Source organism: Paralichthys olivaceus, chromosome 19, assembly GCF_024713975.1.
Source record: "Paralichthys olivaceus isolate ysfri-2021 chromosome 19, ASM2471397v2, whole genome shotgun sequence".
Classification (NCBI taxonomy): domain Eukaryota; kingdom Metazoa; phylum Chordata; class Actinopteri; order Pleuronectiformes; family Paralichthyidae; genus Paralichthys; species Paralichthys olivaceus.
In genome coordinates, this window is record NC_091111.1 from 4,807,320 (window position 1) to 4,879,408 (window position 72,089).

General features: G+C 40.9%; 1 protein-coding gene across 5 annotated transcripts; it reads right to left on the reverse strand.

Annotated features, from left to right (window-relative positions):
• Window positions 1-1,033: 1,033 nt before the first annotated feature.
• Window positions 1,034-32,764, reverse strand: fam49a (family with sequence similarity 49 member A). Of its 5 annotated transcripts, XM_069515205.1 has the most exons (13): window positions 32,459-32,622; window positions 15,930-15,981; window positions 10,063-10,142; window positions 9,660-9,739; window positions 7,402-7,523; window positions 6,319-6,424; window positions 5,990-6,126; window positions 5,124-5,201; window positions 4,625-4,741; window positions 4,279-4,358; window positions 3,883-4,009; window positions 3,355-3,425; window positions 1,034-3,269 (listed from the first exon to the last, which is right to left on the reverse strand). In XM_069515205.1, exons 4-13 carry the CDS (start codon window positions 9,730-9,732, stop codon window positions 3,206-3,208), a joined length of 975 nt encoding a protein of 324 aa, XP_069371306.1. In that variant the 5' UTR covers window positions 9,733-9,739; window positions 10,063-10,142; window positions 15,930-15,981; window positions 32,459-32,622; the 3' UTR covers window positions 1,034-3,205. The 5 variants fall into 5 exon arrangements, with proteins under 5 accessions (XP_069371306.1, XP_019947461.1, XP_019947460.1 ...); XM_020091902.2 differs by lacking the exon at window positions 9,660-9,739 and having other exon boundaries at window positions 32,459-32,764; XM_020091901.2 differs by lacking the exon at window positions 10,063-10,142.
• Between the last annotated feature and the right edge of the window lie 39,325 nt (window positions 32,765-72,089).

A 72,089-nucleotide genomic window follows, 5' to 3' on the forward strand; every position in this document is an offset into this window, starting at 1 on the left:
ATACCTTTTTTTCCTGAAGTTCTATAACAATCATATTTGTGGATGGAAAACATCCTGTGAGTCACTTCAGAGGATACAGAATCATGACGTTAGTGATTCTCCTCCCTTCAATTCTCAGCTAGGGCCAACCAGTCAGCATTCAGTAAAACAAAATCATGGAGGCTACAATACATACTGAACTACAGCTCCATCTGCTGGAGGCTTTGTGTAGTCCAAGTTTCAACGTCGTGCCCTGGCCTACTCCCATTTGATTATATTATTAAAATGGTTTGATGTCAGCACATTCCTCTGCACTTCATTTATGTACTCTTGTATGATATTGACTAAAACGACAGCAACTTTCTTCTGTTTTTTATTATTCTTCCGTTTGTATTTTGTTCATTCTCAAGGTTGAACAATTTGAATGTATTCAGCACAAAGGCGTCCCACACACATTTTAGAAAGTATGTATTTAGAGCATGTGTTGCCACGTATGCTTCAAACTGGAGGTGGAACAGTTGCTTTTGATTTTGATCAAAGTGCCTCAGGTGTATGTTGAGACCAGTGCTTCATTTTGGTAGGAAAGAGTGTGAAGTTGCAGTCTTTTTTGCAAGAAATAAATATAAGGAAATGAAAAGTGATGTGGAATACAAACCTAATTATCCACAGGCTAATTTAAGGTTTTAGATTAAATATAATATGGAAATCCAGTGTATACCATACCATATTTTAGTCAAGGCCACTGCAGTCAAAATGAATATGATTTCAATACTTATGATAAGTTGTATTTGGTAGTATAGCTTTGTTCTGGAAACAAAAGTATGTATGAAGCCTCAGGTAGGGAGAACAAACCTCCCTGACCTTGGGCCTTCATGGAACATGAGGAAGGGAGAGCAGCAGCTGAGAGACCCCAGCACAGATCAGCTGAAGTGCTGGATTGTAGGGGAGTTTGTCTTCGTGACCTGCCTGAAGTATCGCTACGCTCACTTCTTTGATTTCAAACTCGTCCTGTTTACCACATGTTGCAGGTAAGAAAGCCACGGGACACATAGGCTGTGTAAGAAATGTACCACCTTTATTATCCAATCCATATTTCCCCATTCAGAACGCAATACAAAGCCAAAGCCATTTATATAAACAGAGAGTCCAAGCTCCAAAAATATTAAACAATAACTGTCAGTTTAAGACAAAAAAGAGAAAAAGATTTTGTCTCAGTATTAAAAACATTTTGCATTCAACACACAGTAGCATATCATCAGCAAAGAGGGAAGCTTTGTGTACATCAATCATGACAGAAGACTGTATTTAAAAAAACAACACTCCAGTCACACATGAAATATCAGTATCATACGTACACCTCACGTTAAGTCTCATTCATGTAGTTTTCACTTGTTGCATATAAAACATTGCATCAAACGTATGGCTCGCTCAATCACACACAAACACAGACACACACAGACATATATATTACTAAATACAAGAGGATGAAAAATAAACAAGACTTATTTGAATGTTAGATACCTGACATGTTAATTTAATAATGATGCATTAATCAGGAGGGAGTGTGTGAGGTACAGTGGAGGGTATATGTGGCTTATGAAATTAAATGAATACAGGTGTCACAGGTTTAATGCTAAGAGTTGTTAGCTTCACAGGTGATGATAATGTGGGGAAAGTGAAAGTTGAAGAAGTCTGTCCAGTTGTTTCTCTGGAAAAGTTGATTTGACAAGAATTTAACGAAAAACAAAACTGATGGGAGATACTTATTATATGTATCCTCAACTACAAACGTGTTCTAACCTTCATCAACATTAGAGAACGTGAACCATAGCATTAATAGAGTACAACGTAAAACCATCACAGGTGACGAGATTGTCCGACCATGTGAACGAGGTTAGTTTTATCAGGTTAGGAGCAGCTACAAGTGGAGGAACCGAGGGAATATCAGGAATGTGTGTGGTGTCCTGTTAGTAAAATGAGCTGGGCTATCAGAAATACACTAAGAGTTTCTTATGATGAGTGACAATGACACACAGCTGCCTGAAGGCTCAAGACTTGAGAGTCAGTCCTCCTAATTCAAAAATCCAATTGAAGGCAAATTTTGTGTAGATTATTTCAAACTATCAGCTTTTAGGTTATGAAATTTGTGGTTTTATTTATCTGAGACAATTATTAGAGTTTTGTACAAGGGCGATGTACACTTAGATGTCGCTTTGGACATGTCACAATATCAAAATTCATATAAAAATAAAAACCTGGTCAATTATGTCTTTCCGGAGCTGAATTACAAAGAGTTTTTAAAAACAGGTTCACATGAGAACACATTGATTTAGGATTTAATCATTTTTGGGCCTTTCTTCAGGGGATTTATTTTCTCTTCAGTAAAAAAAGCCAGAAAAGTAATTTAGAACAAGGCATAAACACACAACTATCATTCAGAGCACTGTCACAGAACAATTAAATAAAATATTTGTTTGGTTGATTGGATTTTGTGATTTATCATCACAGCGTTTTCAATCAGAAGAAGCAAACGTTGACAAACAGGATCTTTGACTGTGTAAAGTGGATCTATTTATTTTATACAACAGCTGGGTATAAAAAGAGAAAACACCCAAATGCTTTTACCATTTCATCAAACCGATCAATCCCTTATCTGCTCCAACATTTAGCCCCTCAATGCAACAGAAAAGTCCACTTAACATTGATTAGTATCATATCCTGTCATTGACTTTCATTCTTTGTAAATCAAGCGAAAACATAGAATCAACTTCACTTGTGGTTTCTAGAAATGAGTCATTGTGATATAAATGAGAACCTGTTTGAGACACAATTTTGACTAAAATCTGTGCGCTACACTTTTTCCATTGTCACATAAATGATTGACAAGATTTAAGTAAGGAGATTTCCATGCTGCCTTGTTGATTTATTTCCAAGTGCTGCTTTGCAAAGCTCAGTTCTAGTATAAGGCTGATAGGTATCCATCATCTGTGCTTTGACAGCTGTTAACAGTAGAGGCAATTCATGTGATGCTTTCATTTTTTTTTTTTTTTTGCAAAGTACAAGGTACGTGTTCTGCAGGTTTCAATAACTTGGAGGGAATGACTATGCAAATACACACAAGTATTAACATCGAGTCTTTTTAAATAATGTAAACATATACATCTTATTTGAGGTCAGAGCATCGATCCTCTTCATATCTATCTATATTTTTTAAAAAGAGCAAATATTACTGGAGCATCGTCCGGATGTTCTTCGGCGTGGACTCGTCATTCAGGTGTTTTGTGGTGAATCTGAATGGACACAATAAAAAAGAATTTATTAGTATGTCACTAGCATGCTCTGTACGGCAGCTTACCCAGAGGGAATGTAACCTACTTGAGGGCATTGAGGAGGCCTTCTACGTTGTCTGCTGGCTGGTCCTTCAGGACCTTTATGCAGCCTTTCATCTGAGAGGACATGAACAGATTTAGAATGAGAGCACAAAAAATCAAGAGCTGCAGCAAAATATACATCTGTGGTCTGCTGTTACATTATTTGTACAACTTAAACCAGATGAGTGTTTCCCAGACTACTTGACTATCAAGACATCAACATCATTGTAGACTAGCAGTTCATCTGTGGTTGGAGTGCACGGTGCAGTAGTAGTGTGTCTACTGCAGATGTGCAGCAGGGGGTGCTGTTGTTGGTGGAAATAGCTGATTAGTCACAAGCCTAGTCATCAGTGAGATGCAGTCCTCTTCTCTGTTTCATACAGTGTTTCAGATATTGATCTATTTGTGACTGCCAGCCACAGTATTGACACTAATATTGATTATGCTATATTTTACTTTTTAAAGTAAAGACTACTTTTAGGGAATGGTTGACAACTTCTAAAATGTGAAAGTCCTGGTGTTGGTGTCTTACGTCTATCTTGGAGGACTTGTTGAAGGCACCGTTGGGGTGGACATGGTCGTAAAGAATGATGACCCCGACCATGACCCTCATGCAAAACAAGAGCGTGTCCTCGCTGCTGAAGCGACTCGAATATTCTCTAGAAACACCGAAAGAGAGAGAAACACACAGGATCAGAAAAGATGGAGATTACATGGTGAGGAGACTGAACTGAGAGACAATGATTTCTTTGAAATAATCTACACAGGCAATTCATTATTTACTGGAATGCACTTTGATGAAGACATATGCGCATACTGTACACTGAGCTTTGTCTTTGAATGCCACTACTACTACTGCTACTTGTTCACACAACAATTTGTGTGTGTGTCTGTGTGTGTCTGTGTGTGTCAAAGCATTGTAACTCACGGTGTCTCCAGCATGACTTTACAGACACTGGCCATGGTGCTGAGACAGTCTGTCGTATTTTCCAGTGGAAGCGTCTTGTTCTACAGAAAACACACAGTGGGCACATTATTACACAACCTTATAAAACTATACAAGTTTTTTAAAGTCTTCATCCTCTGAAAGTGTGAATCAGGGTGAATGTGAGTAAAATAATTGTTTTCAGTCAGATCAGGTGTCACCAAGATTTCTCTATGCTCTGTATATTGCTTTTCTTTATATATGAAATTTGCGACAGGCTGATATACATGCAACTGAATTCTAAGTGCGACATCTTTGCAGTAACAATGATAACTGATGGAGTTCTCACCTCTGTCACAAAGTTTGTGGTTGCGTTGCTGAGTGTTTTCAGCATGGGTGTGGCCTCAGCGTAAAACAGAGACATCCTGTTGGCCATCTCGTTGTTCACTTCATTCTCAATGTCCAACTTCAGGTGCAGAAACAAAGAACAAAGATGAAGTGTTGGTTTTTAATCCAGACTTGTTTTTCATCTACTGAGAAGAGACAGCATCCCTACACTGCTGGAAAAGTAGTAGTATTATCTTTATCTTTTTTTTTTAAACAATAACTTTCTAACAGTGGCAACAACAATGTGGTGAGTTTGGTCTATTTCTGGATTTTGTACAAGACACATGAAAACACAATTAACAGTTACATTATGTCATGAGGGAGCACTGCATATATAATGTCAAACCCTGCTGTTACACAAGTATAAATATGTGAAGTTAAAATCCCCAGGAAAAAGACGGCAGTCACCACAGAACAAGAGAATGCAGATCTGAGCTATGAATAATTTCTAGAGAACTCACATTCATGTTGTTTATTCTGTTTCGACTGATTGTTCTTCTGTAGTAGCTGAAGTCGTTCTGGATGGCAGGAATTCTCATCTGAAGGAAAACAATACGACATTTAGCCCAAAACTGTGAAACGTATTGTTTCATACAAGTGTGCTGAACGTGTTCTGTGACCAAGACTGTGGCCCTGTTCAGACCTGGTATCAACTCCTGAGATCCAATTACAGTTTAGACCTGATATTGAAATGTGTTCTGAATGAGTCTCCTGTTAACAGTTGTGATCAGATCTCACTTTCCCACACTATATGCAAATAAAAATTATTTGTTTAAACTTCATGATCAAAAACCATGACGATGTTCTTTTTAGCCAGTCTGAGTTTACAAGACAATAGATATGTTGAAGTATTTATTAATAGTGTGAGAAGGGAGAAAACAGAGCCAGGAGGGACTGTGCAAAACAGCAGCAGCAGCAACAACATAGAGCTGAAGTAACATTTGAATAACTATGGGGGAAAAAGAGAAAGTCTTTAAGTTTAAATTTTGTGGAGGTGGCCACAGATAAATCGATATACCTGAAAACTTTTGTGATTCATTATGCAACTTAAGCAGGTCAGAGGATGTCAGCAGAGGGGGCGTTCCATAATTTTGCATGGGACACATTTACGTTCCCACATTGAAAAGAATGTGGCCGCGTGTATCACAAACCACCTCTAAACGTGGTCTAAGTTATCGGATCTCAAATGTGTATTTTATACATCTTGGGCGTGTTCACTCCTGAACTGTGAGCTGTGAACAGATCACTCAGGGAGGATGTTGATTCTTGGTCTGAAAGATATGTGTGTGTGTGTGTGTGTGTGTGTGTGTGTGTCTTTTCGGCAGACCTTGAGCTCATCGAAGCGCAGAGTGAAATGGAGGATCTCTGCAAACTGTTTGGCCAAGGCCTGCTCCCTCTCCAGGTGCTGAGTGGGCGTGAAGGGCGAACTCGTCAGCGACTCCAAAAGACTCTGTAGAGCCTCCTCTGCAGACAGACACACATTATCTCAATACATTAACATGCAAAGAGTGTGAGGTGTGTCATTTAATGAGTAAAAAATATGTTTATACTTATTAATGGGGAATTATAAACCCAACAAAAAAAAGAAATGATGACACCACCACTTAAAATACAGAAAGGTGAGACAAGACATTTTGCTTTGTGCTGTGAACTTACCTAATCTAAGAGAGAAACTGTAGAACTTCTTGAGTTTGATGACCAGGGGGCAGACAGAGTTCCACGCTCGCTCCTGCAGCATGAAGTCGTTAGGGTTTTGAATTGCCTTGACAAGAGAAGCAGGAGGACCAAGTTAGAAAACAGCCATGATTGATGCCATAATGATCAACATGAAGCAACAGGTGCCCCACCTTGTATGCTGTGGAAAGGCTTTATGTAAACTAAGCCCTGATACATTACTAGGACTAACAAACAACTAACAAAGACAGACAATATGGTTTGTCAGGACTTCTTCAGTAGGATAATAACCCAAACAGAGGAAATAAACCAGACGGTGTCTTCACATGAAGGAAAGCAGATCAGTCTCCAATGGATATTTTGCAAAACCAACTTTTTCCTCTGTGTTTAAGCCTCTGGTCCACATGCATAAGTCATTAGAACTGAGCTTTTTTGCAAACACCTTCCAAAGTGCAGATCTTCAGATAAAGTAAAGTTGTTTATGAACATGTCAAAGGGGACGTTTGGAAACGATGACACCACAGTTTACTTGCACATGCCCAGCATTTCTTTGTGTAATGAGCATGAGCCAGAAAAAAACAACAGAAATGGCCACTATATATTAGTTTCTCTATTTGATTAGCACGGCCGCATCAAGTTTGCAGCTAAATTTAACTTCACTGCATCATATTACTGGCATTCACAGTCATCCTCGCCCAATATTACTTGGACCCTGGCCTTTGTCTCTGGTATTTGACACAGTGTTGACCTGCTGGTCCAGCATGCTTATTTAGGCATTTGTAGTCATTTTTGTGAATTCTTGTAGACGGAGCTATTTTTTTATTTTTTATTTTTAAAGGAAGGTAGTGTGGATGGAGTTTTTTTTCTGAAATGAAGGGGAAAAAGACTTTTTAAAAATATCCTCAGTAGCGTAAACAAGGCCTTATACCTCATGCAGCCAGTTTGGGATGAATTGGAAAGGAGGCGAAAGCAAAGCAAACTAGTGTGTATCACATTTGTAGAACATGCCGTGTACAGTGTTTGTGCTTCGGAGCGCCGTGGTGTTCTTGTTTGCATGCTCCTTACATCTCTGATCTCCTGGCCGGCTCCTTTATACGACTGCAGGCCCGTCAGGATGTTCTCTGAGTCCTGGAGGACCGAGTTCACCTGGTTCCACACGTCTCGCTCTCCTTCTGTCGGCTGTGCATCTAACAAACAAACATACACACGTGAATACACACATATATGCTGAGAAAAAAACATTCACCATCACAACAATTACCTAAGCTAATAGCCATCTGACAATTCAAAGCTATTAAATGTTGCCTTTTCACATCAAGAATTCGATTCTGACTGATTTGTAACTGTACAAATTAAACTTAAACTTCCATTTATTTTTGCTTTTCTTATCTAACTTTGTATTGCAGAATCGCACATTCAATTTCATTGATGTGAAATGGCTTTAATTAGAGTTGTAATGTTTAATACTGATGAAACACTCACTGGGGAAAACACAGGCTTGTGTGCTGAATGTTTATGCCAATAAAAGATAACCCAGAAGTTGTGTTCAAACCCTTCTGAAAAGCTATAATTTAGAAGATGAGTAAGAAAGAGAAGAACAAAAACATTCAGCACAATGAACCGTGTGTATGTGGGTCAAATCTAAAACCACAGCTTCACTTGAGTCAACATTTTCTGCTTGTGGCACATACAGTGTCGTTAGTATATCCACATACGTGTCCATCGACAGTCAGCCCCCAACATTTGCTGCCTTGAGCTCAGTGATGCTTTTAATTAGAAATACAAAAACTCAAATTTTATGCATGTGCTAAAAATACGATGAAAACTACACTGATGATCCTGGAACCTTTATAGGAACCAGATCTCTGTAAGTAAATACACTAGCGCTGGATGCATTTTCTGCATCTTGCTTTAAAAGAACCTGTTTCTTGTCAACATACGAGAAGTTTATTTGAATAATTTTGAGAGTATTACAAGGCAGCAAGATTTGGAAGCTGACAACCAAAGAACAAGTAATAAGATATTCAGTGTATATTGAAAAATATAACATGTTCTTTTACTGCTTTCAGTTGTAAACAGTACAGTACAAATGTGTAAGTGCTTAAATATTCTAAAGTGTGATTTACTCCAGAGCATGATGCTGCGAGCTCTTATAGAGACACGGAGCGGCAGAGGAGCCTTGATTAAGAGCCAGGCAAAAAACTGACAGATGTTTTAAAAGTGTGAAGCAATGGTCCTGTTTTTTTTTTACTGCATAAGAATGATTAAATCAATTTTCTTTTTCTTATCTACCATACTTTGCTATGCCTGCAAGTTTTTATTGCAGCAAGAATACAATAAACATCAATTATTTGCAAGGGTCCGCAGACCCTTCTCTCCCTGAATAATAAGAATGTGTTGTCAGCTCGGCCTGCTTCAGTCATTGGGAAACTTTTGTGTGTGAGCTATTGTGACCTCCATAAGCATTTTAAGGTGTCTGCAGGCAGAGTACAGGCTCTGGCTGTCATGACCACAGAGAGTCAAAACTCTGCAACAACAGCTCTAAATATAGAGCATCACTGACATTAAAACTCAGCGTATGGGATCTGTTTTGCATTTCAAAACCTTTCCACACCCATCATTTCCTCTTTGCTGAATAAACAAAGCCTGAGGTTGGCTACATTGTGAGTGCGGCTGAGGTGCCATAGCGGAGGCGTGTTGTGATTTTCTTTCCCCTTTCTGTGGGAGGTTTTAGAAAAAGACCATAGCAGATTTTTTGCTGCATTTTAAAAATGAGTTTAATTGTCTATTATCTGTGTAACAGAGTAGTTTTCATCTTCAGTTATGATAAATGTGTTCAGCATTCATATATTGAACTAATACTGATTATGTCATTAATTGGTAACTACACCTAACATACCTGTGCAGGAGGTGAAACAAGGCTAAAAATAAAACACTGTGTAAGATGACCTGATCTCTAATATGTTAGTATTTACATCATGCCACATACATATGCATCAGATTTGCCCTATTTTAAGTGGACATAAAGGGTCATACATGCAGACAAGTTAGTATAAACAGACAGCAAAGGTCAAGGGTCAGCTCCATTCTTCATCTTGGCATACAGAGAATAGATTTTTAAGCCGCACTGAAATCAATCATGAATTATAATAACAGCCTTTAGAGGCAGCATTAGAAATTCAAAGGAGAAAGGTTGACAATTAAATAGCTGAATAGGCTGACCCCTGACCCCTCAGAGCAGCCAACGAGAGCTTAAAGGAAAAATGAATTTAGGGATACAGAGGGGTTGGCCTAGCAGAAGGACAAGCATAAGCTGTTCTCACTTTCAAAGTCAAGGAAAAAGTTTGGCCCCTGTTCAAGCTCTGTGCAAGTGAGCACATTTAACAGATTCCCCATTTGGTTTCTGCAAGAGAGAAAAAAAGAAAGAAAGAGAAAAGAAGAAAAGTATGTGTGATGTTAAGAAGTCATCAAAAAAAGTTATGCGAACAGAGATGGGAGATGAAAGCTGAAACAGCGAGAGGTCATTACTGAGTGGAAGAAAAAAAAAAGGGGGAAAGGCCAAGGAGAAGAGACGGGAGCATAAGCAGAGTCTGTCACAGCTTCTTCACCAGGAGCAGAGACCTGCTAAAAGAGAGGAAAATGCTGAGCCGGACACAACCCCCCCTCCCCATATCTATCTCTTCATCCATCTTTTCTCCCTTTGTTCCACTCCTCGGCCAGACTTACTTTCAAAGTCCAGGAAAAAGTGTGGATAGTTCTCTATATCCCTTGTTAGGACTTTAAGCAGGTTACCCATCCCAGCAAACCTGATGGTTGAAATACAATGGTAAAAACAGGAGACACAAAATAAGTACATTTTACACAGAATACATTTATGTGAAGCTAACATTTTACATGACACAAGTTCAAATGAATTGAAAATGTATGTAAAATATGATTCGTACCAGACAGATATTGTTTCACACACACACCGGATCAAATTATGACCCTGCCTCAATGGAATGGAGCATGGACAGGAAACTCATTATGTGCTTTTAAAACTTTTTTCGAAATGCAAGCAAGAATGAAATTATTTTGTCTGACCAACAACTCAAATATATTGAGCTTGCTATAAGGAAACAAACCCCGGCATGCATGCACATTAGAGAGGCTGACACAAAAGGATTCAATGTGTTTTTACAATATTGCTTTGAGATTAAAGGTCCCACACCTTTTCCTTATTTGTCATCTGAAATTGCTGCACATTTTAAAAATAAATGCAAATTTACAGACTCAGAAACTTTTGTTTGTCATGAAGACTTTGCGTCTGTCAAAGGCGTTCCAGTTGATTCCTGTTTGAGATCAGTTTGATCATATAAGTTTGTTTTCTTCTCTTTAATATGCAGCCTCTGTGCTAGTAGCGAATGAACCTGGACTATTGACATCCTGAAATAGACCAGGAAGCAATTTAGATAATTGCAGCTTGATAAACATCAAATTCTCCTTGGGATTGGATGGATCGACCTGATGTTTTCTTTTTTTAAGAAGTGAAAGGAGTACGAAATCATCTTTACTGCTCAACCGAAATTTATATCTCCTACTTCGAATTTTTGTAACTGGATAACAAAAAGACTTGGACTCAGTGTGCAATACTTCTAAGCATGATGATTATCATTGGATGACAAACTAAAAAACTAAAGCAATACAGACTTATTACAAAATTAAATTTTTTTGTTGATTGTTGTTCTGTTGATCGACTTATTGACTAATCCTGTGAAGTCAGTTCTCTTCAGTCAATTGCATCATCTTTATATGAAAAGCTCACTTAATTTAATACACATAAAAATGGATGGTATTTCTGATCGATAATGGTTTGTGTGTGTATTGATCAGAATGTGTGTGTACTGTGTACTGTGTACTAGAGGAAGTCACACTGTGCAGCTATTTGTATGTTTCCTCACCAGTAAAGAGGCAGAAATAGCCAAATATCCTCCTGCTCTCACTGAACGTAACCCCTGAGGTTCTGAACCAGCTCCTCTGCTCTTTTGGATTCTCACTAAATGTGATCAAACACAGGGAGGGAGTCATAAATAGCAGTAAAACTATAAAAAGTTTTTATTGGAGGCAGAAGGTAGGTGGCAATTTCCTGGTGAAAAGTCTACCTCACCAGCCTTGGAGGGTGGTCACAAACTCTGTAATTACAGCAGGCCTCAAACTTACAATAGATATAAAACCGTGATTATGGTAAAAAGAAAGAATGTTGCAGTATGGCAGGGTTGTGCAAGTGGAAAGAGTGTGACCGTATATTCGTGACAGGTGGAAAACAAAACTTGTGTAGTTGAAGACTCATACTGTACAGAGAAACTATTAGATCACACAGTCTTATCTTCTCACACACAGAGATCCAACTTCTCCTTCACTTACAACATGGTGTGAAGAGAAAACAAAAGAGTCACTGTGCTGCAGCGTGCACATGACACTCACACTGCATTTCTCTGCACAGCTTCCAGCAAGCTGGCAACTATTTTCTCTTACAGTATTCATTCCTCATCTTGCACTCATTAATTTAGATGTACGTGACAAACTAGATGAACTAGTCTGATCCTGCACGAACAGCTTTGAGTCTGGAGAATCTCTAAACCATAGCATGTCTATGATTATCATGAGGCGAGTCAGTTTAGCTTTAAAAAAGTAATCCACAAGGGGGCAGTGCTGGTTTATTTTTACATTTCACTAACAAGGATTCAAGTTGCAGTATAATGGTGGCATGTTGGTACATGTGCTGCAGCAGTTGAATTTTATCCAAGAAGAATCCTAACCTGCAGCCACAACACGTTCCTCACTTTTATCTGCAGCCAAACTACAGATACACTACCCGCAGCCACAGTTCTCCCTGAATGCCAGGTCTGTCAGAGACCAAGACCAGACAGCTTCTCAGTCACGTCCTACGATGGTTCTGGTTCTAATCGGCCACAGACAAAAGTACAATAACAAAAATAATTCTAAATAAATGATAATTAACTTTAAATATTAAAGAATATTTAGCTCTTGTTTTAGTGTGCCCTTTCATTCATGACATTTTCCCAAATTTTTTTTATATATAATTGAAAATCTCATGATTTTTAAGCAATACAAACATATGAATCTCATGTACTCTGTTATCATTCATTTTGTCATTTCCTAATGAGAGGAGATTTATAACACTGAATCATGGCCCTATGGGTGTGTGTGTGTGTAGTTGTGTGTGTGTTCCACCTATTACTCATGTTGCAGGGATTGGCCTTCCTTACAGGGTAAATCATGGAATTATCAGGTTAAGTCGTGTTTTAGGGTATAACTATATTAGTGCTTCTGTTCACTGAGAAAACAATGATTCAGAGCAAGATGTCAGTTACATCTGTCTCCACGTCCATTAAAGAGTAGGCAATAAATTGTGTTTACAGATTTTGTTATAGAGAGAGGGATAGAAAACAAAGACAAACTCTGTGTAAAAACTAATTTGCAAATAATCTGACATAACCTCAGGCAAGTTAAAAGTCCAGTAGCGTAAGATTTAGGTGAAAGGGATCAATTGGCAGAAGTTGAATATAGAATAATTATAGTGATGTTTTCACCAGTGTGTTTCGTCTTAATTGAACAAATTGTTGTTTTCTCTACCCTAGAATGAGTCCTTTATATTTGAAAAACTTTATATTTAGATCGGGAGTGGGTCCTCTCTATGGAGGCTGCCATGTTTTTTACAGTAGCCCAGACTGGACAAACTAAACACCTTTTGAGTTTTTATGACAACTGAATGTTGCCACAGGTTCTGCTTCATGTTTGGAATGGGAGGGTGAGGTGAGGGGTGTTCAGCTGCAACTTCACCACTAAATTCTACACACTGAACCTTTAAGACATCTGAAAGTGTATGCAAATTCAACTCTCCTCTGCCTGTTGAGCAGGACGACATTAAAAGGGACAATACCCCATAAAAACAAACAGTTAGGGTGTGTCTGAATACAGTAACACAAACTGCTCTCATCATCTCCATCATGCTATGTTGCCATTACAACCTTTTAGGGTAGCAGTGGCTAAAGACTGAAGGTGGATTATTAAATATATTGACTTTACACTGTAATCTCAACACTCAATGCTTTCATCACAACACACATTTTCACTTTCATAGCAGGGAAAGTCCAGACATCTCTAGGAATAGAGATTTCTGTAAAACGTTCATATCCACCTAGTTTCACAGACTCATGAAATGCCCTGACACGAGAGACGTTCATTTAAATCTCAATTCCAGACGGAAGGAAAAATCATGCAGGGACTTTTCGTGTCCGCTCGGTTCCTCTTTCACAACCACGTATCAATATTGCTGCACTGAAAGTGGAAACTTGGACTTTCCTCTTTCCCATAGCATTTACCACCAGCTGACATGGCTTACAGTGAATTGAAATAGCACATTAAGGATAGCATATAGGGAGGGAATATTTCTGTGAAGAATGTGCTGTGGGTGCAACTGAAACCATTAAAGAAGTAAATATTGGAGTCAAAATGTATTTCCCTATGAGCTATTTATGAGAAGTTCCCATTTAAAAAATTAGGAAAGAAAAAAGAAGTTAGATTGAGATGTCTACTCAAAAAGAAACTCTTTTGAGATCTATGATTTCAACAATGTTTCAAATCTCTAGTTGTCCGAATGGCTTTAAAGCCAAAGTCAAAGATTTGTGTAACTGGGGAACTACGGGGAACTACTGTCAGTCAACTGCTGGTATTGATCAATGACCTGACTTTCCATTACACAAGTTGTTCTCAGTAAGAGTAAATCCCCCTGCAACCCCACTGTCCTCCTCTAACCTCAATTTAAACATACCTCCTTGCTTCAAGAAAAATGTGCCGGTGAAACCATGCAGCAGTCTCAAAGCTATCTGTGCTTTATAATTAAAGAAAACTCTATGCATTTAAAGCACCAAAGTTAGTGCCACGTTTAAATTGCTTTTCCCTGCTGCTGTCTGGGCGTCTGAAACTACCTCTGCTGTGGGAGAAATCATGCTCGGGGCAAAGAGACTGACCAAATGATTTCTGGAATCCTAAATGTAATTTGGCATATTGTTTTATAGCAAGGTTTAATATTTGTCTTTCATACAGAGAAAATACAATGATCAGATGTCAAAAGTATGTTAATATCTAGCATCTGTGTTTCTGCTATCTGTTTACCTACAACCCTGAACAGAAAAAAACCCAAATGATCTAATACCAGAAATGTCTTTCAGTGAGATCATGATCTATGGTGCACTTTTTAATGCCCCAATTAGTAAAACAGAAGCACATTTTTAAGAAAGTGGCGATGCAAGATGGCACACAAATCAAAGTGATTTCAATGATTAAAAATGACCTTTGCAAACGTTTGCTGAGTAAATAAATGAAGTCAACATGTTTGTTAGACCTCATTGTGTTTTGTTGAGAAACACTGAATGTAAACAGAGCTTTTGTTTGTGTGCAGGGAAACTCCACAGGGCACCTTTAACCAAAGACAATTCTTTCTTTGTTATGCTCATGGAACAACCTTTTCTTTTTTTTTCATTTGTAATCTTTCATTTGTCATGTTTGTCTCAAGAAAAGCTTTATTTCTAATTCACTGACTGCATATAAAGATGGACTACAGCCTTTCCAATGCCCCCTGGTGACAGGCTGCAGTGTAGGTCATAAACCCCACCTCCTCAATGTAAGCAGATGGGACATGGACAAAACAAAACATCTAAATACACACTATATACATTTTTCTAAAAGATAGTTTCAGTCTCCAGTTCTTATCACCCTGATGCAGACGTGGGACATGACTCAAGGAAGAACTTTATACATTTTGTTGTGGATCCAGATCACTTTCTTACACATAGCCAGCTATAAATATAATGGCGTGAAACCTTAAGAGTGACAACGGAGGCTGACTCATGATTGGTGAATTGTATGCTTCTACAGAACTCATCCTCAGATCGTTACTGTGCAGACTAAAATGCCAATACTGGTGCAAGATGGCAGCGTTTGTATTCAGGATATTTTGGCTTAATTTCTCGATAGACACTGCATTCATCTTTACACACAGTCTATGGTTTGAACTTGTTAACAGTCTGTGTTGTTCTGTATTATTGGTAGCAAAGACCTTTGAGCAGCAGCTGTAGTTAATGGACATTTAATGAACATTGCTTAAATGGACTGTCACTTTCCTGACACATTTATAATATTTCACGACTCAGATCATTGCTCTTTCCACCTTTGATAAGGGCAATGGAGCAGTGTGGTGTGGATATCTTAAAAGCATACATAAAAAGTAATAAAATAAAATAAAAAATTAAAAGAGAATCATTCCTCCTTCCTTAATCAGAGAAACACAAACTGTAATGTTCAATATTCCTCTTCCAGAGCCCTGAGAACAAACACTACAGCAGCCTGAAGAGAGAAAGTTTTGGGCTTAATTCAACAAGCTAATCTCTGCTGTAATCACATAAACCAAAGCATTTTTCCTGGGCTGATGTGACTCAGTGGCAGCTTAGAGTGCGGTCTTATACAAACATGACTAAACTAGCTTCATTTTTTTCTTTTCCGAGGAGTGTGGGTGCGTGTGTCTCCTGTACCTTGGTGGCGAACCTCTGCTTTCTGTCTATATCATCCGCTTTCTCTTTTTCTCTGAAACAGAGGATAAAAAAAAGAAAGAATGTGTGTTAAAATCAATATTTGCATGTTTTAAAAACTGTGGTTTCTGCACATCACATTTGTCATAGTCAGACAATATATCGACTTTCCACACTAACCACCTTTTCTCCCAACATACAAGCAAACAACTACAAACCTCATCCCGTCTCAAAACATACCACTGAATAATTCAACAGTGAAATCTACACCCTTGTCTGTTATATCTCAAATAAAGCTGATTAAGCTGCTGTCTGTTGCATGTTCACTGGAGTATTAAATGTCTTGTGACAAGCTGTAGCTGCTAATGGTCGGTCAATGGAGTGTGCTGTACAGTAACTTCAGTAAGTGATAAAATACAATAAATAGAGGGCACTGTCATATTCTGTTAAAACCTAGGGTGGCACACATTCACTGTGGCATGTATTGTTCAGTGCAAGAAGAAAAGACCAACAGGATTATCTGAAGCTCTTTACTCAGATTAATGTCTTAAATGTGAAGCAATGATGTCAATAGTTTTATCAACAACAACAAAAAGCATCTAGATATTCTAGTAATGTATGTTTTCCGTTTGTGCTGTTATTTTGCACACACACACACACACACACACACTAATCTTTTACATAAAATCCAACAATTAGCACTCATCAACAGTCTCTTAGTTCATGGCGCCTATCCAAAATATCAAGCCTGAGATTTAAGGCTAAATCACACTCATACAGTTTGTATTCCTTCCAATATATAGTTCTAATCCTTCTGTGTTGACCCCCACCTCTCCTCTATGGAACCTGCACAGCAACAGAGCATGGAAAAAAAGAGAGGTGGGATGCTGTAAATGGATGGATGGATGGATGGATGGAGGCTCCAAAGGGACACTAGTCATTCTCCTTATAAGGGGATAGTAGTGTGTGGCAGCTCCCTGTGGTCAGACACATGAGCAGACTTTACCTCAACGTCACGCTAGAGACACACACTCACACACACTTCGTGTGTCCCTTCTGGAACACCCATTTGCCAAAACACCATGTGGATAGCACAGACTGAGCGCTGATGAGAACAGACACTTCACCATCACACCCACTTCACTCATTACACATCCAACTTCTCTCTCTCTCTCTCTCTGCGTCTACTTCTACTTCCACATTTGCTCTTTCTCTCCTTCCTTTCACTTCTCTGTTTCACTTTTCTGTCAAAAAGAGCTAGATTTTCTCAGTTTTTCCACCCACACTAATAGATGGCAACATGCAGTGTACTCATTTACACAGTAGCACTGAATATGATTAATCCAATTAGCCAGGAAGTCCATTTACAAAATCAGCAGTCATGCTTCCAGATTAAAAAAAAGCCATTAGCTATGCTGATAGAAAATCAATCCAGCCTATCACTTAGCCAGTATGTTAGTCTGGTGAGCCACCTACTAACCAAACGAGCCTCACATTTAACCAGGCAGTCGACAGATGAGTCAGTCAGTTTAGCAGTCACTCAGTAAATCTGTCAGTCATCCTGGCAGGTGGTGGAACAAGGGAGAGAGGAGGGAGACGCACGCAGACTCCTAAAAAACAAACATGTTTTTCAGGAAACATGGACTGAGAGGAAGAATGGAATTTTCCAGGGACCCCACAGGAACATGAAGAATAATAATACAGCTCCATTATGAGTTATTAAACAGTATGGTTAATTTCATCCTGACGTGTTGTTGAGGGCAGTGATGCATATGAACATCGGTTGAGGTTTTTTTAACAGTACATTTAGATTTCTATTTCGTTGATGTTGTAACTGATGCGAAAATTAGTGAGAAAAGTGAGACTGAGTGAAAACTCAAAACTTCAAGTGTTTTATGGATGTTGAGATACCAAAAGAGAAAAGGTTTCATTTCTGTTATATTATAATCTTTACCTCCACTATTTGGCCAGGGGGTTCATTGAGCATGTCATTTTTTCTAGAGTTTAAATTAGTGAGGCTAGGTAATTAACCATGATATAGGTGATATAGATTAACTTGTCACCAAAGTGATACTGAAACATAAAACTGAAATCAGACTTATTTTCTCAACTAGTTCCACACAGCGAGCAGGGCCTGTCCAGTTCCACGTGTCAGAGTGTCAGGTGATTCCCTGACTTAAACTGGGGTATTGCCCTTCAAAAGCACTCACACCCACCACCACAAAAACATCACCATCATGAACACATTAACTGTCACTTTCGCTCACAGCTGCACACCTCGCTTTTGAGGCCTAAAAGCTTTCTGTTTCCATCGACGTCCATTAAAATAGGGGAAGTGAATGAATTTGACAGAGTGGAACCTGGCGGGGACACGCACACACTCATCTATACAATTCGTTCTCGAATGGTTCACGGTTTGGAAAAGGGGAAGGTATGTGATGAAAGCTGCTGTCACTTCTGGTTGAACGCCTGGCAAGGAGGTTGCCAAAACCCACTGGGTAGACGTTGAGAGTGACAGACTGCAGGCGGGTGACAGAGATGAGAAGAAAATGTCAGAAAAAATCCTGAGAGAACTTTCAGATAAAAATATATCCATGAAAATAGTTGTGCAACTAAAATAGATCTAAAATCCTAAAGAAAGACAGCATCATCATCTCAATACTTCAGGGCTGCTGAAGGGAATGAATCATGAAAGTAAAACAGAACTGACTGAAGCAGAGTGAAACTGAGTTACAGACCTCTGTTAGTGACATGCAAGAAGGTACCGATCTCTTTGAGGTGTGTTAATGTTTGTGACATGGAAAAAACGCACACAACTGGACTTTGACAGGGGTGAGTGAACGTCCTCCTCTAATGGTCTGTAGCCACAGTTTACACTAGACGACAAAAGCCTCAATATCCCACAATTCACTGGGTTTAATGAACCGTGACAGTGAACATTCACGAGTTCCTCTTATCCTTCTCTCATATCAGCTGTGTTTTCACAGTGTGTTTACTCGGCCAACATTAGCTTCAAACCACTAAGTACTCAAGAAATCAGTGAGTACATATTACTATCAAATGCAAATCACTCCAACAGACCGATGTGTGCTTTTCTTACCAAAAGCATAAAACTACAGTATGTAAACATAATTTACCTTATGCTTCGAGTGTTGTTCTGTACGTGTAAGCTCCTGACATTAACTTGAAAATGTATTCATTCAAAACCCCGACAGCCAGGCAGCTTTTAATTGCCCCATAAACTATAATTACTTACCTGAGTAGCTGCGATTTGCAAATGGATGAGTCATAAACGTGAAAGGAAGAAACAATAGGCATGAGAGTTCATCTGTAATTAGGTCACTACTGAGTGAAAACACCTAATAGCATGCACTTCAGTAAACCACAGAAAGTCATGACAATGAACCACAAAAAAAACCCACTGGAAGTTTAAACAAATTGGAAATGCTGTTTGTAGTCCATCCCACATATTTCTACTACAGAAAGTTAATTAAAAAGAATATTTTCAGAGAAGGAATATCCTGTGTATTTTCACTTGCAGTAATGTGACACACAGTCAAGACTTTGTCAAGGCCAACAGTTGAAGTGACTTTGTCCCAACGACTGCACAAAGAAAACTAAATCCAAGAAAATAAAGTGTCAAAGCAGTCACATCAGACTGGAAGTACAATGCTTCTTTAAAAAGACAACCACACCGCGGATCTCCATAAACCAACCACTCAGGAAAGTAAACAGAAATAGTAGCATCAGAAGAAAAAAATCAACTTGTCTCTGATTTTAGAGACGAGGTGTCTGAAAACAGTTTGAATGGACACACATACGCAACAGGCTGCACCTGTGGCAGTGTGTGGGGATGGGCAGGGAGATGTGTCGCAGTTCTCTCTTAGCATATCGCGAACACATGTCAGTTTTTTTATTCCGTCGACTATTGTCCAGTGTATGGGCTTGATTTAAAAAATTTTTTTAAACAGAATGGACAACTAATTCATTTAAATGTGTTTAAGTCTTAAGCACTCCTATTCTATTGTGAATCTAATAAAGCAGTTCACAAATGGGCAGATCATTAGTTTGAACTTGCAAGATGAAAATATGTGTGATTTGTGTAACATGACCAAATCTTTTCAGTCAAACCAGCAGTTGCTGCTCCTTTATATCCTCCATAAACCTAATAGGAGGCCTTGGTACAAACCATGGTTAGCGTGACAGCTGTTGATGTTCACGATTGAACCTGTAAATCAATTATTTACATGAATGAGCGTCATCTCCACCACAGGAAAATGCACATGTCCAACATGGCTTCATGTCACGCAATGGGAGTTTGTGTGCAAATTTGTGTAAAAAGTTAGTGCAAGTCCCAGATGAGACCAAGTCCAGGTCACGCCTATCAACATGGAGATGAACTGTGTTTATGTGTGCATGTACCTACTATAGCAGAGGATGAAAAAAGGCTGTGAGTGTGTGTGTGTCTTTTGGGCCAGGCCAATCTCCCTGCGACAGACGCCCTCTAAGGGTTCAAATAAGGGTTAACCCTTAATGGAAGTTCAATGGGCTGGAAGACTGCAAATCTCCCATGAGTAACTGTGTGTGTGTGTGTGTGTGTGTGTGGTTTTTTTTTTTCTTCTATTCTGCATGGCAACAACTGATGAATGAATGATGAAATCATAACAGCCCAGTGAGCTCTGGGTTAAGGGATGTTAGGTGGTGTGGAGGGAGGACAGGGACATCGCCAAGCATTAAGATCCATTGACTTGACAGCATTGTATGACAACATGTGCCCCAACATTCACTTTATACAAATTTTTACAACATAGGTGGAGTACTCTTGGATTCACACTTCAACAGATTCACCATTGAAAAAGAAATGAATCAGTCTATTCACTGTGGCCCAAAAACCCAAACCAACTAAACTGATGCTGAAAGGGGCGGCAACTGTGTTACTTCCTTTTCAAACAGGTGAAGCTGCATAGTTTCATGTGTGTAATTGTTTTATCTAAGTTTGACTTCATTGTAGACAACATAGTTCCTCTTCACAAAATATTTCCGGTCTAGCTGCTCTTTCCTTTAATATTCCCGATCATAACCTGGGGGAAGCAACACTATATAATTGCTGTTATATACTTGTGACGTAGAAGCACAGAAAAGCAATCACACATGTAACAGGACATTTTTCTCCCTCCTTAAAGAAAACTCCAAGCAGGCTAAACCTGACCTGCAGTTTCTGGAATCTGGCTCCAGTTTAGTTCCTCACACACATTTTCTGCATCTTCAGCAAACAATTAACAAAAAATATTTTCAAAAGGTCAAATGAAATAAGAAAAATGAATATGCTTTCCTATTTCTTAATAAAACATTGAATATGGAACATGATGAAACAAGATCTGATCCTAAGTAGCACATTCCCTGACAGAGTAAAAGCCCACTGTGTGTGTCATGTTGAGGAACAAGGATCTGCCAGTGAAAAATAAATACATTTTCAAAAGGCATGTGGTGCTATTCAAACACAGTAAATCCAACACAGAGGAAAATGAACACCAGCCAAAAGCTTCTACACGTTGGCTGTGTCTGGGAGTTAATTTACCAGCCAAGGCCTCAGATATGGAAAACTTTTAATAACAATGTAGCTCAGTATCTTGGGAGAAATCACAATGATTATTGAATAAAGCACATAAAATATCCTGTAGCACATTATTATCAGGCCTTAAGCCTGGGTTTAAATTAAACGCTTGCTGCAATTCATTCATCAAGCAAACTGGGTTAAAGCTTTGGTGGAGATACAGTTTGAAAGCAACTAGCAATCACCGCCATTGACTTCCACAAGCTGAGAGGCCTGTCAATCAACCAATCATGTTAAATATGAATTGTTCCTCCTCCTCGGTCCAGGGCGTTCTCTGTTGTATGACTTATTAAACCAAATAATTACAGATTAATTACCAGATACAATCTAATCAGACGCTACATGGAATGGCAGAATGTTAATACAAAAGTGGCTGTTCCTCCCACAGAACATTGCCAGTGCGTCAGTGTGCTGCATATTAAGTTCTTAAGATCTAGGTCAGAGCAATAATGAAGCCCACAGGAGTATTTCCAGCTGCAGGTGCACGACCACACTTTGCAAAGATTTAGAGTGTGTTTAGTTCTATTTCAGTTTGTTTATATTTGAGAACCTCCTGTCTTTATTTTAGTATAAAGAATCATGGCTCATTAACTTCCATTTAGTGTTGGCTGTTTTCAAAATAAACTGAAAGAAATTGTATCTTTCACTTTCTCCAGTGTACCAAACAGACATTAAACTGTGACTCCACAACTGTGTTGTTTATGAAACTGTGTTATGTGTCTTTCTTCACATTATGTCCAGTTCTAATAGGAACTGAAATTCTAAATGAGGCCTGGGAATTTCCAAACGCAAATTTTCTTTTGTGGGTGTTTTAGGTCCAGACAACACTCATAGCTATCTGCATATGAATGCAAATACATTTTAAATCTTATATCTGATGCAAATCAGTCAATGTGTTTCACCTCTTTTACTCTTTAAGGGCTTTTTATCTGCAGCCAAACAAAGCCTTCTCAAATGTGATTGGTCAAACTACAAACTAAAACCAGAAGGCTTCCAGCCACAAAATGTCCATCGCCTACAGATTCTACATGTGAATATGCAGAAACTGTTTATAGAATAATGTTATTGGATGGTAAACTATATAAAAACAAGATAAACTGTTCAACCTCTTTAAAACACTGTACTAATCCAGTAGTTATGTTAAATCAATTCATTTCCTCTGAGAGGAACTTTTTATAAACCAAGAGAAACCAAAGTCAACACCAAAGACCCAAAATAACTTCTGTTGGGAAATCTCTAGGAAAATGACTGGTGAGCATAAATCAACTGGTGTCTCTTACCAACAGTGTGATCCGAACTGAACTACCCTCACAGTACAATAGACACACTTCTTCTATGGAGTGTTTCTGCTTTTCTGAAGCTACTTGCTCTCGTCGAGGAATATCAACATTAGTAGAATTTTTTAATGAAGTTACTGAATGTCTGAACAACTGTTTCCTTCACCAAAGCAAGTTTAGAGAAGAAACCATCAATACCCAACAGTGACCTTTGGCCTTTATGCTCCCTACACCTGCCTGCGTGTACAGTTGTATTGGTCTACTACAATCTTCACCTTATTTGCCTTATTTTTGCCTAACTTTTATTTATTTATTTACTGTCTTATTGTATTTGATGAAAATTTTTGTATTTTGATGTACATTTTTTTCAGCTGGTATTCCTGAAAGGACAGCATAAGAATTTAATTGCACAGGGGAACGTCTTTCTCCTGTGCATTTGACAATAAAAATCTTTGAATCTTTATTACATATTGGGACCTAAAACAGTAATGCAACATATAAAGAAGACTAGGTGCGTAGAAACACTGTAAAAAATGTCACACTAATGAAAGCCTGGCACTAACACAACAGGATTAAAGGCTCTATCATCTTGAGACCACTAAAGCTGTGTATGCACATATAACACTATTAGTGACTTTGAAGAAAAGTGGTCACCAAGTGGGAGGCTCTGCTCAAGATAAGCCCATTATGTGTAAGCCCTCAAAAAACAAGCTACATTAAAAACACACCAGTCTGCCACTTAAAACAAAATCAACATGATTGGCCTTGGCTTCCTGCATCCATTTTTTAAATCCTTCTGCTGTTTTGACTGGCCAAGAAAACAGGCCTTCAAATTGGGTTAGGGGAGCTGCGTCGCCCTCAGGCGCACTACGCTGGAGCAAATGTGACAGCAGGGCGTGTTGGGGGGGTTGAGCTCAGCTTGAGGGGACGTTGGCTGAGTTTTGCCCTAATATGGACACAGGCGGGGGGGCAGGATGGAAGGGGGGGCTGCTGGAAGGCAGGGCAGAGGGTGGGCTCGTTGGAGAAGGGGGAAACATACCCTGCACCACCACAATGGCAGCCTTACTTCCCTCTGCTGCATCACTGATGCCTCTTATCCTTTGACTTCGGTCAACTTCACACACCAGCAGAGGATTCAACCATTTTGGTTTAGTAACCGCTCTCTCAGCGCTTTACGCACAATGAAGAACTCTTAAGCAGTTAGGACCCGTACATGAAGCTCGGTTAAGTTTCAAGCACTCCTGACGCCCTCTCAAATGCTCCCACTCATAAACCAGGGATCACATATAACACAGACACACGAGTCAGTGACACTAAAGCACAGTGCTGAGTCTCCTCCTCTGCAGCAGTGCTCATCTCTGTTCAGCTGCTGGCTCTGCATGCCCTCTGGTTCAGTGAGATGGGCCAGCTGCCTAATTTTACACTTGCTCATTACAAACTCGCCACTATCCCTCCTCCACATCTGGCCTCTGGTGCAGTGAAGAGGCAGAGACTGTGATAATGGCAACAGAGACAAAAAGCTTACAGTGGTCAATTTTTTCTGCTAAGGGAGCCGAGGGGGTGGCGGTGGGATGGGGAGGGGGGTGCCCGTGGTAAACAACTCACAGAGATGTCTGTCGACGCTGAGGAAGAGAAAGTGGGATGGAGAGACTGCAAAGGCACATATGAGCAATGAAGAGAACAATAGAGGGAGGAGAAGAAATCAAGGCAAAACAGCAAGTAGGAAAGTAAAGGAGGGCGTTTGGTATTTGGAGAGGAGGAGGAGGCAGAGTGGCTGTCTGGCCATCGCTGCATAGAGTGGGACTCCAGGCGTAAAAATTCCTCCTACGTCTTTGCTCAATGCCACTTCTGTTCTGCCAGGCCCTGCATGTCAGCAGCACTGCAGATACAAAGGGAACCATGTCTGTGTGTGACCGACTTGTGTGAAACTAGTGTTAGCAAGTGTGTATGTGAGGGCATCAAGCCATCTCCACCACTACAGGCTCCTTCTCTGCTGGGTGTAGGTGTGGCAAGCTACACTCAATGAAATTATCATGACCGTGGCAGAAAGATTATTCTTAACAGTATAATCAAGAAGACAGATATGCTCCTGTCATGGACTGACTTACAAATGCCAACATCAACAAACAACCTGACTTATTGCCAGACACATTTGAAAAATGTATTCATATAAAAGGGCCAGGCAGCAAATAATTTTTTTTTTAACACTGGACTATGGTTGCCGTATCTGCACATTGATAGTTTAATTGGTCTGGCATTTAATTTATTGTACTGGATCAGGCTTACATTTAGACTACGTTATTAACTGAACAGTTTGTAATTTGGAGAAATACTGGTTGCTTTCTTGCTGAGACGATGGTCAGTTAATTTCACAGCTCCTTTCAGCAGCGGGTTACCTTAGCTTAGCATAAACAATGAACAATCTGCAGAGAAAATACTGCGAATGAGAAGAAACCACAGTAAAATGCAACAGGAAAGGATTTATTTTCCTGGACCGACAACAAAGCAGAACTGCTAAAAAAAGTTTCAACTATGTTTTGCATTCACAACTGTTGAGTCGTGACTGATAAAACTCAATCAGGAAGTGTATGCAGGTGACATAGTTTCCAGATGTCTCAGTTTCTGCCAGTCCAGACAATAAATCTTGAGTTTTCAAACTTAAGCAGGGCCAAAGTTCTCTGCTTTAGGTGTTTGAAAACTTGAGCAGTGAGTACTGTGGACGGCCGACGTAAACCTAACAGCAGTAATGAGCTTTAAAACTACAACAAAGTAGTGTGGATGTAGCTTAACTAAAGTTACTGTTCACAGCTGAGACCGGGATAGAGTGAGAGAGATGGTCTCGCACTAATTTGTGTAAAAACAGGCTGTAAAAACACAGGGAGTCAGTGGGGCACAGGGGTTTCCTTATGAAAACAAACCTATTTATGGCTTTCCATAAACGCCAGCTTGACTGTAAAGGCGCTTATCACTCACAATGGCCGAGCAGACGATGTTTGACCTTTACAGACCATGCAGGCCTTTGGTCTCTGTCACTAGACAAGTCTCTCAACCGAGGCCAAGATCAAGTGCACTCAGTTAGTCACGCTCCATAACTAGGCCAACTGTTTCTTTTCCCTCTTTCTGCTACTTTTCCCATTGTAACCTTTACTTTGAGTCTGCATGCTGTTACACATCTTAAATCCTTAAATGATAAGAGAAAACCTGGCTCTACAAACACACATCAGAGGAGACTGCAAACAGCAAAAACATGTATATGTCAACCTTTGCCAAATTGAGATTTGACTATTTAGAGAAACCACTAACCATTTATAATTTCAGAAACTGTTTTGTTCTATCTGCTGTTTTTAATATGTTTAGTATTTAGCCTGTCAGGAACAATAAACTGCTGTAAATCTGTAGATTCCTGCACCTGCTGAGATCAGTGAGTGTGCTGCTGGGTTGTACAAAGCCAGTCAGACAGAGGCCAAGATCCTTCTGCCAGCTGTGGACATGCAGAAAAAACAGGTGGAGTGGCAGAGCTCAGCAAAAACTAGCTCACTATTCTCTGTAAAGATTAAATTGTGACAGTAAACTCAGCTAGTGGTGCACATGGGGATGGTTTTTGTTTCTATCACAGCCCTTTTTTGTTTCCAACTGAATATTATTTCACACTCACTGATCTGGCAGCAGGATCGTGTGACTCGCAGTTTATTTCACTACATTAACCTAAAAGTGTGAATCACAGCAGAAGGGTGATGTTTGCCATTTGATAAATGTTAATCAACTTTGCCAAACTGAATAGGAAAATAGGATCATAACTTTGCAGAATGAATGTGATCAGTCAGTGACAAAAGGTCACATACAAAATGACAACATAATTAAATCTGAGGAGTTTTTATTTTTTTATTTGTAGTTTCTTAGCTTTCAATCCAGCTCAGCACTGTTACACATATTCCAAGGCTTTCCAATTTTCCAGTGGCCTAGAAAGTATGATGCTTTGGGCATTTGTGCATAAATAAACTGCAGAAGCAAAGATGCCCATTGTTGAAAGTAGTTTGCAGAAAATCGATAAGACAGATGGCGTGCATTTTAAATGACCCAGGGTACCACCACTCAGGTTTCAAACACAACACTTACTTTTCAGACATGAGGCAGCATTCCACCTCACAAGGTTAAATAAGGCCAAAGTCAGAGTTGAGCAAAGAGGAAGAAAAGAGGGAGGTAAAAAATGTGTCATCACAACAACAATCAAAACAGAATGAGAGTTAAGAAATATGGGAGGTAAATAAAGAAATACTGAAAAAGATGGAGGATTTGAAACTCCCTTCTTCATAATTATGAAACCTTAAATGTTTCCTGAGGAGAGCCTGTGTTTTTAAATAAGCAAACAACGACAAACCAAAGACAAAGTCATTGACAGTATATAAAACTGAGGGAAAATAACCATAAAAGAACAACACGAGCGAGGGCAAAGTGAAACTGCACAGACCCACAGAGAGCTGTTGTCCTGCTGACAGGATGTGAGAATAAAAAGTGAAACGTGAGCGGGAAGTGTGCAGGGTCATAAGGCAGCACAGTGCAGCACACTTACTCTCTGGCAGACAGACAGACAGACAGAAAGAGAGGTAGTATTGAGGTAAAACAGGAACTCAGACCAGACAGTCCAATTCACATAGTGTTTTACTGCGACACAGCCATGGCCGGCTACACACAAATAACTCCTTTCCTGAGACAAATAAAACCAGGGGGGGGTCAAGAGGGGCCAAAACGAATAAAAATATGAGGAGAACTTTGGCTGGAAAACATTATTCCTGGTGAATATTGAACGCTGGAGGCTTAAGTGTTAGAACACTTTAAGCTTCTGGGAGATAAGCTGTTCCTTAGGCTGAGATTTACTAATCCTACTTTGCTAAATTGTGAGATAGAAAAGGCTCCTTGTGTAAGTGGGCACCCAATTACAGCTAAAGTGATAACTTTGATTCATGGGTCTTTTTCACAGCAGACATTTTATGTAATAGTACGAAAGGCACAGGTGTTATTAAACAATTGCTCTGTTTTATTCAAATGTTCCAGTAAAGCTGCTTTCAGACATGCACTGAACTCCGCATTTCCTCCGGACTTTCTCCAGAGGAGATGCATGTGTGAACGCATTGTCCGAGTGAGACGCTCTGCAGACTTTCTCTCCCTGACCTCCACGTATCATGTCTGTAGTATTATAGGAGTTGATGTGTGAACATAGCAGGGGATCCCTCACTGGCTTCAACTCCAGCGGGTGGGGGGGGTTGATGACACTTGTAGCGACAGATGCAAAAATGAAAATAACAACAAACAAACATCTCCCAGTTAAAGAGCAGTGAGACACAAATAGAAGAGACACCAACAAATATGTCAAGAGAGTTTGTAGTGAAAAGAGCAGACACCAGTGACTGTGTGTGTCCATGTCAGAGGATTTGTTGCTGTTGTGTCAGAGTGCCTCCCGCTGTGTTGTGCATGTGTGAAAGGCAAACTCAGCAGCCAATTCTCCAGATTTTACCCACAGGTCATGTCTGAAAACAGCTTAAGTAATGATAGTGTGAATGAGCCTACGTGCTCAATGAAAGGACCCTGAAAGTGAAGCAGCTAAATGCAATGTGTCAAATAGGCATGATAACTCATCTTGACGCCACTACGCCGCCTTGGTACAACAATGCAGGCTGTTTTGCTTGTCACTGGTGGGAACTCCATTATAAGCTACAGTCACACCAAAATTCTCTTCCCATCAGGCTTTTATCTCTATGGGAATGGGAAGAAGAAACATTTGCAGATCTGAAATAGTTAGGCAGTTAATCATTTAGCCGACCAACAGAAAAGCAGTTTTGAATTGTTCAATTACTTTTGAACAAATCGTTAAATTCAGTTGAGTTTTAACCTTCAACATAGTGGGACTTTCAAATGTTCAACCAGAAAGAGCAGCTGTGACTGGCAGATCAGTGTTAACTGTTTATATAAATGAATGGTAAAGGAAAACAAGTTGGAGAGTTGGTGCTTTTAGATACACATTATTTTAGAGTTTACAAATAGATGTACGCATTTTAGTTTAGTTGATATAACCACAATAATCCACAGTATCAATACTGTTGTCAAGAAAGTCCTGGCTAAAGTACAAGTGCCATAATAAGAGTATCCATTCTAATTAGTACATTACAACATACAGTATATGAATATATATGTTTTCCTAGATTTATAAGTCAATGTTGACAGATTCTTTAATTGAAATAAAAGATCTTTATATTGTTGTCGCAATACAATAAAAATAAATAAATAAAAGAAGAATATATGATATTCTCTTAAGACTTCATCTGTACAGTGTTTCCATAGTTATTACTATCACAGTTTCATATGACTGTCACTTTAATGCTCTCTGAAAATCTCTTAACTTTATCCACCGTCACACGTGCGCAAACACGCACACACTCAATCTGTTAGCCGAGCATCTGAGGCTTTAGAGCCAGTGAGAAGTCTGTTGTGTTTTCTGTTCCAGCCCAGATGGCAGCATTGGCTGAGTCAGCGGTGGCTGATGGTCCACTGGATGATTAGACGTGGATAACAGGAGGAGAGCCAAGCACTAAGAGCCAGGAGCAGTGGAAGTGAGGGATGTCTGAGCCACTTTGTTCTGTTTGAATCAAGTAATCACTTTAGCAAGTGTAATGAGAGTGGATGGACACACACACACCAGAGCTGGGCGATGTGACTTCAAATCGATGTCATGATTATTTCAAAAATGTACCTTGATTACACACACACACTTGATGAAGAGTCTCATTCTTTTGCAAAAACACAGGAGTAGGGTCAATAGATTCACATCCTGACACATAAACTCAAATGAGATTGAATGTGCAAGAGACAGAGGTGCAGTACTGCAGGTTAACCTGAGCTGGCATCAGGAGTGAAATGATACCAGAAGGGTTCAAGCTGCTGGTTCAGCTAAAATCTGGAGCAGATATTAATACTTGGCACTAGTGCATTGAGAAGTGTTGGTGGAAAATCTTCTGGGATTTCCTGTTGAGTGTTAAAAAGCAACTTGTGATTGATAACAGGACTCGCTAAACTGCAAATATCACATTACGGTCTACTGACACTTTTACCAATACCAGTTTGCAAACCTTGTTTAAACACTCAACCCCAAGGGGAAGTATTGCACATGTTCCTTTGCAATTTTGGTTTAGGTGTGATGGTACATATTTTGGAACAGTTTTGGTCACTGGGGAGGTTTACAATGTATAAATGTTGTACCTGCCCAATCATGATATGAATAATAATGCTGAACATCTTCCACATCCTTACTATGGTTTGGCAGTCGCGCATTCTTTTCAAATGTGGCAGCGCTCTCACTGCAGCGGCCTAGCAGAGCTACTTAAGAGTAAAAGAAACACAGCGTTACAACACAAAGGATTTCCCCATGTGCTCGCCTCAGGCAACCTGTAATGCAGCAGCAGGTTAAAAACCACAATGTAAAAAAAGCCACTGTTCGAGAGGGTGTGAGATGCCATATCCTGTTTTTCTGTCAAACGCAAACACTGAATGGTGAGAACAGCCATAAAAACACACTGCATTCATACTCTGCCAAGACAGATTTGTAAAGCCTGGCATGTATTTTGCTCTTTTCAGTGTTCTCCAATTTGCTGCAGCACAAAGCTTCAGCACGGCGTCTGAACCATTTCCACGGTTGACATGTAGCACACAAAACCCAACAAGAGCTGATTAGTCAGTTTACATCAGCTGCAGAGTCGTAACAATGAATACAATTATCAGCTGGTTATTGTAACTATTGCCAAACCAAGTCTGGAGAGACTAAAGACCTGGTCAACATATAAAGGGAGCGAGAGAGTGATAAAGAGGAGTCTCTTCTGTGGAGACAGTGTGGGGAATGTTATGCTGTCCATACAATTGAAAGCAACACCTCTGTAGAGTCAAACAAAAGAAGACTTGATTTGCACATGGTTTGAAACAAGTGCCACATCATATGTGATTCTTTTAATATCTTGTTTTACATATTAATGACTTAACATCTTGCCTTTGGGGCTATATAAAGCCCTGCATGCCATAACTTGTCCCCACCATCTAAAAGTGACTACTGAGGCACACACATAGAGTAGACCATGCAAAGAACATGCAAGGCATTCCTACTTATTCTGAGAGAGATCAGGTTCATCCAGAGAAGCCATTGTCCACAGTATGTTATAAGTCACAGAATTCAACCAGCATTCCAGAAATGCTGCAATTACAGCCTGGCATACCGACTGAATCAAAACACATACACACACATGTGCAAGCACGCACACACACATACAAGCTGTTGTTAAGGGGTGCAGCTGTTGCTGTATGTCTTCTCCAACAAAAGAGCGCCATTTCAGTCCAGCGAGAGCCGCAAAACAGCACATTCCTCTCACAACTAACAAAAAGTCGGTATCTCAGCTGGTGGCATCCAAGACGTAACTCATTATGAGTCCTAACATCCTTTGCATTGACTACTTTACTCCTTTGCACAATTCAGTCTTTGGATTTGATCCTTGAAAAGTCCTTATTTGTAGGGGTGGGTTCAGAGTTACTCACAATACATGATACATGGCCCACGATAACAATAATAAAACCATGCAGCGATTCTGTGATTATCAATATATTGTAAGACAATCATATAAGAAACTTATCTTTGATAGTCTATGCATGCAAACAGCATATTACATTCACTTCTCGTGAGTTGGGATGACTATACATATTGCTTTGACTTATTTCTTAAATAATCAACACCCACCATGCACTTATCGACCCCCCCCACTTCATCGTGCTAGGTTAAGCGGTGGCCGAATGAATCAATCATGGGCAATGATGTACTGCTGTTGTTGGACATAGTGAAGTATGTACTCCACTAATATCCCACGAGGCAGGAGGAGAGAGACAGACACTGGCAGCAGAGAAGTGAAGGAAACAGCTGCTGCAGTCTGGTATTTACAGCAGCAGCCTGGTTACTGGGGCTCCTCCACCGGTCAAACAGGTTGAGAAGGGGAAACAACTCAGATTGTGTTCAAACCACCTGCTTGTCTGTGTGCACTTCATTGTTGTCACTACGTGCTCACACTGTTTGAAGACTGTGATTGCGGATGAAAATACGAGATCGAATTTCGAGACTCAACAAAGAGGAGTCTTCACTTCACTCAGTCGCTTCTTGTTGTGGCCCAGCGATGAAATCAAGCAGTAATGTTATATACCAGTGAGCTGACAGCGAGGAATCTGAAATCAAATGTGTCTGGACACTGGCTGCTTGTCGCAGGCTAAGTTTGCAGGCTAGCCCGTTAGCGCGGGCACCAGCACTGCTGTCAGGTCGAGCCTGGAAATGGAGGTATATTCTCAGAAGAGACTACAGCGGGTCCAAACTTTGGCCCTGCGTTAAAGTCTCACACTCGCCCCAACGCTTTAGCTCCAACACACAACTCGCCCCAGCGCTCTGGAGAGGCTAACGCTAGCTAGCACGTTAGCGCTTCCTCCCCGGCATCTCTTCCCATGTGAACTCGCCTGACAGTCACCGATTCGACGGGGGTACAAGATTTGGCGCGACACCAAGCGAAGCCCAGGCGACTTAGCGGACACTAAACACGGGTAGAAGTGGGTCAAAGAGGGGAACTTACCGCTGCGACTCTCGGGGGGGGGGCGGTCGTAGTTTGATGGGAGGTCAGAACCGAAGTGTTGATCTTCGCAGGACTTTCACCGGCCCTGGCAGCTCCGTCTGTCCCCAGCAGCCGCACCACAACACGCAGCACTTCCCCCTCCCTCCGCCGCCACAGGCACCAAGAGAAAAAAGTCCAGTCTCAAGCCCCGCCCAGTCACACTTTTAATTGGTCCAAATTAGGGACAGTGCGAAATAAGCCAATTAAATTAGCGAGTGTTGTTCGAGGAGCCTGGCTAAGATTTTCACTCTCGGTGTATTTCAAGCTGAAAATGAAATTGAGGATGAAAACACAGCATACCAGAGTCAGATGTGTCTTTCTGGATTAAAACACTCACGTTTCAGATCAGGACATTTAGAACATAGAGTTATTTACTACATGGATAATGAATAAGAGCTCAAATATAACCAATAAGAGCTAATACATGATGAATAAGAGCTTAAACAGGATAAGACCTAAAGAAAACAGCAAGCAAGATTAACCAATTATCTCAGTAAATGAATTAGAATTTAATCACAAAAGGATTAATTGGTAGTAGTCCTATAAGTTTAGGGTTCAGCCATTTTCAAGTGGTTTTAAGACATGTTGTCATAACTTGTCCCCAGTGATCTGTTCATGTCATCCAACCAAATTCTTTTCTTATGGCCTCATCTCATTAGAAACTGGGTCAGGATTCAAACTGAAACTTACATCATAGCAGACTTCCTGCTTATAATGGCTGCTCTATGGTGTCAAAGGTGTGTTTGAACGCTTGTGGCTTGTGAGAATGGGGTCCTGCACACTTGGCCCTTGGGCCTACAATGCAACGCAAAAGGAACACACACACAAACACACACCATACAAACACACAGACACACACACAGTTTCTAACTTTACCCACAGGGTCATTTCTATGATGAACAGGGTCAACACACCTCCGTAGGAATATAAGGGCCAATCAGGTTACATGATGGAGAGACACCCATGTCTTCCAGTAGTACATCCGCTGGTTGTCATGGTGTTGATTTTCCTTTACAGTAACTCTGCGCACACCCACACACATGAAAATACATGAGTGTTACTCTGTCCAGCCCTCATACTAGATGATATAATTATCTGCTGATGTGTTAAATCACCTACGTTATGTGACTATAAAACATGAGACTACGCTGTTAATCTGTGAGATCTCAGAGGAACATGTTATGAGAAACACTTTTAAAGACAGTACGTTGTTTACTATAAATACATTTTCACTCTTTGTGCAGCAGAATAACAGACTGATACATGGTGACTGAAGCACCACTTGGAAATCTTTATTGATGCAGGGATGACTGAAAAAAAAGGAGAAGTGTAACTTTCTATAATGAAGTCATCCGTTTGTCAAAGAATATGTATAAAAAGTATTTAAGTTTGTCAACTTGTCCAAAAGTGACATCTAGTGGTGACTGATTATAGTGGCTGTTGCCATAGCTGATGCAGTCTCAAGAGAGATCACTGATGCAGTGTAATGCTCCCACTCACACAGAGACTGCACAACATGGCCCATTTACTGAACAGGCTGTGTGCAATAATCACTATAATGCAATGCCACTTTCCTGTGGCTACACTGTAATCTGGTGCTGTAAATTAGGTCCCTGCATGAATGTTCTCCAGGATCTACATGAATGGATCACCAGAGAAAATTGGACCACACAAGTTTTCCATAAATAATGCAATTATAAGGTTTAACCCTATGTAAATGGTAATAGAATCTTTCAACTGGAAAAATTGTAATGCATTAAACAGTTGGGATATTGTTTTTTTGTGAAAGAGTGCACTCCACCACAGACCTGCATCAAATTTCTGTTCTATTTAGTTACTTAAAGAGAGTCCAAATGTGTCTCTGATGGTTGTAAAAGTAACATTTGCTTAAAATTGCTAAAATATGTTGATGACCCTGGTTTTCTGCTCATGTTTCAAAGCTTTAACATTGTTAAAATAATTTGCTAAGATATAGTATGGCTGTATCTGCTTGTTCCAACGTTTAATTCAATAAAATATCAAAACAAGCAGATATCAAATGGCACATTTACTGTGTTATGCTTCATTTTATACAATTATCATTTGTTTTTTGGAATCTTTGGAATTTTAAATAGATTACACGCTATTGGTATTAATTTCAGATTTAAAAAAAACTCTTGTTAAACTACCTGCTTTGTCGGGGATGACAGTCTCTGAATGAAACTTCAGGGCAAATCTAATGCCACTGTTCTGTTGATAACAGAATGAGCATTTACTTTTGTGGCACTGAGCCTATCAATGTAAATGTCACTAGTGGTTTATATGGCTTCCACTTTGTCTTGCAAATACAAACGTTTCTCTCCATGGTGCAGAATTAACATGAACAACATCTTCAGCCTCTGGGTGGCAGTAGTTCACCAGCTGACTCGAGCTGTATCTGCACAGATATCAACAAAACTGAATATAATGAATAATCTTGGCTTTAAGAAATGATGCACAATAGCTAATCCTGTTGAATCAAAGTATGATCTACAGTTTGTGAATTAAAAAGAACAACACTGGTGCTGAATCTATCTAAATGTTCCAGGTTGCTTCACTTAATATGCTTTCTCATCCATGTCCTACAGTACCTGCTTAATTATTTACACTTTAGTCTTGATGATTTATGAATATGGGTGGAGATTTGCAGCAGTCACCTACTGGTTTATAGGATTGTAAGTTAATATTGTCCCTGAGCAAGGACACCGAAATCTTGTTAAGTGTCTGCACTTATCTACTCCCAGGACGGGATCATAAATTAGCTCAATATGGTGATGCAATGCAGCAGGCTGCTGTCTCCAAGAGCCGGCTTCAATAGAGGTGGTATAATGTGAGCATGAAATAAAACATGCACCAATATCAGCGTTCCCACCCCAGCGGTGGAAACCAATACAAAAACAAATGCCATGTTTGGGCTCAGTTTGCCCTTGTCACTGTGCAGAGCAGAATGACAGTTTCCACTCCTTCATCCCTCAATGATCACCCCTGGCCGGGCGCTATGATGCACGTGTTGATGCAGGGGCTCTGGTGTGGCACACTTGGGAAATAAACTAAAAGGATGCAAGTTGTTCCAAAATTGAATTTGAATGAGATAAAGATAAACATGATGGCATCAGAAAATTTCTTTCATTTTCTTGAGATAAATCCTATTCCTTCAAATTGATTTGATTCCATATTTTTCTCTTGGTCATCCATCTCAAGTGCAGTGCCTGTATGCCCCTTGTTTGACAACTTGTGTGAGGACTAGTTTGGACGACTCTATTATATTCACTAGATGAACCTAGTGCATGCAATCTTGTTAATTTGATAGTTAAAGTAGATTTCCACTCATTTCCCCTTTCTACCTATTAGCTTTAAAACAGAGGCAGGAAATGTTAAATAATATGTCAACATTAAAATTTCTGTGGGTGAGAATCTGAATGCTGCCAGAACAGCTGTGAATATACATGGATTCTAAATGTCACCACTGCTACATGATGAAAAGGCTTTTAGTTGCCCTGTGGACCAGGTGTATTGAAGTGTCACCGCCACTTCCTCACAAATTCTCCACACTGCAAAGCGTCCAAATGTCAGCCCTGTGTTTGGCCCAGTTATGGAAACACCAGCTTCTTCATGGTGGGCTGCAAGTTCAGCATAGAGGACAAAAGGAATCAAACCAGCCTCCACCCCCCTTTTTTCTTCCAGGTTTCTCTGGTCTAGTGACACCCGACTAAACTGCTCCTCCTTGTCCACGTGTTCATGTTTTTCATATGCTACCACAGCTTAAAAGTGAAACCTGACTGGGCTTCAGTCTGGTCGTCTGTCTGACAGAATGTTTAGGAAACCTCACAAACATGTGTCACTGTGAATCATCAAGCTCACAGCTTGAATCACCTTTGAATTTTTGCCTGCCTGAAAAGGAGGCAGCACTCAAGTGCTCCGCTGCCCTGCAACACCCATGTGCCTCCCAGTGTTGTCACACTAATTGGCTTATTTTCTGCGAGCGTGCTGTGCAGTCACAAACACAAACACACACACACACACACACACACAAACACACGCAAACACACACACACACACACACACATACAGCTTGACAGTAGACAGCCTTTCTCAGATCTGCCAGGCTCTATAGACTTTGGATCTTTCTGGGCATTTTGATCTAATTAACTTGGTCATAACCCCCTTCACCACTTCTTTGTCTTTCTGTCTCCTCCTTTTGCCTGTTTCCCTGCAGCTCACTGGATCATTATCAAGGCGGCTGCCTCCAGAGCTTTGCTGCACTGGTAGCGGTTTTAATGTTGCTTGCTGTTAATCGCATATGTGCATCTTTCTTTTTCTTTCCTCCATTCTCCACCTTCAGCAAACTGATCTGCTTGTGAAAAGTCAATTTTAGCCGCACTGGGTAGTTCATCCAAAGGACTCCAAGGTTACTGATGGCAGCAGCGTCTTCTTTTGTGTCTCGATCAATGGCTGGAGGACCACACTGGAATTACAGGTGCACAAAGAGAAAACAGAACAGCAGCAGCCATGACTGACTGATTAGTTAAGACAGAGGGGAGAAGAACAAGTACAGAAATCCCCCACAAGGGAAAGCAGAGTAATCTGAATCCAAACCCACAGTATTCTCAAGCTGTTATGCACCTACACCCCAGGCTTTGTCATCAGATAAGCTTCAGACATTAATGGGGGCCATGAGGACTCAGGCATTGTTGGTATATGAGCATTTATATTGTATGCTCTGAAACTGAGCAGGAGTCCATGTTTGCCCTGGAGCTCGTCCCTGTGCTTGAATATTCAAGTCTATCATGTGCCCGCAGTGAAGCCCAGCTTGTGTTCTGGTTGGAGCAAAAAAAAATTGCACATAAGCCTCTGGTATTTTGAATTTATAATTTTGATGTTCTGCTAAGAAAAATGAATTGAACTAATAAATGAGAAAGTGAATCCTTCAGGCTTGGTCAGCTTCCATATCATTTAACTATAATTCTACGGGTGGAAGAGAGGTTTGTTATGAGCTATTTTTTACCAACATCACTTCCCATTTCTCACTCCAGGTCACCATCAGTAGCATAGGCACAACATCAACATATTTGCATCTTTTCAGATGATTAGTGAACTTGCTTGCAGTTGCCTATGCATGCAACAGATAAGGACATTAACATTAGGTTGTATATCTATTTCTGTCCACCTAATAATTGTAAGTCTAATATCTACTCTTATATCTGGCTCCTCAGCAGCCAACACTCCACTATATTTTCAACAGCTAACTGCTAACAAAAGGTGTGTATGAAGTATCAAGGCACACTGCTCAGCCTCCTGAGGCAAAGCTCAAACAGGAATGAAAAAGAGTTTCCACCCATTGTAGAACCTCACACTTATCTGACTTATCAACAATGTCCTTCTTGTGGAGCGGTCTACAACCTTTTGGCAAGGCTACTTGATGTGTCATGGGAGTTTGACCATTTGCATGTCCAAGTGGACTTGAAGAAGAAGTTCAACTGGGTCTCCCTGGGGATTTTGTAGGGGACACTGTTAGGATTAAGATTTCCGAGGGTCTTTGTTAACATCTTCTCCTTGTAAAACCAAAGTGAATGTTCATAGTCTCAGCAGGAAGTTAAACGTTGACATTAGGCATTAACTTCCCTTGTCACAATCCTGTTTGTGATCTCGGACAAAATTTCAAATTGCACCCATGGGCCGTGAAATTTCCTCTCTGTTTTTTTTGCAAATGATGAAGTTCTGTCGACTTAATCAGACCTTGGTCTTCAGAATGTGTGGCACATGCAAAGCGTTTTTTTCTTTTCGTTGCAGTTGTGAGGCACTTGGTAAGAGAAGGGCGTGGTGTGTGGCCCGTGCAGCTTGACAACTTGTATGATTTTCCAGTCCTGCCATGAATTAATAAAGTTAGCTATGTTCTACACCATGCTGCTGCAATCTGTGGTGTAGGCTAGCTAATGCATTGAAGGTGGTTAGGGTGAGGTTACACGTTGCACTTTTCAGGTTGTGATGGAGTGGACTTTATGTAGCTCAAGGTCTTGTTAATGACTGAAGGTAGAATGGATATGGGTGCTTTATTATTTATTTTGAACTTGGCCTATGTTCTTGAGCTTTGGGCAGTGACTGAAAGAATGAGACTGTGGATAAAAGAAGTTGAAATAAGCAGGAACACAGAGTAGAGCCACAGCTCCTTTGTGTTGGACAGAGCCAGTTGAGGTTATTAGGGAATCTGAAAAGAATGCTTCCGAGGCGCCTTCTATTGGAGGTCTTATGGGCATGTCCAACAAGTGGGAGGTGCCAAGGTAGACCTGTTGGAAAGATCACATATCTCATCAAGCCTGGGAATGCATTGGAACTACCATGGCAACTGACCACTGAACAGCAGCACAACATGAATGGATGGAGGAATGATTCAGGTTGACTTCTTTTCAAGATGGTTGGATTATGTGTTGAACAGAAGGGGACTATGTCATACAGAAAGCAATCTACTGTTTTGCATATGAGATGTCCTTTTTTTTCCAGAACCATATCGAAATGTGTGCAACAGTGGTGGAACTCCCAGCAAAGCCCAAACACAAGTCATTCTGTTGTGGGCAGTGGTGTTAGCTTTTCTCCACCCATCTCTGCTGACAGAGTGGCTTTTTGACGCTGTGTTCTTATGTAATCAGCCGAGGCATCAGAGCGTGACTATTGAGGAGGTGCGGGGGGACAACTAGGTGCCAGAGAGGGCGACCAAGGGACTGCTGACTATGAATGTTAGAGTGAGAGAGGGAGAAAGAAGACAATTGTTAGGGAGAGGTCGGTAAATATGGTTAAAAACTAGGAAGCACTCCTGTCAATGCCAATGTGAAAGGAGAGACTGGGATGGATGGAAGGAGGAGGAGGAGAAGAGAGGAATATTATGGCAAGGTTACAGGAGACAGAGAGAGATACACAGGGGATGAAATGAGGAATAGGGATTTAAGAATCTAATAAGAGGGATAAATGAAATAAAGAGAAAAAGAAAAAGGGAAGAAACAAAAGGAGGAGTTGAAAGAGGATGCAGAGCCTATGTGGGATGCTGCTGTCTCTGCAGCTCAGTAGAGAAATCTGGCAGGGCCAAAGTGGCTCAGAAAGCCAGGACTAACACACTGCGACACTCACTCCAGCTCTCATCATTCGTCTTCCGTCCAACAACGCAGTGCATTTTGATTTATGCCTTAATCAGAAGCCTATAATGACGGCTCTTAACTTCAGAATAGGGAATTAATATTCTTACCACACACATAGATGGTGTCATGTAGATAAACTCATCAATTAATCAACAATGACTGAAAGGCTATAAGAAGTAAAACATTAAACTGTTATTCCACTGGCCAATGTAGCCTTACCAGAAAAGTTAGAAGTCGGGAAGAAAGTGTAATGGATAGATCTCTGATATAAAATTTCATCACGTCCTCCCTTTTGCACTCCCATTGTGCTCGCTGAAAATCCTCACTGCTAATATCATGTTCCCCTCCCTCAGTGAAGTGGTTCTCCATATTGGCACTTTTATAAGTTCTGCAGGTATAGTTTCTTTGATGGGACAACATCAGCTGATAGTGTTTCCTCATATTTGTCAGTGCTGCAGCCTCGGTTTATTACACAGCCCTCGAGTGAAGTTATTGAAAGTGTTCTAAATGTGGCCAATTGATCAGCTTGTCCAGCATTTCCCAAGAGATCTGTTGTGTGTGAGGACAATTTATTATGATTAACATTCAGCTCACAACTCACTGGTTCCTATATTTCCCACAACTCAATAATGGCCTCCTGCAGACATTTGAAAAACTTTGATGTCTCAATAGCTCAAGGAGATTGTGTTTTCATTGCTGTTTGTCTGTTAGAAGGATTACACCCACATTTAATGGGTGAGGTGTGGGCAAGAGAAGAAAAACATTATCTTTAGGAGCAGATTTGCTTAAGGGCGCGGATCCAGGAATTTTTCTTTAACATTGCGTTTTTGTCATTTTTGTGAATTTCTTGAATAATAATACAGAAAACTTCAGGAAAAATGTGAAGAATATGAACAGATAAAATTCCGTTCAAATGTGTAACATGATCCAGATATTGTAAATCAAAATAAGGTTTGGGTCTTTATCATTCAGTAACTGTATGGTAATGGATATTTCTTTCAGCGATATTGGAGAATAAATATTTTGCCTGTGTTTAATGTGAGCAGTTTACAGAAAATTTCAATACATGTATATGCAATATGGTGAAATAGAGACCAATCAGTGGCTTTGTTGGTGGTGTGCACTCTCGGATAGCGCTTCAGTGCTTTAAGTGACAGTTCAGCTGATTTCAGTGGTTTCCCATTAACATTTTAACTGCTTTCATATTTTATTTTGTAAGTGCAGTTGTTTATGTCTTTAATATTCTAACATTCAGCTTCCACCCCCACACAATATTATTTAACTGATAACTGATCTGCTTTCAATTGAGTACACAGGTAAGACTTAACTTATTTAAGAGCTTAGTACACTTTTAGCAACACCTCAAGCCCTATCAGGTCCAATGTCTTAATTTTGGGAAGAAATAAATGAACTTCCACAACAGCTTACATAGGTTACATGTCATTCCACACTGATAAGTGACATCCACTAATGTGGCTGTGCCCGCTCCATTGGTACCACCCGCGTGCTTCTACAACCTTCGGAAATGGTGGAACCACCAAATCTAAAAGAAAAAGTACAAGATATTTTTGTACTTTTTTTTTGTCGAAAGTCGTAGAGACTTGGGCATTTCAGGATTCATAAAGGGTAGGCTGCCACGCAACCACACCGAATTTCAGCACGTTTCGAGCAAGCAGTGCAGAGTTATTCACCCTATGGTGAATATCGGTTAGGGTTGCAATTAGGGTTAGGGTTAGGGTTGTGATTAGAGTTAGGGATGAATACCCATTGGAGATCAAGATATTCTTCAATAACCTTTTTTTCTGAAGGTCATAGAGACTTGGAAGTAGGTTCCATCTCCACTAATGTGGCTATGCCCAATCCATTGGTACCACCCGCGTGCTTCTACGACCTTTGGAAGGGTTTGGGTTAGGGTTGTGATTAGTGTTTGATTTTTGGGTTGTGATTAGGGTTAGGGTTAGGGATGAAAACCCATTGGAGATCAAGATATTCTTCAATAACTTTTTTTCTGAAGGTCATAGAGACTTGGGAGTAGATTCCATCTGCACTAATGTGGCTATGCCCGATCCATTGGGACCATTCTCGGGCTTCTACGACATTCGGAAATGGTGGAACCACCAAATCTAAAAAAAAAAGTACAAGATATTTTTGAATAACTTTTTTTCCGAAAGTCATAGAGACTTGGGCATTTCAGGATTCATAAAGGGTAGGCTGCCACGCAACCACACCGAATTTCAGCACGTTTCGAGCAAGCAGTGCAGAGTTATTCACCCTATGGTGAATATGGGTTAGGGTTGCAATTAGGGTTAGGGTTAGGGTTAGGGTTGTAATTAGAGTTAGGGATGAATACCCATTGGAGATCAAGATATTCTTCAATAACCTTTTTTCTGAAGGTCATAGAGACTTGGAAGTAGGTTCCATCTCCACTAATGTGGCTATGCCCAATCCATTGGTACCACCCGCGTGCTTCTACGACCTTTGGAAGGGTTCGGGTTAGGGTTGTGATTAGTGTTTGATTTTTGGGTTGTGATTAGGGTTAGGGTTAGGGATGAAAACCCATTGGAGATCAAGATATTCTTCAATAACTTTTTTTCTGAAGGTCATAGAGACTTGGGAGTAGATTCCATCTGCACTAATGTGGCTATGCCCGATCCATTGGGACCATTCTCGGGCTTCTACGACCTTCGGAAATGGTGGAACCACCAAATCTAAAAAAAAAAGTACAAGATATTTTTGAATAACTTTTTTTCCGAAAGTCATAGAGACTTGGGCATTTCAGGATTCATAAAGGGTAGGCTGCAATGCAACCACACCGAATTTCAGCACGTTTCGAGCAAGCAGTGCAGAGTTATTCACCCTATGGTGAATATGGGTTAGGGTTGCAATTAGGGTTAGGGTTAGGGTTGTGATTAGAGTTAGGGATGAATACCCATTGGAGATCAAGATATTCTTCAATAACCTTTTTTCTGAAGGTCATAGAGACTTGGAAGTAGGTTCCATCTCCACTAATGTGGCTATGCCCAATCCATTGGTACCACCCCCGAGCTTCTACGACCTTTGGAAGGGTTCGGGTTAGGGTTGTGATTAGTGTTTGATTTTTGGGTTGTGATTAGGGTTAGGGTTAGGGATGAAAACCCATTGGAGATCAAGATATTCTTCAATAACCTTTTTTCTGAAGGTCATAGAGACTTGGAAGTAGGTTCCATCTGCACTAATGTGGCTATGCCCGATCCATTGGGACCACCCGCGTGCTTCTACGACCTTTGGAAGGGTTAGGGTTAGGGTTGTGATTAGTGTTTGATTTTTGGGTTGTGATTAGGGTTAGGGTTAGGGATGAAAACCCATTGGAGATCAAGATATTCTTCAATAACTTTTTTTCTGAAGGTCATAGAGACTTGGGAGTAGATTCCATCTGCACTAATGTGGCTATGCCCGATCCATTGGGACCATTCTCGGGCTTCTACGACCTTCGGAAATGGTGGAACCACCAAATCTAAAAAAAAAAGTACAAGATATTTTTGAATAACTTTTTTTCCGAAAGTCATAGAGACTTGGGCATTTCAGGATTCATAAAGGGTAGGCTGCCACGCAACCACACCGAATTTCAGCACGTTTCGAGCAAGCAGTGCAGAGTTATTCACCCTATGGTGAATATGGGTTAGGGTTGCAATTAGGGTTAGGGTTAGGGTTGTGATTAGAGTTAGGGATGAATACCCATTGGAGATCAAGATATTCTTCAATAACCTTTTTTCTGAAGGTCATAGAGACTTGGAAGTAGGTTCCATCTCCACTAATGTGGCTATGCCCAATCCATTGGTACCACCCGCGTGCTTCTACGACCTTTGGAAGGGTTAGGGTTAGGGTTGTGATTAGTGTTTGATTTTTGGGTTGTGATTAGGGTTAGGGTTAGGGATGAAAACCCATTGGAGATCAAGATATTCTTCAATAACTTTTTTTCTGAAGGTCATAGAGACTTGGGAGTAGATTCCATCTGCACTAATGTGGCTATGCCCGATCCATTGGGACCATTCTCGGGCTTCTACGACCTTCGGAAATGGTGGAACCACCAAATCTAAAAAAAAAAGTACAAGATATTTTTGAATAACTTTTTTTCCGAAAGTCATAGAGACTTGGGCATTTCAGGATTCATAAAGGGTAGGCTGCCACGCAACCACACCGAATTTCAGCACGTTTCGAGCAAGCAGTGCAGAGTTATTCACCCTATGGTGAATATGGGTTAGGGTTGCAATTAGGGTTAGGGTTAGGGTTAGGGTTGTAATTAGAGTTAGGGATGAATACCCATTGGAGATCAAGATATTCTTCAATAACCTTTTTTCTGAAGGTCATAGAGACTTGGAAGTAGGTTCCATCTCCACTAATGTGGCTATGCCCAATCCATTGGTACCACCCGCGTGCTTCTACGACCTTTGGAAGGGTTCGGGTTAGGGTTGTGATTAGTGTTTGATTTTTGGGTTGTGATTAGGGTTAGGGTTAGGGATGAAAACCCATTGGAGATCAAGATATTCTTCAATAACTTTTTTTCTGAAGGTCATAGAGACTTGGGAGTAGATTCCATCTGCACTAATGTGGCTATGCCCGATCCATTGGGACCATTCTCGGGCTTCTACGACCTTCGGAAATGGTGGAACCACCAAATCTAAAAAAAAAAGTACAAGATATTTTTGAATAACTTTTTTTCCGAAAGTCATAGAGACTTGGGCATTTCAGGATTCATAAAGGGTAGGCTGCCACGCAACCACACCGAATTTCAGCACGTTTCGAGCAAGCAGTGCAGAGTTATTCACCCTATGGTGAATATGGGTTAGGGTTGCAATTAGGGTTAGGGTTAGGGTTAGGGTTGTAATTAGAGTTAGGGATGAATACCCATTGGAGATCAAGATATTCTTCAATAACCTTTTTTCTGAAGGTCATAGAGACTTGGAAGTAGGTTCCATCTCCACTAATGTGGCTATGCCCAATCCATTGGTACCACCCGCGTGCTTCTACGACCTTTGGAAGGGTTCGGGTTAGGGTTGTGATTAGTGTTTGATTTTTGGGTTGTGATTAGGGTTAGGGTTAGGGATGAAAACCCATTGGAGATCAAGATATTCTTCAATAACTTTTTTTCTGAAGGTCATAGAGACTTGGGAGTAGATTCCATCTGCACTAATGTGGCTATGCCCGATCCATTGGGACCATTCTCGGGCTTCTACGACCTTCGGAAATGGTGGAACCACCAAATCTAAAAAAAAAAGTACAAGATATTTTTGAATAACTTTTTTTCCGAAAGTCATAGAGACTTGGGCATTTCAGGATTCATAAAGGGTAGGCTGCCACGCAACCACACCGAATTTCAGCACGTTTCGAGCAAGCAGTGCAGAGTTATTCACCCTATGGTGAATATGGGTTAGGGTTGCAATTAGGGTTAGGGTTAGGGTTAGGGTTGTAATTAGAGTTAGGGATGAATACCCATTGGAGATCAAGATATTCTTCAATAACCTTTTTTCTGAAGGTCATAGAGACTTGGAAGTAGGTTCCATCTCCACTAATGTGGCTATGCCCAATCCATTGGTACCACCCGCGTGCTTCTACGACCTTTGGAAGGGTTCGGGTTAGGGTTGTGATTAGTGTTTGATTTTTGGGTTGTGATTAGGGTTAGGGTTAGGGATGAAAACCCATTGGAGATCAAGATATTCTTCAATAACTTTTTTTCTGAAGGTCATAGAGACTTGGGAGTAGATTCCATCTGCACTAATGTGGCTATGCCCGATCCATTGGGACCATTCTCGGGCTTCTACGACCTTCGGAAATGGTGGAACCACCAAATCTAAAAAAAAAAGTACAAGATATTTTTGAATAACTTTTTTTCCGAAAGTCATAGAGACTTGGGCATTTCAGGATTCATAAAGGGTAGGCTGCCACGCAACCACACCGAATTTCAGCACGTTTCGAGCAAGCAGTGCAGAGTTATTCACCCTATGGTGAATATGGGTTAGGGTTGCAATTAGGGTTAGGGTTAGGGTTAGGGTTGTAATTAGAGTTAGGGATGAATACCCATTGGAGATCAAGATATTCTTCAATAACCTTTTTTCTGAAGGTCATAGAGACTTGGAAGTAGGTTCCATCTCCACTAATGTGGCTATGCCCAATCCATTGGTACCACCCGCGTGCTTCTACGACCTTTGGAAGGGTTCGGGTTAGGGTTGTGATTAGTGTTTGATTTTTGGGTTGTGATTAGGGTTAGGGTTAGGGATGAAAACCCATTGGAGATCAAGATATTCTTCAATAACTTTTTTTCTGAAGGTCATAGAGACTTGGGAGTAGATTCCATCTGCACTAATGTGGCTATGCCCGATCCATTGGGACCATTCTCGGGCTTCTACGACCTTCGGAAATGGTGGAACCACCAAATCTAAAAAAAAAAGTACAAGATATTTTTGAATAACTTTTTTTCCGAACGTCATAGAGACTTGGGCATTTCAGGATTCATAAAGGGTAGGCTGCCACGCAACCACACCGAATTTCAGCACGTTTCGAGCAAGCAGTGCAGAGTTATTCACCCTATGGTGAATATGGGTTAGGGTTGCAATTAGGGTTAGGGTTAGGGTTAGGGTTGTGATTAGAGTTAGGGATGAATACCCATTGGAGATCAAGATATTCTTCAATAACCTTTTTTCTGAAGGTCATAGAGACTTGGAAGTAGGTTCCATCTCCACTAATGTGGCTATGCCCAATCCATTGGTACCACCCGCGTGCTTCTACGACCTTTGGAAGGGTTCGGGTTAGGGTTGTGATTAGTGTTTGATTTTTGGGTTGTGATTAGGGTTAGGGTTAGGGATGAAAACCCATTGGAGATCAAGATATTCTTCAATAACTTTTTTTCTGAAGGTCATAGAGACTTGGGAGTAAATTCCATCTGCACTAATGTGGCTATGCCCGATCCATTGGGACCATTCTCGGGCTTCTACGACCTTCGGAAATGGTGGAACCACCAAATCTAAAAAAAAAAGTACAAGATATTTTTGAATAACTTTTTTTCCGAAAGTCATAGAGACTTGGGCATTTCAGGATTCATAAAGGGTAGGCTGCCACGCAACCACACCGAATTTCAGCACGTTTCGAGCAAGCAGTGCAGAGTTATTCACCCTATGGTGAATATGGGTTAGGGTTGCAATTAGGGTTAGGGTTAGGGTTGTGATTAGAGTTAGGGATGAATACCCATTGGAGATCAAGATATTCTTCAATAACCTTTTTTCTGAAGGTCATAGAGACTTGGAAGTAGGTTCCATCTCCACTAATGTGGCTATGCCCAATCCAGTGGTACCACCCGCGTGCTTCTACGACCTTTGGAAGGGTTCGGGTTAGGGTTGTGATTAGTGTTTGATTTTTGGGTTGTGATTAGGGTTAGGGTTAGGGATGAAAACCCATTGGAGATCAAGATATTCTTCAATAACTTTTTTTCTGAAGGTCATAGAGACTTGGAAGTAGGTTCCATCTGCACTAATGTGGCTATGCCCAATCCATTGGTACCACCCGCGTGCTTCTACGACCTTTGGAAGGGTTCGGGTTAGGGTTGTGATTAGTGTTTGATTTTTGGGTTGTGATTAGGGTTAGGGTTAGGGATGAAAACCCATTGGAGATCAAGATATTCTTCAATAACTTTTTTTCTGAAGGTCATAGAGACTTGGGAGTAGATTCCATCTGCACTAATGTGGCTATGCCCGATCCATTGGGACCATTCTCGGGCTTCTACGACCTTCGGAAATGGTGGAACCACCAAATCTAAAAAAAAAAGTACAAGATATTTTTGAATAACTTTTTTTCCGAAAGTCATAGAGACTTGGGCATTTCAGGATTCATAAAGGGTAGGCTGCCACGCAACCACACCGAATTTCAGCACGTTTCGAGCAAGCAGTGCAGAGTTATTCACCCTATGGTGAATATGGGTTAGGGTTGCAATTAGGGTTAGGGTTAGGGTTAGGGTTGTAATTAGAGTTAGGGATGAATACCCATTGGAGATCAAGATATTCTTCAATAACCTTTTTTCTGAAGGTCATAGAGACTTGGAAGTAGGTTCCATCTCCACTAATGTGGCTATGCCCAATCCATTGGTACCACCCGCGTGCTTCTACGACCTTTGGAAGGGTTCGGGTTAGGGTTGTGATTAGTGTTTGATTTTTGGGTTGTGATTAGGGTTAGGGTTAGGGATGAAAACCCATTGGAGATCAAGATATTCTTCAATAACTTTTTTTCTGAAGGTCATAGAGACTTGGGAGTAGATTCCATCTGCACTAATGTGGCTATGCCCGATCCATTGGGACCATTCTCGGGCTTCTACGACCTTCGGAAATGGTGGAACCACCAAATCTAAAAAAAAAAGTACAAGATATTTTTGAATAACTTTTTTTCCGAAAGTCATAGAGACTTGGGCATTTCAGGATTCATAAAGGGTAGGCTGCCACGCAACCACACCGAATTTCAGCACGTTTCGAGCAAGCAGTGCAGAGTTATTCACCCTATGGTGAATATGGGTTAGGGTTGCAATTAGGGTTAGGGTTAGGGTTGTGATTAGAGTTAGGGATGAATACCCATTGGAGATCAAGATATTCTTCAATAACCTTTTTTCTGAAGGTCATAGAGACTTGGAAGTAGGTTCCATCTCCACTAATGTGGCTATGCCCAATCCATTGGTACCACCCGCGTGCTTCTACGACTTTTGGAAGGGTTAGGGTTAGGGTTGTGATTAGTGTTTGATTTTTGGGTTGTGATTAGGGTTAGGGTTAGGGATGAAAACCCATTGGAGATCAAGATATTCTTCAATAACTTTTTTTCTGAAGGTCATAGAGACTTGGGAGTAGATTCCATCTGCACTAATGTGGCTATGCCCGATCCATTGGGACCATTCTCGGGCTTCTACGACCTTCGGAAATGGTGGAACCACCAAATCTAAAAAAAAAAGTACAAGATATTTTTGAATAACTTTTTTTCCGAAAGTCATAGAGACTTGGGCATTTCAGGATTCATAAAGGGTAGGCTGCCACGCAACCACACCGAATTTCAGCACGTTTCGAGCAAGCAGTGCAGAGTTATTCACCCTATGGTGAATATGGGTTAGGGTTGCAATTAGGGTTAGGGTTAGGGTTAGGGTTGTAATTAGAGTTAGGGATGAATACCCATTGGAGATCAAGATATTCTTCAATAACCTTTTTTCTGAAGGTCATAGAGACTTGGAAGTAGGTTCCATCTCCACTAATGTGGCTATGCCCAATCCATTGGTACCACCCGCGTGCTTCTACGACCTTTGGAAGGGTTCGGGTTAGGGTTGTGATTAGTGTTTGATTTTTGGGTTGTGATTAGGGTTAGGGTTAGGGATGAAAACCCATTGGAGATCAAGATATTCTTCAATAACTTTTTTTCTGAAGGTCATAGAGACTTGGGAGTAGATTCCATCTGCACTAATGTGGCTATGCCCGATCCATTGGGACCATTCTCGGGCTTCTACGACCTTCGGAAATGGTGGAACCACCAAATCTAAAAAAAAAAGTACAAGATATTTTTGAATAACTTTTTTTCCGAAAGTCATAGAGACTTGGGCATTTCAGGATTCATAAAGGGTAGGCTGCAACGCAACCACACCGAATTTCAGCACGTTTCGAGCAAGCAGTGCAGAGTTATTCACCCTATGGTGAATATGGGTTAGGGTTGCAATTAGGGTTAGGGTTAGGGTTGTGATTAGAGTTAGGGATGAATACCCATTGGAGATCAAGATATTCTTCAATAACCTTTTTTCTGAAGGTCATAGAGACTTGGAAGTAGGTTCCATCTCCACTAATGTGGCTATGCCCAATCCAGTGGTACCACCCGCGTGCTTCTACGACCTTTGGAAGGGTTCGGGTTAGGGTTGTGATTAGTGTTTGATTTTTGGGTTGTGATTAGGGTTAGGGTTAGGGATGAAAACCCATTGGAGATCAAGATATTCTTCAATAACTTTTTTTCTGAAGGTCATAGAGACTTGGAAGTAGGTTCCATCTGCACTAATGTGGCTATGCCCAATCCATTGGTACCACCCGCGTGCTTCTACGACCTTTGGAAGGGTTCGGGTTAGGGTTGTGATTAGTGTTTGATTTTTGGGTTGTGATTAGGGTTAGGGTTAGGGATGAAAACCCATTGGAGATCAAGATATTCTTCAATAACTTTTTTTCTGAAGGTCATAGAGACTTGGGAGTAGATTCCATCTGCACTAATGTGGCTATGCCCGATCCATTGGGACCATTCTCGGGCTTCTACGACCTTCGGAAATGGTGGAACCACCAAATCTAAAAAAAAAAGTACAAGATATTTTTGAATAACTTTTTTTCCGAAAGTCATAGAGACTTGGGCATTTCAGGATTCATAAAGGGTAGGCTGCCACGCAACCACACCGAATTTCAGCACGTTTCGAGCAAGCAGTGCAGAGTTATTCACCCTATGGTGAATATGGGTTAGGGTTGCAATTAGGGTTAGGGTTAGGGTTAGGGTTGTAATTAGAGTTAGGGATGAATACCCATTGGAGATCAAGATATTCTTCAATAACCTTTTTTCTGAAGGTCATAGAGACTTGGAAGTAGGTTCCATCTCCACTAATGTGGCTATGCCCAATCCATTGGTACCACCCGCGTGCTTCTACGACCTTTGGAAGGGTTCGGGTTAGGGTTGTGATTAGTGTTTGATTTTTGGGTTGTGATTAGGGTTAGGGTTAGGGATGAAAACCCATTGGAGATCAAGATATTCTTCAATAACTTTTTTTCTGAAGGTCATAGAGACTTGGGAGTAGATTCCATCTGCACTAATGTGGCTATGCCCGATCCATTGGGACCATTCTCGGGCTTCTACGACCTTCGGAAATGGTGGAACCACCAAATCTAAAAAAAAAAGTACAAGATATTTTTGAATAACTTTTTTTCCGAAAGTCATAGAGACTTGGGCATTTCAGGATTCATAAAGGGTAGGCTGCCACGCAACCACACCGAATTTCAGCACGTTTCGAGCAAGCAGTGCAGAGTTATTCACCCTATGGTGAATATGGGTTAGGGTTGCAATTAGGGTTAGGGTTAGGGTTGTGATTAGAGTTAGGGATGAATACCCATTGGAGATCAAGATATTCTTCAATAACCTTTTTTCTGAAGGTCATAGAGACTTGGAAGTAGGTTCCATCTCCACTAATGTGGCTATGCCCAATCCATTGGTACCACCCGCGTGCTTCTACGACTTTTGGAAGGGTTAGGGTTAGGGTTGTGATTAGTGTTTGATTTTTGGGTTGTGATTAGGGTTAGGGTTAGGGATGAAAACCCATTGGAGATCAAGATATTCTTCAATAACTTTTTTTCTGAAGGTCATAGAGACTTGGGAGTAGATTCCATCTGCACTAATGTGGCTATGCCCGATCCATTGGGACCATTCTCGGGCTTCTACGACCTTCGGAAATGGTGGAACCACCAAATCTAAAAAAAAAAGTACAAGATATTTTTGAATAACTTTTTTTCCGAAAGTCATAGAGACTTGGGCATTTCAGGATTCATAAAGGGTAGGCTGCCACGCAACCACACCGAATTTCAGCACGTTTCGAGCAAGCAGTGCAGAGTTATTCACCCTATGGTGAATATGGGTTAGGGTTGCAATTAGGGTTAGGGTTAGGGTTAGGGTTGTAATTAGAGTTAGGGATGAATACCCATTGGAGATCAAGATATTCTTCAATAACCTTTTTTCTGAAGGTCATAGAGACTTGGAAGTAGGTTCCATCTCCACTAATGTGGCTATGCCCAATCCATTGGTACCACCCGCGTGCTTCTACGACCTTTGGAAGGGTTCGGGTTAGGGTTGTGATTAGTGTTTGATTTTTGGGTTGTGATTAGGGTTAGGGTTAGGGATGAAAACCCATTGGAGATCAAGATATTCTTCAATAACTTTTTTTCTGAAGGTCATAGAGACTTGGGAGTAGATTCCATCTGCACTAATGTGGCTATGCCCGATCCATTGGGACCATTCTCGGGCTTCTACGACCTTCGGAAATGGTGGAACCACCAAATCTAAAAAAAAAAGTACAAGATATTTTTGAATAACTTTTTTTCCGAAAGTCATAGAGACTTGGGCATTTCAGGATTCATAAAGGGTAGGCTGCAACGCAACCACACCGAATTTCAGCACGTTTCGAGCAAGCAGTGCAGAGTTATTCACCCTATGGTGAATATGGGTTAGGGTTGCAATTAGGGTTAGGGTTAGGGTTGTGATTAGAGTTAGGGATGAATACCCATTGGAGATCAAGATATTCTTCAATAACCTTTTTTCTGAAGGTCATAGAGACTTGGAAGTAGGTTCCATCTCCACTAATGTGGCTATGCCCAATCCATTGGTACCACCCCCGAGCTTCTACGACCTTTGGAAGGGTTCGGGTTAGGGTTGTGATTAGTGTTTGATTTTTGGGTTGTGATTAGGGTTAGGGTTAGGGATGAAAACCCATTGGAGATCAAGATATTCTTCAATAACTTTTTTTCTGAAGGTCATAGAGACTTGGAAGTAGGTTCCATCTGCACTAATGTGGCTATGCCCGATCCATTGGGACCATTCTCGGGCTTCTACGACCTTCGGAAATGGTGGAACCACCAAATCTAAAAAAAAAAGTACAAGATATTTTTGAATAACTTTTTTTCCGAACGTCATAGAGACTTGGGCATTTCAGGATTCATAAAGGGTAGGCTGCCACGCAACCACACCGAATTTCAGCACGTTTCGAGCAAGCAGTGCAGAGTTATTCACCCTATGGTGAATATGGGTTAGGGTTGCAATTAGGGTTAGGGTTAGGGTTAGGGTTGTGATTAGAGTTAGGGATGAATACCCATTGGAGATCAAGATATTCTTCAATAACCTTTTTTCTGAAGGTCATAGAGACTTGGAAGTAGGTTCCATCTCCACTAATGTGGCTATGCCCAATCCATTGGTACCACCCGCGTGCTTCTACGACCTTTGGAAGGGTTCGGGTTAGGGTTGTGATTAGTGTTTGATTTTTGGGTTGTGATTAGGGTTAGGGTTAGGGATGAAAACCCATTGGAGATCAAGATATTCTTCAATAACTTTTTTTCTGAAGGTCATAGAGACTTGGGAGTAGATTCCATCTGCACTAATGTGGCTATGCCCGATCCATTGGGACCATTCTCGGGCTTCTACGACCTTCGGAAATGGTGGAACCACCAAATCTAAAAAAAAAAGTACAAGATATTTTTGAATAACTTTTTTTCCGAAAGTCATAGAGACTTGGGCATTTCAGGATTCATAAAGGGTAGGCTGCCACGCAACCACACCGAATTTCAGCACGTTTCGAGCAAGCAGTGCAGAGTTATTCACCCTATGGTGAATATGGGTTAGGGTTGCAATTAGGGTTAGGGTTAGGGTTGTGATTAGAGTTAGGGATGAATACCCATTGGAGATCAAGATATTCTTCAATAACCTTTTTTCTGAAGGTCATAGAGACTTGGAAGTAGGTTCCATCTCCACTAATGTGGCTATGCCCAATCCAGTGGTACCACCCGCGTGCTTCTACGACCTTTGGAAGGGTTCGGGTTAGGGTTGTGATTAGTGTTTGATTTTTGGGTTGTGATTAGGGTTAGGGTTAGGGATGAAAACCCATTGGAGATCAAGATATTCTTCAATAACTTTTTTTCTGAAGGTCATAGAGACTTGGAAGTAGGTTCCATCTGCACTAATGTGGCTATGCCCGATCCATTGGGACCATTCTCGGGCTTCTACGACCTTCGGAAATGGTGGAACCACCAAATCTAAAAAAAAAAGTACAAGATATTTTTGAATAACTTTTTTTCCGAACGTCATAGAGACTTGGGCATTTCAGGATTCATAAAGGGTAGGCTGCCACGCAACCACACCGAATTTCAGCACGTTTCGAGCAAGCAGTGCAGAGTTATTCACCCTATGGTGAATATGGGTTAGGGTTGCAATTAGGGTTAGGGTTAGGGTTAGGGTTGTGATTAGAGTTAGGGATGAATACCCATTGGAGATCAAGATATTCTTCAATAACCTTTTTTCTGAAGGTCATAGAGACTTGGAAGTAGGTTCCATCTCCACTAATGTGGCTATGCCCAATCCATTGGTACCACCCGCGTGCTTCTACGACCTTTGGAAGGGTTCGGGTTAGGGTTGTGATTAGTGTTTGATTTTTGGGTTGTGATTAGGGTTAGGGTTAGGGATGAAAACCCATTGGAGATCAAGATATTCTTCAATAACTTTTTTTCTGAAGGTCATAGAGACTTGGGAGTAGATTCCATCTGCACTAATGTGGCTATGCCCGATCCATTGGGACCATTCTCGGGCTTCTACGACCTTCGGAAATGGTGGAACCACCAAATCTAAAAAAAAAAGTACAAGATATTTTTGAATAACTTTTTTTCCGAAAGTCATAGAGACTTGGGCATTTCAGGATTCATAAAGGGTAGGCTGCAACGCAACCACACCGAATTTCAGCACGTTTCGAGCAAGCAGTGCAGAGTTATTCACCCTATGGTGAATATGGGTTAGGGTTGCAATTAGGGTTAGGGTTAGGGTTGTGATTAGAGTTAGGGATGAATACCCATTGGAGATCAAGATATTCTTCAATAACCTTTTTTCTGAAGGTCATAGAGACTTGGAAGTAGGTTCCATCTCCACTAATGTGGCTATGCCCAATCCATTGGTACCACCCCCGAGCTTCTACGACCTTTGGAAGGGTTCGGGTTAGGGTTGTGATTAGTGTTTGATTTTTGGGTTGTGATTAGGGTTAGGGTTAGGGATGAAAACCCATTGGAGATCAAGATATTCTTCAATAACTTTTTTTCTGAAGGTCATAGAGACTTGGAAGTAGGTTCCATCTGCACTAATGTGGCTATGCCCGATCCATTGGGACCATTCTCGGGCTTCTACGACCTTCGGAAATGGTGGAACCACCAAATCTAAAAAAAAAAGTACAAGATATTTTTGAATAACTTTTTTTCCGAACGTCATAGAGACTTGGGCATTTCAGGATTCATAAAGGGTAGGCTGCCACGCAACCACACCGAATTTCAGCACGTTTCGAGCAAGCAGTGCAGAGTTATTCACCCTATGGTGAATATGGGTTAGGGTTGCAATTAGGGTTAGGGTTAGGGTTAGGGTTGTGATTAGAGTTAGGGATGAATACCCATTGGAGATCAAGATATTCTTCAATAACCTTTTTTCTGAAGGTCATAGAGACTTGGAAGTAGGTTCCATCTCCACTAATGTGGCTATGCCCAATCCATTGGTACCACCCGCGTGCTTCTACGACCTTTGGAAGGGTTCGGGTTAGGGTTGTGATTAGTGTTTGATTTTTGGGTTGTGATTAGGGTTAGGGTTAGGGATGAAAACCCATTGGAGATCAAGATATTCTTCAATAACTTTTTTTCTGAAGGTCATAGAGACTTGGGAGTAGATTCCATCTGCACTAATGTGGCTATGCCCGATCCATTGGGACCATTCTCGGGCTTCTACGACCTTCGGAAATGGTGGAACCACCAAATCTAAAAAAAAAAGTACAAGATATTTTTGAATAACTTTTTTTCCGAAAGTCATAGAGACTTGGGCATTTCAGGATTCATAAAGGGTAGGCTGCCACGCAACCACACCGAATTTCAGCACGTTTCGAGCAAGCAGTGCAGAGTTATTCACCCTATGGTGAATATGGGTTAGGGTTGCAATTAGGGTTAGGGTTAGGGTTGTGATTAGAGTTAGGGATGAATACCCATTGGAGATCAAGATATTCTTCAATAACCTTTTTTCTGAAGGTCATAGAGACTTGGAAGTAGGTTCCATCTCCACTAATGTGGCTATGCCCAATCCAGTGGTACCACCCGCGTGCTTCTACGACCTTTGGAAGGGTTCGGGTTAGGGTTGTGATTAGTGTTTGATTTTTGGGTTGTGATTAGGGTTAGGGTTAGGGATGAAAACCCATTGGAGATCAAGATATTCTTCAATAACTTTTTTTCTGAAGGTCATAGAGACTTGGAAGTAGGTTCCATCTGCACTAATGTGGCTATGCCCGATCCATTGGGACCATTCTCGGGCTTCTACGACCTTCGGAAATGGTGGAACCACCAAATCTAAAAAAAAAAGTACAAGATATTTTTGAATAACTTTTTTTCCGAACGTCATAGAGACTTGGGCATTTCAGGATTCATAAAGGGTAGGCTGCCACGCAACCACACCGAATTTCAGCACGTTTCGAGCAAGCAGTGCAGAGTTATTCACCCTATGGTGAATATGGGTTAGGGTTGCAATTAGGGTTAGGGTTAGGGTTAGGGTTGTGATTAGAGTTAGGGATGAATACCCATTGGAGATCAAGATATTCTTCAATAACCTTTTTTCTGAAGGTCATAGAGACTTGGAAGTAGGTTCCATCTCCACTAATGTGGCTATGCCCAATCCATTGGTACCACCCGCGTGCTTCTACGACCTTTGGAAGGGTTCGGGTTAGGGTTGTGATTAGTGTTTGATTTTTGGGTTGTGATTAGGGTTAGGGTTAGGGATGAAAACCCATTGGAGATCAAGATATTCTTCAATAACTTTTTTTCTGAAGGTCATAGAGACTTGGGAGTAGATTCCATCTGCACTAATGTGGCTATGCCCGATCCATTGGGACCATTCTCGGGCTTCTACGACCTTCGGAAATGGTGGAACCACCAAATCTAAAAAAAAAAGTACAAGATATTTTTGAATAACTTTTTTTCCGAAAGTCATAGAGACTTGGGCATTTCAGGATTCATAAAGGGTAGGCTGCCACGCAACCACACCGAATTTCAGCACGTTTCGAGCAAGCAGTGCAGAGTTATTCACCCTATGGTGAATATGGGTTAGGGTTGCAATTAGGGTTAGGGTTAGGGTTGTGATTAGAGTTAGGGATGAATACCCATTGGAGATCAAGATATTCTTCAATAACCTTTTTTCTGAAGGTCATAGAGACTTGGAAGTAGGTTCCATCTCCACTAATGTGGCTATGCCCAATCCAGTGGTACCACCCGCGTGCTTCTACGACCTTTGGAAGGGTTCGGGTTAGGGTTGTGATTAGTGTTTGATTTTTGGGTTGTGATTAGGGTTAGGGTTAGGGATGAAAACCCATTGGAGATCAAGATATTCTTCAATAACTTTTTTTCTGAAGGTCATAGAGACTTGGAAGTAGGTTCCATCTGCACTAATGTGGCTATGCCCGATCCATTGGGACCATTCTCGGGCTTCTACGACCTTCGGAAATGGTGGAACCACCAAATCTAAAAAAAAAAGTACAAGATATTTTTGAATAACTTTTTTTCCGAACGTCATAGAGACTTGGGCATTTCAGGATTCATAAAGGGTAGGCTGCCACGCAACCACACCGAATTTCAGCACGTTTCGAGCAAGCAGTGCAGAGTTATTCACCCTATGGTGAATATGGGTTAGGGTTGCAATTAGGGTTAGGGTTAGGGTTAGGGTTGTGATTAGAGTTAGGGATGAATACCCATTGGAGATCAAGATATTCTTCAATAACCTTTTTTCTGAAGGTCATAGAGACTTGGAAGTAGGTTCCATCTCCACTAATGTGGCTATGCCCAATCCATTGGTACCACCCGCGTGCTTCTACGACCTTTGGAAGGGTTCGGGTTAGGGTTGTGATTAGTGTTTGATTTTTGGGTTGTGATTAGGGTTAGGGTTAGGGATGAAAACCCATTGGAGATCAAGATATTCTTCAATAACTTTTTTTCTGAAGGTCATAGAGACTTGGGAGTAGATTCCATCTGCACTAATGTGGCTATGCCCGATCCATTGGGACCATTCTCGGGCTTCTACGACCTTCGGAAATGGTGGAACCACCAAATCTAAAAAAAAAAGTACAAGATATTTTTGAATAACTTTTTTTCCGAAAGTCATAGAGACTTGGGCATTTCAGGATTCATAAAGGGTAGGCTGCCACGCAACCACACCGAATTTCAGCACGTTTCGAGCAAGCAGTGCAGAGTTATTCACCCTATGGTGAATATGGGTTAGGGTTGCAATTAGGGTTAGGGTTAGGGTTGTGATTAGAGTTAGGGATGAATACCCATTGGAGATCAAGATATTCTTCAATAACCTTTTTTCTGAAGGTCATAGAGACTTGGAAGTAGGTTCCATCTCCACTAATGTGGCTATGCCCAATCCAGTGGTACCACCCGCGTGCTTCTACGACCTTTGGAAGGGTTCGGGTTAGGGTTGTGATTAGTGTTTGATTTTTGGGTTGTGATTAGGGTTAGGGTTAGGGATGAAAACCCATTGGAGATCAAGATATTCTTCAATAACTTTTTTTCTGAAGGTCATAGAGACTTGGAAGTAGGTTCCATCTGCACTAATGTGGCTATGCCCGATCCATTGGGACCATTCCCGAGCTTCTACGACCTTCGGAAATGGTGGAACCACCAAATCTAAAAAAAAGAGTACAAGATATTTTTGAATAACTTTTTTGCCGAAAGTCATAGAGACTTGGGCATTTCAGGATTCATAAAGGGTAGGCTGCCACGCAACCACACCGAATTTCAGCACGTTTCGAGCAAGCAGTGCAGAGTTATTCACCCTATGGTGAATATGGGTTAGGGTTGCAATTAGGGTTAGGGTTAGGGTTGTGATTAGAGTTAGGGATGAATACCCATTGGAGATCAAGATATTCTTCAATAACCTTTTTTCTGAAGGTCATAGAGACTTGGAAGTAGGTTCCATCTCCACTAATGTGGCTATGCCCAATCCATTGGTACCACCCGCGTGCTTCTACGACCTTTGGAAGGGTTAGGGTTAGGGTTGTGATTAGTGTTTGATTTTTGGGTTGTGATTAGGGTTAGGGTTAGGGATGAATACCCATTGAAGATCAAGATATTCTTCAATAACTTTTTTTCTGAAGGTCATAGAGACTTGGAAGTTGTTTCCATTACTACTAATGTGGCTATGCCCGATCCATTGGGACCATTCCCGAGCTTCTACGACCTTCGAAAATTGGTGGAACCACCAAATCTAAAAAAAAAAGTACAAGATATTTTTGAATAACTTTTTTTCCAAAAGTCATAGAGACTTGGGCATTTCAGGATTCATAAAGGGTAGGCTGCCACGCAACCACACCAAATTTCAGCACCTTTCGAGCAAGCAGCGCAGAGTTATTCACCCTATTGTGAATATGGGTTAGGGTTGCAGTGAGGGTTAGGGTTAGGGTTCTTTAACTGAACCAGACAAATTCATGTCTTACACATTTTCATGTAGCACCTACACTTAATCTAAAACTTCTTTCACTTCGCCACTTCATCTTCTTTTACTGCTTTAACTATTCTAAACACATTTATCATTTCTGTCGTTATTCTGCAACCTGTTCCAACGTCAGTATTCAACATTAGTGAAGCAACTGATGAATGATTATGAATTCCCCCCCATCCTCTGGCTGTATGGGACGCTCCAACAGATTCCTCAGTCCAATCAAATATCCAGTCAGGCTTATATGAGCATCACTAAAATAAATTCACCACCCTGCCTTCAAGCCTTTTCACTTTGCTGCTAGTTGTCTGTGGATATTTAACTGTAGCAGCCTCCTTACTCACTCAATAGCTGCCCCCGCCTGAAGGATTACAATGAAGTTGTCAGATTACAGAAGGCCCCTTGATGTGAATGGGGGTTTAATGCAAATTTTTGACGGCCCTGCCAACCTTCAGAAAACCTGTGAAATACAGTAAAAACCTCATTTCACCTTAAACAAAGCAAAGACCTGTAGTTTTAATGAATTTGTAAGTATCAAGCAAGCTCTCCCTATGCTGCAGCCCTGAACTAGCTTGGCTTACATAGATTTTCCATATGAGGCTAACAACCCTCCTCTTTATGGCATCCATCACAGAGAGCCCCGCTGTGTGCTCCTGTTTTATCATCTCAGTTCTGCTCGCTTTCCCAGCCTCCTCTGCTGGTAATGATGCTGAGAATCTATATATAGTCTCCTATGTATGCTTTGAAAATATAGAAGGGGGAGGATAGAGTGACAGACAGAACTAAAAACTGTCACTGACACACAGAGATGGAGAGACAAACAGTGATAGGGTAGATGAAGAACAGATGAATAGAGGGAGCAGATGGAGAGAGAGAAAGAGAGAGAGAGACAGAAAGAAGGAAAATGCAGCACATGAAAGAAGAAAAGTGAAAGACAGATGTGATTTAATTTAGTTAAAACCAGCATCAGGTCAGTACAAACAGTTTAAACCTGACAACGACATGAACTGAACATACCATTTTCATCAGTTTTATGTTACAAAGATAGTTAGTTAGCACATGAATCTGTCCCTGTAAATCCAATATTTCAATATTTTTGATGTGCCGTTCTACTCACACTCTATTTCACCTGTTAACAGGTCAAAATTGTATTTGTGGGATATATTCTCTTATCTTATCTTATCTCACATGCATTTGGATGACTACCATTTTACCATCATCAATGCTCTGTTGGCTTATGCGATGCTGCGTCATGAAATCTTTCACTCAAGTTAAAATATTTCAACTTGAGCAGGTGAAGTGAACGACAAATTTCGCGTCCATCGCTCTGCATTAATGGTGTAGCCCGGTGCGAGTGACACGCAACTTTGCATCTATTCGCATTTAATTTGTCATCTCATCGTGTAAAAAATTGCCTCCTGTTTGATGTGAACGCGGCATTAGGAAAATCCATTGGCAGAAAAGGAAAATATTATTCATAATTATGTTTTCATTAGTGCACAATCACTTGAGACTAAAAATCAATGTGCTTTTGTTCATGAGCCTTTTTTTTATCTACAACAGGAGCAGGTCTGCTTCCATAGAGTCTGCCACATTTCTATAATAGCAGGATGGACAAACCAAACAATGGCCCCCCTACCATAGATTATCCTACGAGCCATGAGGGAGAGTGGGGGGCCTATTCAGTTGGTTGCAATATAAAAATGACGTCAATATGAAATGGTACTGTAACGATAAAAAAATTGCATGTCTTACTGGGTTAAATACAATGTGAGTGCAGGCGTATGTTTTATTCCTCTGGTGCTTTTATATTCTCTGTAAGTTCTTGAATGAGTGGTTTGACTCTTTGCTATCACAAAAAATATTGAGTAGTGCAGTTTTAAAGTCAGAAGCAGCACAGTGCTACTTACACTGTGCTGCTTCTATGGCATCATATGCTGCAACACTATCCATTTCTTCTTGCCTCCCTTCCATAATCCCTTTGAGGTGGGAACGTGTGCTTCACCGACTGACTGTATATCATTGGGTCACATTTGGATTTAAAGGACATAAACAGCTACAAGGAGTGTATGAGCTGTAGTTGGAGTGGATTCCCTCGTTATTACACTAAACCACAGAGAGCAGTGCATGCACACCAGCTACAGTTCATACACGCTTTCCTCACTCTAATCTCTGACTTCCTCCCTCACAGGCATTTTGCAGTCTCTTGTCCTCTTGACTATTTCATGGCACTGAATTTAATTCAGCGGCGACAGCCCCTCGGGAGCCCGGCCGCTCCCTTCTGTGTTTGAACTCAAGCATGAAACTACAGAAAAAGGAGATGCGGAGGAAAAAGTGGATTTCTCTTATATGTGAATACGGGGGGGCGGTGACCTCGGTGGCCGTTTTGTGAGCGCTTTCATCAGAGCTGCACAGGAAGGGGGAAAAAAATGATATTCAGACAGGAGCTCTGACAAAAGCTGTTGTTTTATACACACACAACAGACTTTCAAGACCAATAATGTTCTAGAAGTAACACCACAGGGAAATTCGGCTCAAGACATTCTCCTCATTAAGTCCAAAAAAAGCAGCCTGAGAGAAGGAGAAGGAGAGACAGCCGACTTCCTTTAGTAAATAATAGATTCTCTCTGAAATATACATGAAAGTCTCTGTTCTGCACTTGAAATATGTAATCAAGGGCTCTGTGAGTCAAGCTTTTCAGAGTCAGAGTTAGGTAACACCTTGGGGCATCATCATTATTTCGACTTAAAACAAACAACTTCCCCATGTTCTAAACATTGGCAGCTGTTACCACATTATGTAAAAAGAGAAAAATGAAATTCTCTCTATTTTCTCTGTTGTTCTTTTTATTCCCGTGCCCCCCCACATTCGCTCGTGCACACAAACCACTTAGCGAAATGAGACAGACGTCGCTGATTGCCTCAAGCTTCCAACCACTGAGAACAAGTCACGTGTGCTCAGTGGTTGGAAGCGTTGGAATTTACTTTGCTCCCCTGTGGTAGTTTGCTGGGATGATCAGGAACCTCCTGTGGCCCATTTGCAAACAGACAAATACACAATTAAGCCTGTATTTTGATGAGTGTGTTTTCTAGTAATGTCTAGGACTTTTTTTAGTGTCTATTTAATGCCATTCTGCAAAGATTCATCCGAATCATTTAGGTCTTTTTCTTATATTTAGTTTTTGCTGAGGCCTGATTTCATATAAAAAATACCAAATTATAAAAACTGCAGTATGGTTCAGGATGATTGTTGATGGGGCTCACAAAGGGTAACGTAATGATTAGAATTATTGTTCTTGGTGAGTCAATCGATAGGACAAATTAACCTTTTTCCCCTGAATAACTCTAAGGCAGCTTTGAGTGCCATGATCTCGCCTGCAGAAGCAGTAATTTCACACATTTCATCCACTCAGACAGTGGATTCCCAGAGTCTTTGCTGTGACAATGAGTCACCCTTCTGGTGCTAAGTGAGGACCACCATTTTCTCCAGCTAAAATGACAGAATGATCCCAGCCCCATAACCGAGGCAGGTTAAATCATGTGGCGCCCATTTTAACCGCACTTGGTGGAATTATCTGGCGTGCAGCTTCGGCCGAGAGGGCAAATGAATTGGAGCGGCACAGGTTTTTTTTAATCTCACCTCGTTTTCTCCTTCGCCAGTGTTATCTGCGAGGGTCCCCCCCAGATTTATCACCATACTCCAAGGGCAGACGCATGATTGGCAAATGATGATACGCCCCGTTACGGTTGGTTTGTGCGGCGCCACACCCAGTTTCCATCACAGAGGGAAGGGCGGTCAAGCAGGGAAGGAGATAATGCTTCAGTTACAGCCCTGTTTGCATTTCCAGCATATACAGTGCAGACCACAGCAGACATGTCCCCACCAGAATGAATTCATCTCTCAGCCATCACATATTTTACCCTATTCAGGTAATAAGTATTTCTTTAAGACAATTATGGATTTTTATTCCAAACTGATGAGCAGGACCATTTGTTTTTTTAAAAATATTTTCTTCTGCAGTCCTCTTTCTCTACAGAAGTATTTGGAACGGCTCTGTGTTCCAGCACATTCAATTAGTAATAAAATAATAGATGCTATATTAAAGTGCCAAGTCTCAGCTTTATTTGTGAAGGTTTACATCAATGTAGAAAAGAAATGTGTGGGAGGTGTGCAGAAGTCGTTTTAACACATAGTCTCCAAAGTTCAGAATAATTGGACACATGAAGTCTAACAAACTAGTTGTAAAGAATAATTGAAAAATAAAAATCCTGAAGCTCAGAGGCTGAAGAACTAAATATTTGTTTAGTTCAGGGTTGATTTAATTTTTTTTATATTTGTTGCATTAACCAAAAACAAAAATTCTATTGTGGCTGTTAAACCGCTGCTAATATTGATTCTGCAGGAAATGTAGTACATTGTGATGAAATAAAATAACACACACATTAAATAACACATTTGATCACAGTTCTACTGTTTGAGCTGACATTGTGTAGAGTCCTGCCTCCAGAAAGCTGCTGGATGTCAGGGATGTTTGAAATCACTGCATCCATCCCTGCATATTTAATGTGTTCCACTAAAACTGCTTATTGATACCAGTACTCATGACTTTGAATATTTACAGTATCTTAGACTCCATGAGCCTTTTCTAACAGGATTATTTTCATTTTCATTAGGACCGTGTAGCATAGGAAAGTCAGAATAGTGAACTTCTCAACTTAATTATTCATATAGTTCAGTCTGATGATGCCACATGCTTGACAAAATGGGGTTCGGTCATTATTTGAGAACTCTTGAACAAATCACCCTCCAAATTCAAGAACCTTTAGCTAATTCCTCTCAACACTAAAGTTCAACAGAAGCACTTTCCATCCTCTCTGCTTTTAAAACCAGCAGAGCATCTGGACATACAGTACAACACTCTCTTTCTCATGCTTCTTTATAGAAATTTTCAGTGGGAAATTGAAACGTCTCTGCACTTGTCCTCGAGGTCAAATCGAACAGACCTGCTGTGCTGGGCAGGTCAGGGATGCTGCAACGCATGAATAGTGATGAGTCTGAAGTCACGTGTGAATCAGGGTTTAACTGTAAATTAAATACAAATCAAAATCATTTAGATCTCTAGCTAGATGTCTTCCATAGAAGTTGTGAGTCTGAAACCAAGACCTTTCTCTCCATCTCCTCCATTTCTAACTCTACTAGCAGGGCAGCAACAGAACTGCAGGGCAGCAGTGTTATTAAGTGTCTAGTGACTAGCACTTTTTTTCTGGATTAAGATAAGACATGGTCTCACTTCGATTAAAGACACTTTCGGGACCTCAGGCAGATGGCACCTAGGAAAAAAACAACACATTCAAATTTTCTTCAGTAACCTGACGATTTGTATGCATCATTAAACAGGAAATGACCAGAACATGTCAGATATATACGTCATTGAAAAGGCGACACTGTGACAAGCAGCATTGTGATGTTTGGTAGTTGAGTGTGATGAGTACAGTTGCAACACCAATGGAAAAAGAGGCACTGGTATAGATTTTGTTTTACATTTACGTCCAGTGCATTAGTATTATTAATTAACAGATGGGCACACCCGCAATAGGAGTTAAACAGAATCAAGGAAAACAAGGGAAGTTCCTAAAAACTGTGTATGCAAGTGACAACCCATTGCGACGTCAACCATTGGGCTGTGTGCTCCTGTTTATAAGCATTGAGTTTGGCATATTGGCTAGTGCCATCTTTGTATTTTGAACTGCAGTCTGTACCTAATGGTGTACCTTGCAATGGGTACAGGCTGCCCAGAATAGCTTTATTGTCTATTTGACTCTAAATAGGACCATAATTTACAAGATGACCATCAAACTGTATTGGAAAAGACTTAAAACTACAGACTAAGACCATAAACCCTGAATGAAACTGTTAACTGATGTTATCAATGAAGTGATAAGTACAGTCATTGTTTTTATTGACTTCTATAGACACAGAAAGGTTCTCCCTCTGGAGGTCATTTGAGAGAATACAGGTTTCAGGCACTTTTGGCTTCACTTTCCAGACCTGTACACCCATTTTTATATACAGTCTATGGTCAAATCTCCAGCAATCCTGATCAAAACACACTTCCTGTTATGTCTCGTCAGATATGTTAAGTTTATTCATGTTTATGTTTTAAGTATACCATGTTTGTGTTAGTTCATGTCTAGTCTTGTGTGTTTGGGAGAACTAGGTGTTAAGTTAAACTTCACTCATGTCTAGTCTCGTTGTGCCCTTCCTGTTTTATTTTGGTACTCACCTTTTCCCTCTCATTTCAGACCCTGACTTCCTCCCTTTGTGTGATTTCCCGCCTTCGTGATCGTCTTCCCCGCCCCTGATTGATTTCACCTGTTTCCTACTTCCTCTTGTATAAATAGTCCTCGTCTCCCTTTGTCCTGTGCCAGTTCGTCTTGTTCTGTCCCCACGATCAAGTGAGAGATTTTGCCAAGCCAGGAGTGAGCTTCGCTCATGTTTAGTATTTCTTGATTCTCTCTTAGTTTTGAGTATTGTTTCGCTACTTTGTTATCCTCTTCGTGAGCGCCTTTTGTTATGCACCTTTTGTGACTGGAAGTCAGGAGAACACCTGGATGAAGCTCAAACTCTTAAAATAAATCAGTGTCAACATGTGAACCCTTGTCACAGGCTGCATATCTACCTGTTGTGACCAGTTCAAAAATGTATTTCTTTGTTTTATATGAATTATTTGCATAGTTAAAATGATCCAGTAATTTATAAGAATAAAAGTAAACTTAAAATCAACATCAAACTTCAGAAGGCTTTTCTCGTACATATAAATATCAAAAATAAATATAGATGGGTAACTTCTAAATGAAATAGTGTAAGTGTAAATTAACACCATACATATAAGTATGTGGCACATGAAAACACGTGTATTGTACACTTACATATATACTACATATAATATTTAATTACATTTGGTGAATCTGAATTATGTTCTTTTTTTTCTGTTACACCGTCCCTTCAGTTTTATTGGATTCAACCCCTTTGTGAATGACACCATGAAATTAACAGCAGCAAATTAAACCAAGACTCAGGCTGCATATTCATTGCAGACGACTTTTGTAACCCGTCCTCTCGTCAAGTTAAACGCTTTGACAGCAGTGGTCATAACAGACCTTCAGCTAAGCATGATGGACGTGTATCCACCTTCTTTGACTTTTACACCGGGAACAGATGAAGAAATATCTGCTGCAGTCCAGACTGCAGTTTACCCTTGGCTGATCATTGTTCGCGCTCCCCGAGCACGAATAGCGGGATATCAAATGTCAACATCCATCTCCTTCTGCCCATTAAACCTTGCGCTGGTTCCAGTTACAGTTCCACTCCTCCTGGCCTGCAGCTCTCCCTAAAAATATATCAAACCTGCACCTCTCAGCCATTTGATACCACCCAGGTTTAAAATAAATCATTCTCCCAAAGCCCAACAAAGTGAATTAAGCAAACGATTATTCCAGCCTCTCTCTGAATTAGCTTTGTGTCTTGAAGGCTGCTCCCCAGCCCTTTACCTCACATCAGACACACTCCATGAGCTTCAATCGACGCTTTTTTTCCATTTTTAGAAGCAGTCGATACCGTCATCAAGACAAAGTAGAGGAGCCTCTGCTGCGCCACCTGACAGCCAGGCGTCTGCAGCTTTACCTGCCTCCCCCACATCCCCCTCCTCCCTCAGCAGGGGAAGCCTGCGAAGGAGAATCCCTTTGTATGAACTGCAGCGCTGTAACCTGCTCGGCTGGGCAGGATGACAGGCTGAATGCAAAGGTGAAAACGAGGAGCGCTGGAGAGAGGGAGGAGGAGGACGAGTGGTTCTTCTTCCCTCTTATCTCTTACTCTTTGTCTCTGCATTATAGGATCTCTCTCTCTCTCTCTATCTAACTCGCTCTATCCTCACTCTCTGTCTCTCTTTCTCTCTCTCCCTCTCTGATTGGTATGCAGAGCCAGACCTGCTCTGTTCTGCAGTGTGGGTTTGTGAACACTGCTGCATGTCAGGGAGCAGGGGGGAATCGCAATGCAGTGTTGGGTGGAGTGAGCACACGCACACACATACATACACACACACAGATCCATAGACCACCTCCTGTGCTGCACCAGGAAACCCTTTCTGGACCGACTGTCACATCTTTCCTGTTTTTCATATGAAATTCAAATGAAGCATTTGTTCCTCTTCTTCTGCCCATAAGTAAAAATTTGTTTGCAACCACCGATCAATGAGCTTTGAATGTAAATGTTCTGTTACTATATGCAATCTTTTCCCCAATACAATAGAATTGAAGGCCACAAGAAAAAAACAACCATAAATTCCTGTTATCTATCGACATGCTATGTGGAGAATGCTTTTAACAGAGAAGGAAGCGCTGCTGTTCAGTATCATGCACCACGGATGAATCTGACGTAATGGGCGGGAGTGTTTCAAGACACTCTGGGGACCTCAGGCACATGATCGGATGCTTTTTAGAATTCTAGTCTTCAACCAAACGCTGAAGACTGCAAAGCTTTCGGCACAACAGTCATGGAGCTTCATTGGGGGTTTCTGACCATCTTTTTCTGACCATTGTTACAGCATACATAGCCATTCATAAAATTTAAGGGGGTTCTCACAAATTTGTCATTGCTATCGTAAAATAATCATCCGTCCTCAGGGGCCCCCTCTCAGCTCAGTGCTTTGCCTTTACCTGTTGCGATGCTCCGCTCAATGGCAAGAGATTAGGGTCCCATGAAGTAAGGTGTGACATTCACATGGTGGAAGGATTAAAATATCCGAGGATCCAGGAAAGGATCTGTGCAAAGGGGAGGGTCCAGACCAGGGATCTCTGCCTGAGGCCCACAGCTGGACGCAGTTCCTCATTTACTTTGTGAGTGGGAGTGGACACGTTTGTATGAATCACGGCCACCAGTCGCATCCTCTGACAGTTGAAGGCTCTTCGTGTGAACAATGTGCTGCTTCTGTCCAACCTCCACAGTGTGGAGCTGAAAATTTAGAGTGTGTCAAACAGCTAATTAAACATCACAGAAATTCCCTGCTAGCTTTTGATTTAAATCACCAAAGTTCACGGCTTTTTGTGTTGCACTCAGAGGAAATTTACTGTTTCATGAAAATCGCAACTGCATGATAGTATAAATGTGATATTTCAATAGATATAAAAGGTGGTGGCTCAGCATTGGCTGTGTGCAGACAAGCACATTAGTGAGTATAGGCCTCTCGAGGATTTATAAATCTGCTTTCATTAAAGTGCAAACACAGAGGAAATCTGTAGCAGTTGGAACAAGTTGAGATGGATGAACAGTCACATGGTTCAGCCGTCAAGTGTGTGTGGATGACACACTGCTTCTGCTGTGAAGTCAACACATCTTTATCGCCACCTGGTGTGTGACTGCAATGTAGGTCACAAACCCCGCCTCCTTCATGTTAACAGATGGGACATTAGCCAAAATAAAAAGTCTACGTCTAAAATACACGCCAAATAAATCTTACTCCACTTCTTTAGGAAAATGAAATTGATTTCATTGAGCAGAGAAATGCAAGTTTTAATTTCCCTTTTTCCGATCAACATTTCAATTAGTTTTGGCACAATCTGACTAGTCTTCTGCCCTTTGTATGAGGTTTGTGTACTAAGAAACTCAAATAGAATATTATGAAGAATAAGCTTGAACAATGGAAGTTAATATTACAGCCCATAAAACCAGAACTCAGTTAAAATCAAACCACCATCAGGGTCGAAGTTTGTGTTTCAAAGTGAACTGCTAGGTCTCTAAAATTACACACAGTCGCTATTATGCTACTTAGGTGTGTTCACTTTAGGGAGATGCTTGCGCAGCAAAACCTGAGTCTGTAGCGGCAGCATTAGCATTAGCAGCATTAACAGCAGCAGGGAGGATGTGGGAGTCACACAGGCTCAACAACCATCTCTCCACTGCAACACGGGGAGACTTCAATGGATTTTCTCTCCTGGCGCTGGTTGAACCCAATTACACTCGAAGCAATAAATCCTTAGCAATGCAATTTCCCCTCTAGACAAGATCTGCTGCCCCACCACCCCCCAACCCTCCCTCCTGCTCCCTGCCTCTCTCTCTTTCTCCCTCCCCTGCAACACACACAGTCTCTCTCCTTGTCTGTCTCGCCCTCATTCACTCCACTTATTTCATCCCGTCTTGTCCTTCCTCCTTTTTCTTTTCGGTACTGTATATCTTTAAATTTTTTCACTCTCGTCTCTCACCCAACTCCTCTCCTATTTCCCTCGCTCTTCATCCATCCCCTGCTCCCTCAATCCCTCCCACACCCCCTTTCCTTCCTCTCTTCTGATCGGCCATCGTGTCATCGTAGCTCCCTTGTTTGTTTGATTTTTCTTTATGTCCCATAACACCAATTTTCTTCTGTTATACCACAGCATCTGCCTCTCTCCCTATGTACACTCAACTCTCTTTGTGCACCATTCCCACATATATCTCATCCTCAGACCCACTCCTCTCCATGGAGCTTTGAACATCACAGAGAACATGCCGGTCGTTAGTCCTGGGATTTCTCTGTAATGATATTGTTGTATTTGTATTAGAAACAGTTCTTTAGCACCCTAATGGTGGAAGTAGATGTGGTAGTATGAGTATTATAAGTGATATCAGCATAAATAAGCTTTATTTTCTAAAGCTACATTTATATACAATGGTAATCATCAGAGAATCGCTGCACTTTACAAACAAACTGTACATATTGTATGCATATTATGTATATATATATATTAGTATTATATATTATAAGGTTATTATGGGCATTTAATCATAAATTGAAAAATACAACACAAAAACAACTAAACTACCTGAGGGAAAAAAATAAGGATAGAAGGATCAGGTCCTGAGAATCAAAGTGTGTCAAGGACTAAATTACTTTGCAGATTCAAGGCCATGACCTATAATATGAAAAGTGCCTGAAGAAAAAGGTTAAATGTTGTAACCCATGAAAAAAAAATATGGCTTACATTTGCATGTGAGGGACAGCGTCAAACATTAGTTAAATATTAGAGAACGTTGAGCAGTATCGTAAACTGAGTTGGAACATCTGAGCCTGGCCAGCAGCGAGTCACACAGACAGGACACTTTTCTTTTTCAAAAGTAGGAGCTGGGCAGAGACTCAAACCTCTGGGACTGATTTTTGAATACATTTCGAAAAAGTTGGTTTGAAAATAAGATCTTCTTCATTCCATATGCTTCCCACATGCCCACTAACTAGGGAATAAAGTCATTTCAAATTGATTCATTAATTAAAACAGGAGAAAAACTCCGCTTGCTATTTCCTGATAATTTCGAACTGAAATGAAACAAAGACACTGCAGGCGTTCAGTCAGCACGTACAGTAGAAAATCCTCTGCTGTGGCTTCATCATTTAATGGCATGCTTATATAAGTCACCCTGGTATTTGTGGTGATAAGCCTTCATTGAGGTATTGTATAAATACAGTGTGCACACAGAGAAGTGCAGAGGACCGTCTCCCACAGTGTGACTCTGTCGAACAGAGTTAGCAGTGTTGTGCCTGTGCCTATACCACTATACGACATATCAGTGAAGCTGTAGGCGTTGTTACTTCAAAGACTATTGTGTTGTTCCTTTGTGCTGTGGCTGCTGGTGCCTGGGGCCAGGAGCACTGTTTTATCTTACTGATTATTCCCTTCATATGCAAACACATACCTGGGTTTTTTTTTTCCTGATATGAAAATAAACATCTGGCTTTTGAAATGAGTTCTCGTTCCTGTGGATAGGCACGTTGATCATTTTCTAACAATCAAAACTAGTTACTGGTGCTGTGCCTGATCTGTGTATGTTGTGACCTCAGGATCATCCCTGTGTGCACCTAATTACTGCAGCCACATACTATTTATCTATCTAGTATTTTCCTTTCTGAAAGCCGAGGGCGAGTACTGAACTCAGAGCAGAATACCTGCAACAGTATGTTTGATGCAGAGAACAGCCAGTTCCTGCACCTGAAGCATTTGCTCCTCCTACGTCCAAACAGAGTCTGATTGACTGTCACTAAATCAACTAAATTGATTGTACCCGTAGACTATATATAAAGATTGACGGCATGACAGCTCTCAGAGTGATGTCAAAACATCTTGATCGCCCCCTGGTGGCTGGCTGGAGTGTAGGATATAAACCCCACCTCCTCCTTGTTGGCAGATGGGACTCTAAACAAATAAAAAAGTCATATTACACGCCAAATAAGAACAGTGGTTTCGGTCATTTTAAGAAGTTCTTACCTCATTGATGTTTGTCTTCATGTGGAAGCCATCTATATGTAACTCGGATACACAAGTTACTGTGGGCCGCAGCCTGCGCCCAAATAATCAAAACAAGCAGATACAGTACTTGTGATCTATGCACCATTAGACTTAGCTCCCGGGCCGAAGAAATAAAAAAGCAATGAACATTTCATTCCCTTTAGCCGATCTCAGATCCTCTTTTTTGACTCAGATCGCTCTCACTGGCAGCTGACATGCTTCACAGCCTTGTGTCACATTTACGTACATGCTGGAACTTTGACTAACAGTAGTAAAAGCCCTTTTTCTTAAACAAACTCTGCATTTTACCGCAGTGCTCATGAACACACCCCAACAATTAGCCCAGTGTATTACAATACATCTATTAAGTTTTGGTTTTCGTTATTATTTGATGCTATAAAAACAGGGTGAAACGTCATGATGAAAGCTGAGACTGACTTGTGATCGGTCAGGGCTGTGAATATCAGGAACTTCGACACCGTGGTTCCACTCCACCATCAGTACTGCAAAGACTCTGACTCCTTGCTTGATTTTTGTACAGTGATTGGAGGTAGAGACATTTAGTCCATCTTTATTTAAAGTCATCAGGTGCACTACACAAACTGTGCTTGTGTAGCAGATGCACAGTGACCACCAGTTAAACTGCTGCACCAAGTATTTCTCCACGTATTCACATATAGGACAAGACTAAGAAGTAAAATCAATAAGTATCAGTAGCAGTAACTCTCAACTCATGAGACCTCAGGAAACAATAACCGTAGAATGTTGCTCCCTGCGTGTTTATGAGGCAGCTCCACAGACACCACCAGCACTTCCCACATTTTCTGTGCGGTCAGAGCTGTCGACTGCAGGTCAGGTCCCACT

Bases quoted from the DNA above. Each gene is read 5' to 3' on its own strand.
- fam49a (XM_020091901.2), bottom strand. From the start codon at position 9,732: ATGGGGAATCTGTTAAATGTGCTCACTTGCACAGAGCTTGAACAGGGG. The intron at 6,425-7,401 runs GTAAGGAGCATG...TCTCTTGTCAAG, and splicing joins CCGGCCAGGAGATCAGAGAT to GCAATTCAAAACCCTAACGA. The intron at 6,127-6,318 runs GTAAGTTCACAG...GTCTGTCTGCAG, and splicing joins CAGTTTCTCTCTTAGATTAG to AGGAGGCTCTACAGAGTCTT.